This window comes from Aethalodelphis obliquidens, unplaced genomic scaffold (genome assembly GCF_003676395.1).
Source record: "Aethalodelphis obliquidens isolate GAN/ISIS:26980383/991018 unplaced genomic scaffold, ASM367639v1 scaffold58, whole genome shotgun sequence".
NCBI lineage: Eukaryota > Metazoa > Chordata > Mammalia > Artiodactyla > Delphinidae > Aethalodelphis > Aethalodelphis obliquidens.
Genome location: NW_020838002.1, coordinates 4803911 through 4875999, shown reverse-complemented (window position 1 = coordinate 4875999; position 72089 = coordinate 4803911). Strand labels below are relative to the sequence as shown.

General features: G+C 40.7%; 1 pseudogene; it reads right to left on the bottom strand.

The window, feature by feature from the left end:
- Nucleotides 1-24137: 24137 nt before the first annotated feature.
- Nucleotides 24138-51422, bottom strand: LOC113609674 (phosphatidylcholine transfer protein-like; annotated as a pseudogene).
- Between the last annotated feature and the right edge of the window lie 20667 nt (nt 51423-72089).

Here is a 72089-nt window from a genome sequence, read left to right as displayed (position 1 = left end):
CCCCTCTGGGATGGATATGACTAAGCTTACACTCTAGAATGGAGATACAGGGCTTCCCTGGTGGCGCAGTGGTTGAGAGTCTGCCTGTTGATGCAGGGGACACGGGTTCGTGCCCCGGTCCGGGAGGATCCCACATGCCATGGAGCGGCTGGGTCCGTGAGCCATGGCTGCTGAGCCTGCGCGTCCAGAGCCTGTGCTCTGCAACGGGAGAGGCCACAACAGAGAGAGGCCCACGTACCGCAGGAAAAAAACAATAGAATGGAGATACAGATATCAAAGATATTAATGAAGAGAAGACAGGAAAAAGTAATAGGTCTGGGTAATCCACACATTAAGTTATCTTCTGATAAGAACTGTTTTTAAGAATACGGGACAACATGGAAAAACACTGACTGTAGTCTATAATCACAGTCATGTAAAAGTGGACAATATATGAGCAAAGACTAACAAGGATCATAAAGAACCAAAGCAGAATGTGAATATTTTCTTTAATTTTTTCTAATGTTGCTATGGTATTGTTTAACTTACGTCTTTTTTTAATGAAGAGGAAAAGGAAAGTGTGTAACAAATAATGCACTGACACAAAACAGCCTTGCTCCTTTTAGGTTTGCTATATTAATAACTAGATATAACATTAATCTTCAATCTGACTTTCCTTTTCTTTTTCCCTTTCTCCCTTGCCAGGAATGACTCTGTTCTCAATCACTCTGCAAAGAGTTTCCACTGCCTTCACCAGGGGGAGTGACAATCCCCATGGCTGCAGAGACATGTGAGTGATTCTCTTCCAGAAGTGGTGTCATAACGCTACTAACTTAAGGGTCCTTCTCATATCTCAGTGACAGGGTTGTGGATTTTCAAAGGCTTGACAAGGCACCCACATTTCCACTCCAGTTGACTCACAATCAGATGAGATAAGATGGTCTTTCTGACAGAGGTAACAGGCCTGGACATCCTGACCTCTACGCCAGGTGAATCTGCATCTCAGTAGATCCATCATCTGCCCCGGAGTCTGTTGGCAGTTTTCCTAAGTCAGTGTTAGAACATGGAGGTAAAGGTTGAGAATTGTGACTTTGATTGGTTGAGTTCTGTTGGCAATGTTGGCAGTCGGACCTATTTTTCAAAGGCCTGTCTCCCCCTTCCTCTTGGTTCTCACCCTGAAGATCCAGGGCATGGTTCTGAATCGAATCCAGAATGGACACATTGTATGTTTATGTATAGCTGTTATAACAAGCTATACTGACAAAATGCCTGGGGTCATATCTTGGTGCTATCATTTGTTATCTTGGACTAATGACTTAACATCTCTGAGCATCTTTTCCCTTCTTTGTAACATGAAGGAAGTACTGGTGCCTACTTCACATGGATGTTGTGAGAATGAAATGAAATGATGCTTGTAACGTGTTCCCATAGTGCCCAGAACATGGTGAGAACTCAAAAATGTTAGTAGTGATGTTTGTTATTTTGATCATCAATTTTATTATATTTCCCCTCCATTCTTCACTTTAATCATCACAAAGTGAGCTAGAAGCATTTTGATATGACAACAAGAGCAGGGAACCTGGAATCGGATCCCTTCTGTTCTAGTAGCTGAATGACTTTAAGAAGTACTTAGCACATCTGAATCTACTGCCCCATCTGTAAAACATGGATAGTAATGCTCACCTCATTGGGTCCCTGGGAAGATGCACTGTACCAAGATGCAGAGAAATGCTTGATATATACCAAGTGCTCAGTAAATAATGGTTAAATCAGGACATAGGTTTGGGCCACCCACACAGCTTGTCTCTTTTTAGCTCAGATTTGCAGCTAAAGGAGAAATCACCCCACTGTCCACTATGCTGCTTCCAGCAAAGAGCAGCAGGACAGGGAGCCAAAGCAGGAGCCAGCTTTTGGCAGGTGCGGAACAAGAACTGTGATCACAAGGCCACCATGTAGAACTTCCCAAAGAATGTGCAAATTATGCTATTCAAGCTGGAGTATCACCCAAGTATATTTTAGAACTGCAGTGGCCACATCCCAGCTTGATTGGGGCAGTGAAGTTGTCCAGACAAGGATTTTTATTATTTTATTTAAAAGTGTGAATCATCAGACAAGCAACATTCTCCATCCAGGTGCTGTATTCAGATTGCACTTAACATCTACTTCCTTGACACCTAAGCAAGGCAAAAGCATTTAGGAAAAATTGTTCTGGGCCTGGGGAGATATCAGGAGTTAACATCTCAGTGTTTTAATCAAGGAGACCCTGGGATTATCACTTAAACACTCTAGGACTCAGTTTCCTCATGCATAAAATAGGAAGATAATAGGAAATACTACATAGGTTGTTGTTATCATGACCAAATGAGATGTGTGAAAAGTGCTTGAGGACAGCATGGCACATGTAATGAAATGTGTTTTGCTATAATGAAAAAGATTATTGTACTAAGGCCTTTGGGGCTTTCAAAAGGCATCACATTCTTACCTCTACTTTAATAATTTTATATTCGTTTTGGAGAAAAGACTTTGTACATAACAAATGAAATGAAGATACAGAGCCTTTTAAAATACATGACAACTGAGCAAGTTTCCTATAGTCTGCATGGCTGGGAATAATTCTCTGCAGAAGAAAATAATTAGAACCAACCTTTGCAGGAAATTTAAAAACTGTAGTAAAGCATAGGAGGGAAAGAAAGGTGAATAACTTGGTAAAAATGTCCAGGCTGCCCTGATGAATTCTGGCCAATTTTTTGCAACTACACACACACACACACACACACACACACACACACACACACACATCCAAGATTTTCAGTGTTTGCTTAAACCACCTGGTTTCCTCTGCTTCATGAATCAGAACTTGTTTTCATTCTCCTGACCTCTTGGCCACCAGTTCTCCTGGCATATCTATCATTTCGTCCTAGTTGCCCCATGAGATCAACACATAGTTCCGTCTTTAAGTTTTTGATCCCAGTTTCCCTCCAGAGTATAGTTTTCCTTTAGTTGGCTCTGGGGGAAGCATCCCAGAAGTTTGATCCAGGCCAGTAGAACACTTTTTCAACATCACATCCACAGGGAGCCCCTACAAGTCTCATGAGCAAGATGGGGGTAAGCTGTCCTAGGCCCTCTCATGTTTTAAGGACAATGAATAAGTCTAATTCACTCCTGTGATCAAGACAGTAGCGGTAATAAAAGCTCATTAAAGGGGACTCCAATAAAGATGGCAGAAAAGGAGGATGTGAAGCTCACCTCCTTCCACAAATATGTCACAAATATATCTACATGTAGAACAATTCTCACAGAATACTTACTGAACGTTGGCAGAATATCTCAGACACCCAAATTTGCAGGTAAGATCTCCACATAACTGGGTAGGACAAAAGAAAAAAGGCAGGGGGAATTGGGATGGAACCTGTGACTCTGGGAGGGAGCTGTGAAAGAGGAAATACTCCTGCACCTTGGGAAGCCCCCTCACCAGCTGGGAGATCAGCCAAGATGGAAAGAGAGCTTCAGAGGCTTGGAGAAGAGTGCAGCAGATGTTTTGTGGCAGGCAGAACAGAGAGGGGCCTGCACAGACTGTCCGTGCCACAGCCCAGCACTCCTCAGCCTGAGATGAATGTCTGCTGGTGCACATGGAGGCTGAGTGCTGAAACTCAGGCTCTGGAGGACAGATCTGGAGAGAGGACTGGGGTTGGCCGTGAGGAGAGAGCTTGAAGGGGCTGGAGCATGGTGCGACTGCAGCTGGGTTGTGGGTAGGGGTGGGGGATGGGAAGCAGAAGTAGCCTGGGCCTGCCAGAGAAGTAAAGTGCCATCATTACAGAGGGTGTGAACAGAGGGGCGGGGCCTGCCATAGCAGCCTCTTTCTCAGTGTGCTCTCAGCTGGCCCAGCATGACATCACAATATCTGGGAGTGCACAAGAACCAGCACGCTGCTCACATGCTGAGGTGGGGCTGAAAATAGAGCTGATCCCCAGGGACCATGCCACTTCGGAAACAGGAATGAAATCTGAGCCCTTTCCCCATGGCTGTGCAATCTGCTGCTGACTTTGTAAACTCAGTGCCTGTGGGACATCAGAGTGGACTGCAAGTGCTCCCATGGCTGGGATGGGTCCAGCCTTAGCAGCCGTGGGCTGTGTGGGCATGCACATATGGAGGATGGGACAGAGTCTGGGCTCTTTCCATAGTTCCCACAGCAGGTGAAGGTCCATGACTATTGTGGTCCTGGTACCTGACTTCAGTGGATCTGCGCTGGCTGATCTGTGCTGGTGGCTTTGTGAGCACAGCACCTGAGGGACACCAGAGCTGTTTGCCTGCATTCCCACAGTTAAGGCAGGGCCGACTGTGAAGCCAACAATAGTGTACTTTGTGAGCCCCCACAATGAGCGACAGGTCACACCACAGAGCTCACTCTCCTGTAGACAACTCTGGCAGAGGAATATTCAGTGGCTCCTCTCCCAGTGGGAGTGCTCCAATACAACCTAACTCACAACGCAGCTCAGAAACAGATCTGGGGGCTTCTACTCCAACAGCTGAGGAGCAGATCCTGCCCCAGACAGGGCTGTGGCAACCACAGAGCAAAGAGGAGACCCGGCTCAATATCCAGTGCAGTCTTTGGTCACCACAGCACCAGTCACATACCCATCAAAGGAATAATGACCAGAATAATGAGGAAAGATGTGGCAGGCATCCATACTGAAATCAGTCCTCGCACCAAAAATATTATACTCACACAGGCTAGACAGGGATGTCCCCACATAAAAATAGCCCTCCAAGTCCACAGTAGACAACTGTTTCTCCTAAACACATAAAGTAAGAGAAATATAAGTAAAATGAAGAAGCAGAGTAACCACTCCCAATTAAAAGATCAATAGAATTCCCCTGAAAGAACAAACAATGAAACAGACCTCTTCAGTCTAATAGACACTGAGTTCATAAAGGAAATAATGTAAATACTGAAGGAATTAAGAAAGGCTATTGATAGAAATGCAAATTACTATAAAAAGTAACTAGAAACTATAAAGTGGAGCCAATTAAAATTAGAAAACTCACTTGCCAGTATGAAAACTGAGCTGAAGCCAATAACTAGCAAATTGAATAATGCAGAAGAATGAATAAGGGATCTAGAAGTTAGAATAATGGACATCACCCGATCAGAACAGCAGACAGAAGACCAAATGGAAAGAAAATGAAAACAATGTAAGAAGCCTATGGGATAATATTAAGTGTGCCAATCTATACAGAATAGAGATCCCAGAAGGAGAAGAAAGAGAAAAGGGGATAGAAAGTGTAATTGAAAAAATTATGGTTGAAAATTTACCAAACCTAAAAAAGGAAATAGACATCCAGGTATAGGATTCTCAGAGAGTCCCAAACAAGAACCCAACCAGACCTACACCAAGACATATTATAATTAAAAGTCAAAAGTTAAGATAAAGAGAGGATTCTAAAGGCAGCAAGAGAAAAAAAAAGGGGGTTAATTACAAGGGAACGCCCATAAGGTTCTCAGCTAATTTCTCTACAGAAACGTTGCAGGCCAGAAGGGAGTGGCAAGATATATTCAAATGCTTGAAAGGGAAAAACCTGCAAGCTAGGATACTTTACCTAGCAAGATTATCATTTAGATTAAAAAGAGAGATAAAGAATTTTTCAGACAAGCAAAAATTAAAAGAATACAGCAATACTAAATCTATCCTAAAAGAAAATTAAAGGGTCTTCTCTAAGTAGAAAAGAAATAAGAATCTATAGGAAAGAGAAAATCAAAATTGGAAATTAAATCATTTAGATATGCCAGTACACAGATTTTTTAAAAATAAAAAAAATTCCATGAAAGCAGTGATAACCACATGAATAGCAAAGTGATAAACATGAAGATGTAAAAGAGGACATCAAAATCATAAAGTATGGGGGAGGAGAGTAAGAAAATGTAGATTTTTTTTTTCTTTTTTTTTTTTTTTAGAATGTGTTTGAACCTATATGACCACCAGTCAAAAACAAGTAGATGTAGTAAGGGGTTAATATACTGGAAAAAGTGTGACTACAAATCAAAAACATACAATAGATTCACAAAAAACAAAAAAAAGAGAACACAGCATAATACAAAAGAAAACCACAAAAGGAAAAAGAAAAAGAAAGTAACAAAGAAGAAATACAAAATCAATTGGAAAGCAAGCTTTAAAATGGCAATAAATACGTATCTGTCAATAATTACTTTAAACGTCAGTGGATTAAATGCTCCAATGAAAAGACATAGAGTGACAGATTGGATAATAAACCAAGAGCCTACAATATTCCTTCTACAAGAGACTCACGTTAGGGTGAAGGACATCCATAGATTGAAAGGGAATGGAAAAAGATATTTCATGCAAATGCAAATGACAAGAAAGTGAGGGTAGCAATACTCATATCAAACAAAATAAACTTTAAAACAAAGTCCATAAAGAAAGATAAAGAAGAGCACTATATAATGAGAAAAGGATCAATACAAGAAGAGGATATTACACTTGTTAACATATATGCACCCAATATAGGAGCACCCAAATACATAAAACAAATACTAAGAGACATAAAGGGAGACATTGGTGGGAATACAATAATAGTAAGAGACTTTAACACCACACTGACATCAACAGGCAGGTCTTCCAGAAAGAAAATCAATAAGGCAAAAGAGATCCTAAATGAAGCAATAGAACAGTTAGGTTTAGTTGATATTTTCAGGATAGTATATCCAAAAAATACAAAAAAACAAGAAAAAACAGAATACACATTCTTTTGAAGTACACATGGAACATTCTCTAAGATTGACCACATACTAGGATATAAAACAAGCCTCAACAAATTTAAGAATATAAAAATTATTTTAAGCATCTTTTCTGACCACAAGGACATGAAACTAGAAATCAACAACTGAAAGAGAAATGAGAAAAAAATGATTACATGGAGACTAAACAACATCCTGCTAAAATACCAATGGGTCAGTGATGAAATCAGAGAGGAAATTAAGAAAATACTTTGAAACAAATGATAATGAAAACATACAAAATCTATGGGATGCAAAAAAGCAGTTCTTAGAGGGAAGTTCATGGAGACACAGGCCTTCCTCAAAAGTCAAGAAAAATCTCAAATAAAGAACCTAACCTAACACCTAAAAGAATTAGAAAAAAAATGACAAACAAAACCTAAAGTCAGCAGAAGGAAAGAAATAATAAGGATTAGAGAGGAAATTAATAAAATAGAGATTTTAAAACAATAGAAAAATTAATAAAACCAAGAGATTGTTCTTTGAAGGGGTAAAAAAATTGACAAAGATCTGACCAGGCTCACCAGGAAGAAGAGAGAGAGGACCCAAATAAACAAAATAAGAAACAAGAGAAGAGAAATAATAACCAATACTGCAGAAAGATAAAAACCATAAAACAATACTATGAACAATTATATGTCAACAAATTGGACAACCTAGAAGAAATGGACAAGTTTCTAGAAGCATACACCCCACCAAAACTGAATCAAGCATAAAGAGATAATTTGAATAGACAGATCACTAGAAGTGAAATAGGATCTGTAATAAAAAATAATAATAATAATCCCTACAAATGAAAGTCCAGGACTAGATGGCTTCACTTGGGAATTCTACCAAACATACAAAGACGAACTTATACCAATTCTTCTCAAACTCTTTCAAAAGATTGAAGATGAGGGAACACTCCCAAAGACATTCTATGAAGCCACTATCACCCTGATACAAAAAACAGACAAAGACACTATCATAAAAGAAAATGACAGGCCAATATCTTTGATGAATATAGATGCAGAAATTCTCAACAAAATATTAGGAAACTGAATCAAACAATACATTAAAAAGTTCATACACCACGACCAAGCTGGATTGGATCAAGTGTCGCAAGAATGGTCCAACATATCCAAGTCAATCAATGTGATACACCACATCAACAAAAGAAAAAACAAAACTGACATGATCATGTCTAAGTTGTAGTTCTCCACCTCGTAAGGTTGTTGGAAGGATTAAATACTGTAGTATATGTCAAGAAACTATCACAAAACCTAGAACCCAGGAAGCATTATCAGGATCATCATTATAAATCCATTACTCTCACCAACAATGTATGTATCATTATCACTAATATCTACTTTATTTACTATTAGCATTTTAAGAGTTTGCAACAAGATAATGCATATGAGAATGATTCTTGCCAAAAAAATAGTTATAAATAGCTTAAAAGTGTTGACATTTATTTTACTCTGAGTTGAAAAATATATTTTTAAATGGAATAAATTGAATTTAAGGTAATTGTGCATTTCACAAATTTCTTGAAAATCATCTCTTCCAGGGTCTTAACTCCTGAGAATGCTGAAAGATGATTTCAAGTGAAAAAACAAAGACATTTCACCAATCTCTCCAGGCCATAATATTTGTCTTTATAAAGTTCAGCTGTATACTTATTGCTCAGTTAATCACTGGCTTCATGCAGAAGCTTAGTTCAATCTCCTACAGTGCATTTTATCAACATGGATGGGGTAGCAGGAGGAGATTTACTATCTTATACAAGACAGGGTTTTCTTAAACTTACAAATAGGGATAAAAGTCATAAGTATCCAAGGATTTTCTTTGTGTCCAGAGGAGATGGGAAGGAAAAGAAGAGAGTCCATCTTCAACCAAAATTGTAGATACAGTTCTGATACTTATGTCAGTCCTTCCAGGCTCCAAGTGAGAAAAGAATAGAAAGACTAGGACACCCCAGATTGCTGATGACTAGTTTCTTCCAGTAGAAATCTCTGAGTTGTATTAGTTCTATGAACATGTGAAAGCTCAGCCCTTCATGAACACAGCTACTGTAAACCTAGTGGTTTCCAAGTAACAGTCATGGTGTTGATGATACTGATGATTAAAAAAATCACCATAACCCATCAGCATGATTTTATTGCCCTAAAGCTTTGACTATTGTTCACAGCTCATTGTTGTAGACTCCATTATGGCCTAACTCCAACATCAAAGGGAATTTCTGGAAAAGAATGAAAGACTACCATCATCAAAATCACTCTCCCCCTCATGGCTGTTCTTCACATGTTCTGATATATCTTGTTTTCCTATACATGTATATAAATTTAATTTTAAACACAGGGAAAACTGTACCAAATGCCTCCTGAGTCATTAACAGAGTAACATTCATCCCTGACCTGTGTGGAACGTAAGAATATACGTTCTGCAAATGTCACTACTTCTGGGACTCAACTTGGGAATCCCTGTCTCTTCCACAAACCTATTTTTTTATGATGAAGATGAAAATATTTTCATGTTCCTTAAAATATACAAAATGGAAGGGACTATTCATATTATTTATATAAATATATATATTTATATTATTTATATTATTTCTACAAACAAAAACGTTGTAGCGGAATATTAACACTGCCATCCAAAACTTAGAGTATTGGGACTTCCCTGGAGGGCCAGTGGTTAAGACTTCGCCTTCGAATGCAGGCAATGCGGGTTCAATCCCTGGTCAGGGTACTAAGATCCTGCATACCTCATGGTCAAAAAACCAAAACATAAAACAGTAGCAATATTGTAACAAATTCAGTAAAGACTTTTAAAACGGTCCACATCAAAAAAAAATCTTTAAAAAAAAGGTGTGAAAGAAGCTGCTCTAGAGAATTTGCCCACCCATCAAAAAACAAACAAAAAAATAAACCTCAGAGTATCTTCACAGGTTCCTGTCCATCCTCAGGCTTAGGTAGGAGCCTTGCTTTCTTATTCCCCACTGCCCTCAGTAGGTGTACAGTGATCCTCCTGAGACATGAGAGAATTTTCAAGTACTAAAGGGAGTTATCTCCATAGGGTTGGGTGTTGCTTCCTACCTTATTGCAGAACAGAATAATAGATCGGGGTCCACTGTGAGCACAGGTAGAATGATGTTTCCAATTACACAATGACTGAATAAAATAGTGGCTGAATTCCAGTAATGGAGTCAGGTTCCCCAGTGGGTTGTGTCTCCAATAGGCAATCTACCTTGGCAAACAATCATGTGACTGAGAGGATGGAGTTCTTTTCCTGATCCTGTGTAGTCCCTGGGCATCAGACAGTATTCCTCAGGTAGTGGTATAGTGGTATCTATAAAATAGCTTCCCTCAAAAAAGTCCTGATTTGTAACACTTGCCAATTTCTGTGGTGTGAATAATCCTACCACAGGTGATTTTAACCTACTAATGTGATGTTACTGAACTTAGAGTTGGGAAGAGATGCACACAAAAGGCTCTTGGGAGCCAGAATGAACCAGTAGCTCCAGCATAATCCTGTGATAATATCTTTCTCCTGGTGTGCTACGTCTGCACTCGCCTTAGGGGGTCCCCTCTCAGGTATGGCATCCAGGTATCCAGATGTTTGAGTTCCAGTCCCTTATTTCTCCTTTCTCACTTGGCTTTCTGAATGCAAAATCTCTCTTTGTGCTTCTATTTTCTAATAATAGGACTCAGTGGTCCATTTTAAAGAAGTTAGTGGCACTTTGAAAAAGAATCCAAGCACTTGGTTTCTTATTTATCCTTCTAGAATGAAAAGGAGAACCCCTTGCCTAGAAACACTGTAGCCTGCTTGCCTTTATTTAGAGGAGAATAAAAATGTTTTCATTCTTCCAGATGTATTACTCTCCAATAAGACCAAAGAGATTTCTGTAAAATCACCGAGAGAGAACGAAACAACAAATGCACCTGGACTTATGCTGTCTCAAAAAAAAAATCAAACACAGTCAAATCTGGTACCAAAAGAACACAAATTTCCTGATTGTAGAGCGCAGACCTATATTATTCTTGAACATGTCTGCTTGTTTTTTTTTTTTTTTTTTTTTTTTTTTTGTGGTATGCGGGCCTCTCACTGTTGTGGCCTCTCCCGTTGCGGAGCACAGGCTCCGGACGCGCAGGCTCAGTGGCCATGGCTCACGGGCCCAGCCGCTCCGCGGCATGTGGGATCCTCCCAGACCGGGGCACGAACCTGCGTCCCCTGCATCGGCAGGCGGACTCTCAACCACTGCGCCACCAGGGAGGCCCTGTCTGCTTGTTTTACACGTCCTGAAAGAGGTATATTAAAGTTTCCCACTATGATGCTAGGTTTCCTTCTATTTCTGTCAATTTTTTCGTTATAAATTTTGAAGTGATATTACTGGGTGCATGAAAATTTATGATTGTGCTATCTTTCTGGTGAATTGACCCCTTTATCGCTACGAAATGTTTTTTAAAAATCAAAATTAGCGATTTTGCCTTAAGGTCTATTTTGTATGATATTCCTTGCCATCTCTCTTTATCTAGGTTTTTACTTTCAACCTTTCTATATTTAAACTGTGTTTCTTGTAAGCAGCATATTGTTAGTTTTTATTTTTCTACTCTGAAAATCTTTATGTATTAGTTTGAATATTTAATCCATGTATATTTCAAGTGATTATACACATATCTGTGATTAATTATCTATGTATTTTTTCATTTCACTCATTATTATTCCAATTCTACCATCTATTATCTTATCGATTATACGTTCTTTAAGAAATTCTTTAATGTGTTTCCTTTATAATAAAACATGAATACCTGATTTATTAGTCTAATATAAATATAACATTTTATCACTTTAATACAATGCAAAAAAATTAAAACAGTTTACCTCCTGCTCTCTTTTGTGCTAGTTTTATAATTTATTTTAATTATACATATATTTTAAATCCCACGTGGCATTGTTATTATTGTTTTATCCAGTCAACATTCACTGAGATTTAAACACAAATTTAATCTTTCTGTTGCTGTTCATTCTTTTCTGCATTTTTCTTTGTTAATCTGCAATCATTTTACCTCTATGCAAATTTATCCTTTTAATATTCTATCTACTATGAGTTTGATGAACTCCCTAGGATTGTGCTTTTGAAAATGCTTTTAATATAACAAATTTATGAAGAATATTTTTCAGTGTACAAAGTGCTAGATTGGCAGGTTTTTACTTTTATTCTTATAATATTTTGAAAATGACTATCAGTTATCTCTGGCTTCCATAATTTCAGTTAAGTATTTCTTTTTTCCCTTTGACAGCTTTTAATACTTTATTTTATTTCATCAGTTAATACTGTGATGAATTAAAATGTGGTTTTATTTGTATTATTTTCCTGTATGTAACACTTTTCGAATCTATAGCTTGATGTCCTTCAGCAATTTTAAAAGATTTTCCACCACTATCTCTTTAACTATTGCCTCTGCCTTACCATCTCTTTCCATCCTTATTGTATCACACTTACATGTATTTTAGATGTTTTCTTCTTGTTCCATATCTTTCTTAGACTATTCAATATTTCCCATTCTTCTGTTATCTCAGTGATTCTGTATATTTTCACATTCTTTAATTCTCCTCTTACTTGTGTGTAATCTGCTGTTATGTTCCTATATTGAGTCCTTAATCTCAGTTTTATTTTTTAATTTCCATGATTTTATTTGATTTTTAAAAATATATTCTAGTTCTCAGCTAAAATTTTTCATCTCATCTAATATTTTGAACATACAAACCCCCATTAAAAAAAAAGTCTAAGTCTTATAAATAGAAGATCTGAATATCATACAGACCTTCTACTCTTATCTGATTTTATTCTTCTTTTTCAGTCATTAGGTCTTATATCCTTGCATAGCTGGTAAATTATTTTGAAAGGTATTTTGTCAGAAAAAGATGTAGTGATAATATGAGTTTCTGGATGATATGCTTTTACTCCAGAGAGGATAAAATTTTGCTTCTATCTATAGTAGAGGTAGGTCACAATACAATTCTGAACTGATCTATTTTAAAGCTGGAATTTGTGAAGGATGATCTAGTTCCAGATTTATTTTACTGTTTGTAGATAACTCTTCAAGTGTCCTAAAAGAGTCAGGAGTAGCGTGAGCCAAATGAGGCAAGTAAAGCCCAGGATTTAATAAGTGGATGCCTCCTAAAATTTTGCACAATACACACCAAATTTGCTTCATCCTAGTCCTGGCTTTGGTACGAACTGAAAATCTGTGGTATTTACCAAGCATTTTTTCCTTGACATGTTCTAAATTCCAAATTTATCTTCTCAGATGCCTTAAGACTTCCTAAGCTCTGCTTAGCTTCTCAAATTCTTTGCCTTGACTTATAAATAAGCAAAAACCTCAAGAGGAAATATAAAGTTTTTTTATTTTTATTTTTTTTCCTGTTGCTGTGCCATGGGCATGCGGAATCTTAGTTCCCCAATCAGGGATGGAACCCATGCCCCCTGCAGTGGAAGCCGGGAGTCTTAACTACTGGAACACCAGGGAATATGCAAACCTTTAATATCAGGTTCATCTACCTATACTTCTCCCTGGATTTTTCCCCTCTAAGTCACCACTTTCTCTGTAGTTCTCCCATGCTTTCAAGCAGATTTTTAAAAATTTAATCTACCTTTTCCAGTTATTCCCTGAAGAATGGCTGGTGGAAACAAGCTAGTCTATCATGGCCAGAAATGGAAATCCTTTCTGTTTTTCTATATGTGTGTGATAATGACAGGTTGAGAGACAATTTCACATTTTTCTCAAATTGTAAATATTCTTGTGGATGTTTTAAATCATCCACATGGATCTTCATTTTCTTCTGACCATTATTTAAATGTTGGTGTTCCTCAGTTTTTCTCCTTGAGTGGTACTATACATACAAGGCATTAAATGCTGCCCATATTCTGATGAATCTTAAGTTTATAAACCCATCCCAGAACATTCATCAGGGCTTCAACCCCAGACTTCAAATACTTCATGGAATACCTCTCTCTGGATATCTTCTGTGCTCCTAGAACTCAATATGGCCAATAATGAAATTATCATCTTCCTTTCTACCTCCTTATTCTCTCAACATATCTTTCTTCTTCTATTTCCTGTCTTAATGATGGTTGCTTCCCCAGGATCTTATCTTAAACTACAAAATTTATAAAGTCATTCTCTACTCTTTTATATTAAACCTCACATGTTTCATCAATATGTAGGAGTATATATGATATATGATATAATAGCATATTTAACAATAGCAATATGTAGGAGTATATATGATATATGATATAATAGCATATTTAACATATTTGGTATATATAGTATAAAATATTTAAATATGATCCCCTCACCTACCACGTGCACACTGAGATTGCCCTAAATTAGGATTTTGATTTCCACCTAGATTTTCCCAACATCCTGCTAATTCAGGGATGGCAAAAGCTTAAGTTGTGCCTGCTGCCGCTCTCTCTTATTTCTCTTCTTACCCTAATGACAAGCATCACTTCCTTATTATTGGATACGTTCCTGCTGAGTCCAGGTACAGTTCTGAAGTCCTTCTCAAAGCAGCATTCCATACAGACACTAGTAGACTTGATAAGAGAGTGGAGTCTCATTTGTCATCATCTTTCTATCTTTCTCATACATACAGATGGTATGTAGCTAGTATAGCTAGTGCCACCAGAGATACATCACTAAGGGAGAACTGATCATGCCACTTCCATGTTTAAAAAATCAATGAGGGTCTCCTCTTGCTTATAAAAGAAGGTAACATCTCACTGTTTGTGTGTATAAAGCCATTTACAATCCAATTCTAATGGAAAAGTTCAGACTTACTTGTTACTGACACAAGTATTCTACACTTTCATGGAAACACATCCCATTTCTGTAATCTGAAGGTCATTTATGTTTCTTTTTTTTTTAACATCTTTATTGGAGTATAAATGCTTTACAATGGTGTGTTAGTTTCTGCTTTATAACAAAGTGAATCAGTTATACATATACATATGTTCCCATATCTCTTCCCTCTTACATCTCCCTCCTTCCCACCCTCCCTATCACCCTTCTAGGTGGTCACAAAGCACTGAGCTGATCTCCCTGTGCTATGTGGCTGCTTCATACTAGCTATCTATTTTACATTTGGTAGTGTACATATGTACATGCCACTCTCTCACTTTGTCCCAGCTTACCCTTCTCCCTCCCTGTATCCTCAGGTCCATTCTCTAGTAAGTCTGCGTCTTTATTGCCATCTTGCCCCTAGGTTCTTCATGACCATTTTTTTGTTTGTTTGTTTTAGATTCGATATATATGTGTTAGCATATGGTATTTGTTTTTCTCTTTCTGACTTACTTCAGTCTGTATGACAGACTCTAGGTCCATCCACCTCACTACAAATAACTCAATTTCACTTCTTTTTATGGTTGAGTAATATTCCATTGTATATTCCATTGTAATATATGTGCCACATCTTCTTTATCCAGTCATCTGTCAATGGACATTTAGGTTGCTTCCATGTCCTGGCTATTGTAAATAGAACTGCAATGAACATTTTGGTACATGACTCTTTTTGAATTATGGTTTTCTCAGGGTATATGCCCAGTAGTGAGATTGCTGGGTCTTATGGTAGTTCTATTTGTTGTTTTTTAAGGAACCTCCATACAGTTCTCCATAGTGGCTGTATCAATTCACATTCCCACCAACAGTGCAAGAGCGTTCCCTTTTCTCCACACCCTCTCCAGCATTTATTGTTGGTAGATTTTTTGATGATGGCCATTCTGACTGGTGAGAGATGATATCTCATTGTAGTTTTGATTTGCATTTCTCTAATGATTAATGATGTTGAGCATTCTTGCATGTGTTTGTTGGCAATCTGTATATCTTCTTTGGAGAAATGTCTAGGTCTCCTGCCCATTTTTGGATTGGGTTGTTTGTATTTTTGATATTGAGCTACATGAGCTGCTTGTAAATTTTGGAGATTAAACCTTTGTCAGTTGCTTCATTTGTAAATATTTTCTCCCATTCTGAGGGTTGTCTTTTGGTCTTGTTTATGGTTTCCTTTGTTGTGCAAAAGCTTTTGAGTTTCATTAGGTCCCATTTTTTGTTTGTTTGTTTTGTTTTATTTCCATTTCTCTAGGAGGTGGGTCAAAAAGGAATAATTTATGTTTCTTTTGTTCATGCCATAATCTTTTCCTAAAATTATCTTCCCTATTCATTACAAGCCTGTTTAACTCCTATAGTCTTATTCTTTCCTAAATTTCTCTGAGCAGAATTAGTTGATCATTTCTTGGATCTCCAGAACACTTTTAAAATCTTTAATAGTGAACATAGCACTTTTCATTATTATGTTTTTTAATTAGTTATACATATGTCTGGGAGAGCATTCCCTTTAACAACTGTGTCCTCACTCAACACAAAATGCCTAGCAGGCGCTCAATCAATATATGTTAAAGTAGTAAATTCAATGGGCAACCCTCTTTTTTCTTTAGGAACAGTGTCAACAGTGTTTGCTTATTTCTCTTTACTCATTTATTCAACAAATACATTTTTGAATATCTACTATGTGTTATTCATTGAGCCACATACATAACAGAAGTCTGCCTTTTCAAGCAAAGCATCACACTGCACCTAAAGCAACAGGAACCAATTGAGAAACTACTAAGTAGTTTTTACACTAACATTTCAATCTGTTGTGCTCCCTTCCATGGATGAAGGAACTGAAATGAAGTATTTGGCTTTCAGAGAGTTATGGCACAATTCTTGACTCAGTTTGATAAATATTGATCTTGTATAAATTACTCAGGAGAGGCGGTCAATGGTTCCCTGAACAACACACACACACGGCCCCCACTCCCTTCTATGCAAAGACATAAATCATTAATGAATAGAGCCCCACATGCTCTATGAATAAGTCCCTTGGATTCAAAGATGACTGATACTCAAGCATTTTCTCATTTGAGTGCAGACCTAAATTTAAGTAAGCAGTCAGAGTACATGAAATTACAATGCCCATTTGTTCACTGTAACGTAGAAGATGCATAATATGTTTTCAAGGGTAAACATGCACACTTCCAAGTAAACACCATTAAGCGCAACTGCACATTTGTGCCTTTAATAAAATTGAAAACAAAGGGGATAGCTCTTTAGAAACATCTCATGTCATGATCATTCAGTTTTAAGTTTCAGTTGCTGGTGGAAAGTGGAGGGTTAGTGTATGTGTGTGTGTGGAATTGTGTAGAATTCCTTTTCTTTGACTACGGTTGAATCAAGGCTTTGGTTTCATCTGCAAAGTGTGAATAGCACAAGGAGTGGTCTGTGTGGGGTAAGGAGTCATTAAGATTGAAAACCAAAGGGCAGAAAACATTGGTTTTTCACAGTTTTTAGTGGTAAGATTACTAATAAAAGTGTTTACCCTCCAGGGACTTCACTGAAGGGACAGGAGGGAGGATAAAGAGAGGGACTGAGAAATACCTTGTAGTCACTTGGCAGGACCTGGAATTTGTCATTCGAACTCACACAAGAGGTCAAAATGGTAAAAAAACTTCTTGGAAAAAATAAAGGAATGTGACATTTTCTTTTGGTACCTTGATTCATGTGACTTTTCCCACCTTGAATGCTTTTTGCCTGGCTAATGGCACTATGGGCCCTCCCACTCCCAGTGGAAACTGGGGGACAGTGAGCCTCAGGAGTAGCTCGCACACCTCCTCTAAGGAAGCAGAAAGTTGAATTGGAATCTCAATTGCAAAGGTGAGCACCAAATGAGGAAATACCAAACATCCAAGAAAAGTCTATAGCATAAAAAAGAGACAATAAATTCAATAAACAGACCTTATACCCAAAGAAATAGAGTTAATATTAGTACAATAATTAGAACTAGGTTTGTGGAACAGAATAGATATGTTCTTTATTATTTCTGAAAGTAAAGGAAAGGTCAATAGATGAAAGTAATAGGAAGTTAGATTTCGGTACAGTGTGAAGTAAGAAATTTTCAAATAATTATGATCATCCATCATGGGACTTCAAGCGAGCACATACAAGCTCTAGCCTTGACAAAATGTTTGTATTTTAATTAAATACTCAGTTAAAGGCATTATTAAAACAGAGCAATTTAACAACGATAACAAGGAAAAAAAAATTAGCCAAGAGACTAAAATTAGCCCAGACACCAGGGAACAGGAAGAAATAGCCCATGGTCACTGGATCTGATATATAGTAGCCCTAAAATAAGTATTTGTCAAATAGACCTAAGCACCATCAGGGCGAATATATATTCATCTTATTTACCAGCAAAATGACAGACATCATTTCCATTCAATTTTCATTCTAGTAGGGAAGCTAGCTAATAAATAAATACGTAATATATATGTAAGTAGTGATAATTTCCGTAAGGAATAATGCAGATGGGGGTAAGGGGATAGAGAATAATGTGTGATCACTTTTGTTGATTTGCTTAGTTTTGGAGGTGAAAGGGGAGACATTTGAGCAGAGACCTGAGTAAAGTGAGGTAGAGGATTAGTCACCTAACACTGTACCAAATTACGCCAGAACTTATTGGCTAAAAATAATATTTCTTATCTCAGGATTTCAGTGTGTCTGGGGCCTGGGTGTGGTTGAGCTGGTTCCAGTGTTATTTTTTTAAATTAATTATTAAAAGAAAATTTTTGGCAGCGCCACACAGCATGTGGCATCTTAGTTCCCTAATCAAGGATCGAACCCATGCCCCCTGCAGTGGAAGTGCAGATTCCTAACCATTGGACAGCCAGGGAAGTCCCAGATGTGATTTTAGACATGTTCCTATATTGCTGGGAACTTAGAGTTTTCTGAGCTGTGACAGATTCAGGATGCCACTAGCCATTCTCAAGGTAGTTTCTGCTGGCAGGTGGAAGCTGCAACCTTATGACTTCAAGGTCTCCCCTTGTAACTATTAAATTTTAGACAATATAATTGCTTTAGATCAGCAGAAAAAGAGAGATATATGTGTAGTGGCCAATAGCTCCTGTTACGTGTAATACCACATCAGAAGTTTGGACCTACTTAGATAAAATTAGACAACTGGATACCTGGCTAAAAGTCTCCTTGAAGTGATAGATCCAGACTGGGTTTCAGGCTTATTCTCTTGAATTCATATGGTAATGAGATCTATTTTGTCCATTAATGTTCAAGTTGTCACTCCTCCTACTTCTTATTGGGCCTGTTGCACCAAAATGGCAGATCAAGGGATTGAGATCCTGATCATACAAGATCCCAGGACCTGGAAGTCAAGAATATTTTCAATTTGGTGTCCATTCTCCAAACTGAGGCAGGATTATGCCCCGTTTCAGCAGGAAGTAGCCACAGCAGTGGGCCTGTTGTTCCCTGAAAGATTTGAGGAAGGTTGAAACAGGAGTGGGGCTTGAATCCAAGTCCCACTAAAACTGAGCTCGTCTGCCAAGTTTATGATCAAGCTCTACCCAAACGATTATTCCTTTTCTTGACCAGCACCCACTCTCCTCAAGATTGAGGAGTGTCAAAGAAAAGTCTGGTTCCTTTTGCTCCAGGGGGTCTTCAAGGGCCTCCTTCAGTTCCTTTTTCTGACACCAGAACTGTTAAAAGATAAACTGAGACATATTAAAAATCAATTTGAATCATGCAGCATACAACCTATCAGATAGAAAGGAGCTTCAGGGAGCTGTACCAAATGAGAGAGCTTTATAGGCAGAAGGGAGCTTTATAGGCAGAAGGAAGCTATATTTTTAAAAAGTAGGTTGGTTATTACAAAGTTACTTTCCTTTAGAAGAGGGCAGGGGTCTATCAGGAAGATTAACTAGTGCTGATCAGACAATTCCTGATTGACTGGTTTGAGATTCCATTTCTGGGAGAGCTGAAACTGTATGTAAGTCTGTCTTGCTTTGGATGTGGGGCTTAGCATAAGTGACTCCATCTGGGGACTGTGGTCTTATTTTTAAGGGCAGTTAGCCACAGACTCTTAAAATATTATATATTTTCCGTATATAAGGTGGTAATCTAATTCTTCCATTATAAACTGGGCACATATTCCATGTCCTCTGTAGTCTGCTAATTCCCTAAGGGAAAAATTTGTTCACGTTTATGAACTCCACTGCCTAGCATTGAGCCTGGCACATCATGTAGAGAACTTGCAAAGTCACTCACATAACATGCTGCCTAGTTGTTGTTCCATTATTATATCTTATGAAATGGAGCATATATCATATGTATCCAAGCAGACATACACAAAAATACATATAAATAGATTAGCAATATAAATAATTTTATGAAGTCCTCTTATTTTGTTGGTTCTAAACTCTGAGAACCTCAGAAAACAATGTGCTTCTGTGTTCTCAAGAAAAAAAAAATATATATATATTCTTCCTTGTAGTTGGGGAGGAGTGTAGAAACATAAACTTTGGGGAGGCAGACCTGCTTACATTTTGTATGCCCTTCCTTTCTCTCTGCCACTTCTGGCTCCTGCAGTGGCTCTGCTCTGACAGGGTGCATGATGCAGTCACACTGAAGGGCATGTTGACAATAGTGTGGGCCAGGAGCATCAGAAGTTGTGTCCATGGGTGTTCCCTGCTCCCCTTTATCTCTGGTCAAACTTCAGAGGCTGATGCTCCACTTTGGAAACTAGGTTTGGGTGTGGGATACTCAGAGCGCTGCCTCAGAGTGAGGAGGATTCAAAGTGACAAGGCTTAGAGCACCTTGGAGAGCACCCCCATGCTATGTTGGAGGGATGTTAGAGATGGTGAAGAACCATGGGGGAAATGAGCTGCTGTTAGGAATGAATATGTCTTACCAGGTCACCATTCAGCCTAAAATCCTTCAAAGCTTACTGGTTTTCTGGGTTTGAAGTTCTCAGGGTCTCCCATGGCCTCACTGCCTCCTTCTTCAGCCACATGTAAGAGGCCTTCTTCCACTTTCATTGCTCAGACCTACTGGCCTCTGGTAGTTCCTCCAACATGACTGGCTTTTCTGCTTGAGGGACTTTATAGAAATGGTTCCTTCCATGTGGAATAGTTTTCTTCTCCAACCTTCATCCAGTCAACTCCAACATGCACTCCCCTGACCCCTCAAATTTGGTTAGTGCCCCCAGGTTTAGATTCTAGCCCCCTCTACTTGCCCTTTCTCACAACTCATCACCTTTCAACAGCTTGTCCATTGTGTCTTCTTCACTGGATAAGCTCCATGAGAGCGAACACCAAGTCTATCTCACTCATCCCAGGAACTGCCATGCCTGTCCCCTTGCCAGATGGACACCAGACCATTAAGAAATATCTGTGAAGTGAACACACATCTTAAAACTTTTAAAGATAATTCTCTGTGCTGACTGGGTGGTGCTACCAGGAACATGAGAACCAAATGGGCTCTGCCTGCTTTCTTTCTCTTTCAAACCCAGCTGGGAAGCAGGAGGATTGAAGGGCAGGCAGTAGAGGTGGGGATTCTGGGTAAGGAATCTCAGCCAGGGAGCCAGGCCAGGAGCCTCACTGTGAAATAGGGACATTTTCAAGGACGTGAACCTCTGCTGGAATTCCTCAGTTCCAAGGTTGTCATTAACTTTGAACTGTTATGCAGCGTGAATAATTTGCCTGTGGAAAAAGTTAGCACTAACAGTAATGCTACCTTCATCATGAAAATCTTGAAATCCTGACTAATCACAGTGGAACTCAGTCAGACTGCCATTTCCATAACATGGAAGTATAACCCATAGCCACACCAGCAAAGCCACCCCTTAACAAACAAAGGACCTGGTGCTCTCATGGAAAGACCAATGGGAACCTGAGGAATCCTGAACCCCTAAAATGACTTGGGGAAATAATTTGGATTGAATTAAGTTATTAAACACTAAAGTAATATTTAATGTAATGAATTCAAACCTCTATATTTGGATGGGTTGAGCCTTCTGGGTGTGTGTCATTTGGTCAATCTTCTCCAAATCATTAAAGGCACTCATTTGAGTGCCTAAGATACATTCCCTTAGGGGGCAGTAATAAAAGTGAAAGAAGGGTTTCTATCCACAAAGATCTTATTGTCTATTCAGAGAGACAGACATAGGGAAATAAGTGAAACAAAGTGCTAGAATAATGATAATATATTTATACCTTTCAAATTCCAATGATACTTTCAGCCCCTGTGGAGAAGCAGACCTTGAAGAATTCAGCACAACCTCCAAAGTAACAGTTCTATGTTTTTTGGACCTCTGGCATTTACTATTGACTCATGGGTTCTCAGTTTCCCAGGTAATCTCATATATCAATGCTGTATAGGATTATTTTCTCCAAATTAGCAAGCGTGAATGTGAAAGGGTCTTAACTCTACTAATTATAGCAAGCTACATGACTTTGTAAACTGCCTTAGCTAAAAACTCAGAATTCTTATTATTCTCAGTGTTCTTAGCAGATTATCAAACAGTGTTTAAAGGTATGGTTTGCATGACATTATTTTATGTTGGTTCTTTGCTCAAAGACTGTAATTCTAGTGCTTGTGTTTCAATGACTCTATACATAAAATGTCAACATGACCTTTATTACATGAGACATTTAGATTTAGTTTACCTAAAATTCCAGCTATATTACTGATAGTGATATTTTAATGATAAATTTATGAAGTGTTCACTTTTTTGCATAATTCTATACATGTGATCACAATGACTGGGGCAGGGATTGCCACATGGTTTTGAGGGAACCATGGGATAGTTTGGGATCAACTGGAAAGAAATGCTGTCTTTTTTTGACTTGGCATGAACCTGGGAAGATGCAGGCCTACTTTCTTCTCTTAGCTGCCATCCTGCAATCAAACACAGCCTAATACCAAAGATAACTTGAAGAAGAACAGAGGTGATTCCTAATGTCAATTTAAGCACCTGTACCATTCTCTACCTGAGACTACTCTACACCTGGCCTTGCATGTAAGTGAGCCTGAGATTCCTTTTTATGTTCACGTGCATGAGTAACACCTTGAGATTCCACTGTCTAGGGCTGCATCCCATCTCTGCTCTCACCAAACTTGGCCACCTCAGGTGCTGGTGGGAGCAAAGCAGCCACAGGAGAGCACAGGCATCAACATGTCAGCTGAGGTGACTACTGGTGAACAATTTTCCTCCTTGAATCATTTTTTAGAGTAAGAATAGCCAGGAATGATTAGCAATAATTTGAACATGGAGAACCTAGAACAAGCCCATGATGACTGCCAGACCCCATGTAGACAAAGATTCTAACAGGAGAGAACTAAACAAGTAAAAAAAAAAAAAAACATGCATACCTGTTACTGAAGTAAAACTCAGTTGTTATCTTTTGAATAAAAAGTAATATTTTATTTGCTTCTGGTAACTGCCAGAGCTATCTTGATGCCTCAGTGTCCAGTAAAATGCTGAGCTAGTGGGGTACGGACAGCCTTCTCCAGGGGCATATGGGAAAAAGAAAAACCCAGACATGGATAATGAGAAAAAAATGTTATCACACTGTGTGCTTGGTCAGGCCTGCAATGTTTTTCAAAATAGTTTCATATCAAAACAACTCATGATCCTCCACAAATAGGAATGGGGAGAGACAGTGGATTATCACCTCAAATCATGCAAATCAAGTCAGCAAAGCATAAGGCAAATGGACATGAGTCTTCCAAGTCTGGGTGCACTGAGAGTCAGCTCTGAAGGCAAAGCAACTTCAGCAGGGAATCACTCTCCTGGGTTACAAGAACTCACATGCGGGAAGGAGCCAGCTTGCTGGGATCAGTCAGTCTTAGGTGGTGTTGCCAGTCCTCCACACATGACCCCCCAAGAATGGCACAATGAAATGACTTTTTTCCCTACTGAGGACTCCCTTTTTTAAAAATAAACAAGCAGGGATTCCCTGGTGGCGTAGCGGTTGAGAGTCCGCCTGCCAATGCAGGGGACACGGGTTCGAGCCCTGGTCTGGGACGATCCCACATGCCGCGGAGCAACTAAGCCCGTGCGCCACAGCTACTGAGCCTGCGCGTCTGGAGCCTGTGCTCCGCAACGGGAGAGGTCGTGACAGCGAGAGGCCCGCGCACCGCGATGAAGAGTGGCCCCCCGCTTGCCGCAACTAGAGAAAGCCCTCGCACAGAAACGAAGAACCAACACAGCCAAAAATAAATAAATTAATTAATTTAAAAAAATATTAAAAATAAACAAGCAAAGTTTCCCTAATTTGAGCCACATTCAACATTGGAAGAAGGCAGTGGGTCCTGGGGTGGGGAGAGTGGGAAAGGAAGGCAGGAGTCAGGCAAACATGCTTGGGGATAAGGTGATGGAGAGTGTGAGGCAGGCCTCTGAGGACTGAAAAGGGAAAGGCAGGCTGAGCATCGGTAGTTGTGGCACTTCCGGAGACATCATTCCATGGACACAGAGCTCCCAATTTTCTCTCTTAGGATCTCCTGGGATAGTTATCACAGGTATTCGCCATGTTTTTCAAGTAGGTAGGAACTCCTTTCTGCAAAGGAAAGAAGACTGGCACTTCTATGTCCTCACAGTGATTACTCCTGATTCTTTGGGATGTGGCAAATGTAAAGGAAGATGGCTTTGGGAATAATACATATGACAATAGGGCCCCTGACAAGATTTCAACAGAATGTTGCTATAGATAGTGACAAAAGGTAAGATGCAGGGCACAGGTAAGGCTGGATGGTAGGGACCACTGTTATAAGACCTTGTTGTATATTTTGGCTTTTGCTAGTAAAAATCTAAGATATTTTTAAGACACCATTTTTGGAAAAGAAAAAATTAAAAACAGGAAATGAGATTGGCTTGGGCTGTGGGATTCTTCCAAAGAAATGAGAGAAAGGACTTGCTTTACAGATTTAGAAAATGGTAAGGACTGGGGGCAAGGGGCAGGATATGTCATCCTCTAATCAGTATTGAACATTGCCCAAGACTTTCCCCAAACATAGTCTATTTACTCCTTCTCTACAGGGTGAGAATATCCATCTCCATTTTTAAAAGGGAAAAAATTGATGGCTTCCCTAGATTACCCAGTTAGAAGCAGGGCCAGGATTCAATATATGATGTTTGACTCAAAGCCTATGTGCTTTTCCACTCTCCCAGGAAATTGGTGAGCCTTCTTTGTAAGTAGGACCTTACAAAGCAGATGGAATGGTCGCCATGATTCCAGGTCATTGGCAGTCCCTAGTGATCTGAGTACCACTGCTCTGGAGGTTCCAGAGAGTGATCCTGGTAGAGTCTTGGGGCAAAGCAAGGAGGGGCTGGCATTCCTCCTAAAGATTATTTGTCTTTTGTCCCAGCCTCTGTGCAGGGTATTGGCAATCCCAGTCCTAACCATAGTCACTCAACAGAGTAGCTTCATAAAATTGCATCATGAAGCCTAAGACAGTGCATCTCTTCAGGCTGACAGCCCCGCAGATTAAGTCAACATTGGTCAAACACACTTCCCCTCCTGCCTCCTGGGATCTCACCTTGGCAGCCCACTTAAAGAGCCAGTTCGGAACTGGGCAATCCAGGTTATCAAGGTAATACATGAAAACTAGAGAAGGAAAAGAAGGACAATTCAGAAGGAAGAAAAATATTAGAAAGATACAGTACAAACACTGCAAACCTTCCATCTTTATATCCAGGCCCAGAAAGTAAGGAGGGAGGTAACACGGAATTCAAGTGAACTCGCCCCTCTGCCTTGCCTTATGGGAGACTTACATATAAACATTTTGGAAAACAGCCAAAGAACATTCTACTGCTATTTATTAAATGCCTGACAAGTACTAGACACTTGGATATATCTCTCATTTAATTATTTCTCCCATTAATCATCTCAATCCTAAGGAGTTGATGAAATTGAACCCCAGTTTATAAATGATAAAATGGAGACTCAGAAGAGTGGGGTGACATGCCCAAGGTGGCAGATCTAACACACATCACCACTAAGTTCAGATTTTGCTGCAGCCTTAAGGCCACACTGATTCCAGTCCAGCAGGTGGCCGCATGGACCCCTCCCAGCCTCTCTCCAGAGGCTGGAACTCAAGGCAGGCAGGTTCTGAGTCCCTGGGTTTTTGCTGAGCAGGAGCTGCCTTCTCAGAGATGGTCCCACTAGCCCTCCTGCCCCGCCTTGGCCAGCATGTGCATGGACAGGACCAGCCTGAACTGAGTTTCTAAACCTTCTAGTTCACTTGGATGTTCTGATTTCATCTGAACAATGCAAGAGTCAGTAAAGAATGAATTGATCAGATTTAAACATCCACCTTGCATTGTAGCCAAGCTTCTGGGGTGAATTGAGTCTCCCTTGCTTTTTTGCACCCGTGCCCAGTCCCTGACCTCACGGAATAAAGCATCCTGCATTTTATGTGCCTTGCAGTCAGCCTGGCCTTCACATGGGTGGTCCTGGCTGGTACGCCAACACGTGCCCCCTTTTTACCTTTGCTCCCCCTCTTGCCATTGCTCTGGATCGCCAGCCTCTGTTTGAACTGCCTCACCTGGATCACGCACAACTTCTCTGAAAACTGCGGCATGGAGGTGCTCTGGGCCAGGATCACATGGATCTTCTACCCTTAAAGTCCAGCTCCTGCCACTGATGCACATAAACGTACCACACCGCCAGTTAAGGCATGACATTGAGGCCAGCATCTCAGATGGGCAGAAGGAAAGTCCACAAGCCAGAAGCAAAGGGAAATGATTCTGTTCCTCCACTTGGCATTTGCTCCCTTGCACTGTTACTTCACTTCCTGTCCTGTCTCCCTACTTGCTCTGCAAAACTGTGGCTCCTCCCACCTGGTGTTCTCATTTGAGAGCATGTGTTACCCACCTGTGAATGGTTCCTTGCTGCTTTTAGTTATGTGGGGAACCCACTTCTCCTTTCTCCAAGATGGCAATGAGATTTCAGAGGACTGGTAACTTATCAGCTGTGTGATCCTGGGTAAGTTACTCAACTCTTCTGAGACTCAGTCCTTACCCAGGGAAGGGGGCGTCACACTGCCCCAATGGGGCCATTTCTCTCTGTCCTCCCCCTAAGCCCCAGTCACTGACCTCTATGCACAGAGGCTGGTCAGGTAAGGTTACTTACACCTGGAGATCACAGGAAGACACATGAATACCTGAATATTTAGTAGGCAGAGATACTCACTTGTTCTGGGTCACCAAGAATAACAAAGCCATTTCATCTCAATAAATACTCACAGAATGACCACTATGTCTATGGTACTATTATAGGGAAGATAATTCGATCCTGAGAAACAACAGGAGTCTCCACTTACTGAGCCCTTACCATGTACATACGTCATGTGCTTAACATGCAGCATCAGTATTGATCCTGAGAAAGTCCCTGTGAATCCTCCATTAAGTATCTCCATCTTACAGATGACAAAATTGAGGCTCTGAGAAGTAAAGAAACTTGCCGAAGATCCCATAACCCAGCTGAAGTGACGTAATCTGAATTTGAACTCAGATCAGGCTCCAAAACCTGGTGAGACTTTCACGGCTGTACAGGGCTCAACTCTTTAATGTGTTCATTAAACTTTTCAATGGCAGAATTTTAGATTCCACAATAGAAGGAATTAAAGCCTAAAATAATCCAAAAACTCACTCTAAGTTTAACACAGTTACACTTACTACAATAGCCACAGCCACAACCCCAGGCCAGCTCGGAGCCTCTACAGCACCCACGGTGGGCTGTCCCTCCCCCAGGAACTGCAGATAGTCTATTGTGCATATATGTGACATATGCGTATATACAAAGACTAAGAAACTCATTATGGGATTGTGTGGCATTGGAAAGCCAATGAAATAGACTTCAAGCAGACCCACGTGTCCACTGAGAACACCCCCCAGGAGTGTCCCTGTGAGGTCAGAGAGTGGTGTTGCCCTGGTCCAGATCACCTACTCTGGTCACAGCTGGACCTGGGCCCAGGCCTCCCTCTGCCGCCCACTAGTGGTGAGAACCTGATGAGAGCCTGAACAGGGCTCTGAACTTCCCTTTGCCTCAGTTTCCTTCCCTGACTGATGGGGATGATGGCTCCTACCCTGCACAGCTGTTGGAAGGAGGAGAGAACCACATAAAATCTACCACAATCTTGAATTACCTACCACCTGTATCTAGCAGTCTGTGGGAACTTGGCCAAAAATAATCCCTTATGGAGTCTGTAATCTAGCTGAGCCAGGGTAGACACATACACACAAAACACACAGAAATAATACCCACAAACCACCCCATGCCCCTTCTCTATCTAAAGAACAATTATTTAGGAACATACAGGCTTACAGAATACTAGAGCTAGAAAAGATTCCGGTGATCATCCAGTTCAGTGGTTTCCAAGCTTTTCTTTTTTAATTCCACAGACCCTTTGTTAAAAGGATCCTTTATGGAAATTCAGTGTGTAGAACATTCAGACGCTAAGATTGAAGAGAACAGTGGGTGGAAATCTCACCTGTCCCCGCCTATATTCTACCCCATCTGCCCACCCAGCAAATGTCCATCAAACATCCCCAGACTGGCCCTAAGGGGGCCTCATAGAGCCTTGGAGTGTCAGCTAAGACTCCTCATATCCATTCAACTGCTTCATATCGTAATCAAGGAAACTGAGGGGAAGAAACATACACACAGTGTCCAGATCCAATATTTGAGGAGGAGGGAAGGTGGAGGGAGCTGGAAATGTGGAGCCTGAGTCCCAGCCCCCAGTCTGCTGCTAACCACCTGAGTGTGAGCCTCTGTCACATTGCATCTCTGGGTTCCTACTTCCTCCACTATAGATTGAGAGAGTGTATTGAATACTCTTTATGAAAAGTTGCTTTCAGGTCCCCAATTCTGTGTCCCAACAATTTCAATCCCTAGAAAACTTCTCAGGAAGGTATTATCTGCCTTCCCATGACCACAATTACAGATGCTGCACGTGGAAATCACACTCTGAGGTCTCTGAAAGCCACACAGGAAGCAACAGCTGTTAGCAGATGCCTCTGCAAGAGTCAAAGACGATATTGTCCACACCTGCTGGACACACCACCATTGGGTGACGGTCACAGGGCACAGAAACACTTTGAAAGCTGAGTAATGGTGCCTCTCTGGAAAGGATACATCTCTGTTGAACTTGGGAGAAGGGCTCTCCACTTCCCAGTAGACCACTGCCTCTCTGCTGCATTCTCTTTCATAAAGTTCTAAGGAGAACAAAAGAAGTTACTGCATCTGGAAACCTATGTGGCTTCAATTAACAAGAAGCTTTGATATGATGATCTCATAGAGAATGATAAACCACTGACTTATAAGGCACAGAATTCTAGAAAAAGACAGATTCATTACCACTGAAAACTTGTTGCCCAGGGACAGTGTCTAGCAGATATAAAAACACAGTAAAAATAAAAGAACCCAACAAAAGTTGTTCATCATATAGCACAAACAACACTCTCAAGTAAACTGCAGTGAAATAAAATTAGGCATTAAAAAATAAATTTTCAGGTTTAAAAATCAGAGAAACCACCAGATGTCACTAGAGTACCAATAGTTTTACTGTTGTGTCCTTATGCCCCTCTTTAGACTTCTCTATATATTACTATTGTTGTGTCCTTATGCCCCTCTTTAGACTTCTCTATATATTACAGGTGTCCTGAGACTGAGCCACCCAGCCTAGTGTGTTCAGTTGGGAAAAAAATATTCCAGAGAAGGCAGTGTCCTTCCTAAACAGCTAGAAAGTGGCTTAACCGTGCTAACCCTAAGTTTCTTGCCTTTCTCCCATGTTACATTATATCACAGCTATAGGGACCAAATCTCCTTAATATCCACCATCCTATTGAATGCAAATAACATTAGCTCTCAAAGGGTGATAGCAAAGAAATTCTAAGAAGTGTGCAGCCTCTGCCCCCCAAGCTGTGTGGGAAGCTTATAACTAACCATTTAGGGAAGGAGCCAAGCTAAGGCTGCTGAAGTAAACAAGAGAGTCCCTTAAGGAGATGCTGACTGTGGAAATGTGTTAATTAATTTAGCTTTTGAAAAAAAAGTCTATTAGAAGCAGACCACGAGGTAAAGAGCTTGCCAGACCATTGGTACAAGAGGCTGAAGATGCCCTTGAAAGGAAGGGAAGGAGTGGACATCTGTTGCTTTCTCCTGCTCAGCTTTGACTCTCCCCTTCTTGGACCAGCATCTCATTCTTCTCCAAGGCATCACCCTTCACCTACTTCTCCACTATGTGGTTTATGCAGGACTGACTCAGCATTAATTTCAGGGCTGGGAAATTGAGCCAGACATGGCCACAGTGATTAGTTTAGGGAAGGCACTTGTAGACACTCTTGGCTTGCCACTCTAGCAAGTTTAGCCCAAAAAGTGGATTAGTAAAGGCTCTCAGGTAGCTTGCAGAAGATCTAGGAGGACCAGAGTTAGGTTAGAACCTCAGGATGGCTCCAGAGAAGCCCAACTACTGCTGTCTCTGGACTGTACTCCATAGTGTGGACTGCTGATGCCAAGTACCACACATCAGAGGCTCTTCCAATGTCTGTAGCACACGACTGAACCTGGCTGCTAGGGAGTGGACAGAGAATGTCTGGCTTCTCCCTTGAAGAGGTGGCATCACAATTCCCTCTAGATAGGAAGGGTATTTGAAAACACTAAGTGACCCAAAACCATGATAAACATCCCCAGGAAGTAAATATATGATCCATGTTGAGGCTACGAAAGCCAACCTTGGGACTCTGGCTGCATCAGTAGGAAAGTTCCTATTCCTCTGGGGTTATGTACATGGTTAGAATGTAAGCCTGCATGGCATCTCTGCCATGACACAAGAATCTGCCTGAGAATGAGGTCAACACAGAAGAAAACAGAGTCAAGCTGGAAATGAAGTGTTGGATGCAGCTGTCCTGGAAGCCAGACACCCATGGATTTTCAGTGTCATGAACCAAAAACACTTTCCTTTTCTTACACTGGCATTTGTTAGTGCTTGGTTCCTTGCAACCAAGAGTCCCGACCACAGCAAGGGTCTGTCAGAGTTTCTGTGTCCCTGGGCTAGCTGCTGTGTATCTACCCCGCTGTGACTGGGATGGCAAAGGCCACTCCCCACTCTAAGTGGCAGGAAGAGCCCCTATCTAATGCCTCTCGTAACGCTCCATCACTTCTAGGGAAAATCTAAGAAGTGTAGCGAGGTGGCCAGCCTAGGCCCTTGGGGCTCTGGACCCTCCTCCCACTCTAGTTCCAGATTCTGCTACCCCAGCAACTCAACAGCACCAAACTGATCACAGTTTTTTTGTTTCTTTTGTTTTTTTTTTTTTTTTTGCGGTATGCGGGCCTCTCACTGTTGTGGCCTCTCCCATTGCGGAGCACAGGCTCCGGATGCACAGGCTCAGTGGCCACAGCTTACAGGCCTAGCCACTCCGCGGCATGTGGGATCATCCCAGACCGGGGCACGAACCCGTGTCCCCTGCATCGGCAGGCGGACTCTCAACCACTGCGCCACCAGGGAAGCCCCTGATCACAGTTTTTTAACATTCCATGTTGTTTCATGCCTTCCACACTTTAGTCATATTGTTCCCTGGGTCTGGAATGTCCTTATACCACTCACCCCCTCACCCTCTCACCTCCCCACATGTGTCAAGTCTGTAAAATTCTGATTCAACTTCTAAAACAAAGTTTGGACACCACCTCCTCCAAGAAGACCTCCATGGCCACCCAGGTGCATGAGATGACAATGAACTTACAGTAAGAGCTAAGTAGCCCTCAGAGCAAACTGGCGAGTAAATCTAAGAATATGCAAGGAGCAAGTCACATTTCAGCCCAGAACTCCAGATATTTAAGCCAAAATTTAAAATGAAATGTAACACTGTAGAAATTAAGCCTATTGCTTTCTATTGGCTAGAGTAAATACCAATAGATTCTACACTATAACTGATTTTAAAAATTGTAGGTGTCACTCACCTTTAACAAATTCGTCCCACTCTTTTCTATAGTTGAAGTCCATAGAGACATCTGCAAGTAGATCCGGTGGGAAATCATCCAGAACACCAAAGGCCTTATAATGTCTAGTTGGCTGTAAAAACAGAGCAGGCAGAAACAATCCATTGATTCCCAAGCTGAGATTACACAGCATATGAAGAAACAGCTGTTCACGCAGCACCACTATTGAGCGCCTCCTCTGTGGTTTTGGTGACACAATGGTGAAAAAACAGATGAGACTACTGCTCTCATGGGTCTTATATTTGGCCTTAGGCTTTGGTGGTGGTGACAGCACTAAATACTATCCAGGTAATTCAAGTAGGATAAAAGAGGGTTATGTGATAAATGGTGCCTGGGTTTGGAGGGCAGGGGTTCAATACTGTCAGGTGGTCGGGAATGGCCTCTATGAGGGATAATATGTATCAGAACAGTTTGGTCTAAATATTAGAAGGATCCAGCCATGGGAAGATGAGGAAAGCCCATTCCTTGTTGGGAGGGGGTCCTAAAGTAGATGGATGGCTTTACTCACAGAAAAGAAAGTCAGGGAGTCCAGAGAACTGTGTTGGGGGAGAGTGGTAGGGGCTGAGGTCAGAGAGGTAGTAGAGGCCATGCCCAAAGGGCTTTGTAAGCCAGGATAAAGATGTAAAAAATTTATTCTAACTGCTATGGAAAACCAATGAATGACTTTAAACAGGAGAATGACTTTTTAAAAGGTGATTCTTGCTGCTTTATAGAAAATAGATCATAAGGGAGCAAGGAGATGGCTTAGAAGACCAGAGCAATTGTGCAGATAAGATATGATGGTGATTGGACAGGGAGGTAACAACAGTGATGGGGAGAAGTCGGTGAGTTAGGGACACATTTTAGAAGTAATGTCAAAAGGAATGCTGACAGACTGGCGTGGGGAGACAGAAAGCAAAGAATTGAAGATAACTCTTGGAACCTTTCTTGAACAACCAGGTAGATGGGAGATCCATTTTTGGGATGTGTGGTAAGCAAGAGTTCTACCTTGGGCAAGTTGAGTCTCAGGTGCTTATTAAACATCCATGTGGGGGTGTCATCTAGGCAGCTAGCATTCAGGGTTCAGACTACTGTTTTAGATACACATGGGGCATAATGAAACCCAACACATCGTTTTACCAATTCCAAGACAGAAGTTTTCACCAGCTGCTTCTTTTTTCTGTAAACAACTTGTATACAAAAGAATGAAAGGAGGAAGAAACACCAGGTTCAAATCATACTAGTCTCTTTTACTCAGAAAAATATACTTTCTAGATTCCTAAGTACAAGAGATTTTCCCTGTTTTCATGTTAAGCCTTATTCTGTGAGGGTTCTGGGCTTGAGGTGGTGACACTACACACTTTACTCTCCATACAATGGCAGCTAACAATTCCTGACCCTCACCTTGCTTAAAGGCTCTACTGTTAAGACTGAAGCAATGGCTCTTAGATTAATTTCAGTGCAAAAGCAAACAAAACCAACAAAAGTGAAGCTTTTAGGTGTGCTCATACTGCCATGTGCTAACAGAATCTTATTGGCTACATATGGGGCATCTTTCTAGAGATCCAGAGGCTTCAAGGGTCTCCTGACTCAGGTGGCATAACCCAGGGATAAGCATATCCCAGTTTAGGAATCTCAGATGTATATGAAAGTACCTGGCAGGAAATGGAAGGTAAAATTGAAACTGAATTCATAAAGATGTTTCAGCTCTAAAAGTACGTGGCTTTATACCAAGGGTTTCCAACCAGCAAATGACGAGCTGGTAGGTGTGACCCCCTTACGTGCTGTGCCATGGATGCCCCATAAGAAGGGCAGGACTCCAGAGAAACAACTCCCTCCATTCCTGTCTCCTCCCCTCAAGCTCACAGACGGGGAGAGAGTGAGGGATTGTACACACCACACATCTACACCCACACACATTTTAATGCCTTAGGAGAGAGACAATTAGCTTCTGTTCAGGAATAGTGGGTCCCCATTTTCTACACATACTGAGAAAAAGGGATAATTATGTATAAAGATAATGATCTCCCTAACTTCAAGTGAGTTACTTTTGGTTATCTGGATGAATTAAGACAGTTTTCTGGACCTGGTTCCCATCCCTCTGAATATAGTTTCAGCCCTTAGTGACCTCAGTCCTGTAATATTGCAGAAAAGAAAAACAGTACTCTTTCTCTTCAATTATAGTGTTTATCTGCATTTACATCACTAACTACAAGACAGACTTGATGAATCACATCTCTCTAATCCTGTAAATGCACCTCGAGTGGGCACTGAATTTTCTTTGCTTCTCATAGAGGAGGTCATTTCCATTTCTCAGGGACCAGGAAGCCTCCCCAGTCTATGATTGTGGAAGCTGTCCAACTCCCACACTCTGTGGCAAGTAACAGGCTCAGATGGTATGAAAAGTAAGCATTTTTCACTGAGGAGACTCACTCCAAATGGCAGGTGTCAAAGATGCAGGTGCCACTGGGCTGTGTGTACCAAGACTGTATGAAGAAAGACAGCTGACTAAATCTGATTTAATATTTGAGGTCTCTCCAAAATCAGATGGCAGGTTTAATCCTGAAGGACTACAGAGAGCTAGGTAAGATAACACGGATAGCTAACGCTTATTGAGTGCTTACTAAATACCAGGCCCTGGGCAGAGTGCTTTACAGGGGTCATCCCACTTCATCTACCCAATGGTAATATGAGATAGGGACCATTGGTAAACTCACTTTGAGGAATGAAGGATTTGGACATTCTGGATCTTTAGACATAACACCATACCAATACCTGGGTGAGCCGGGGACTGAACTGGGCCACATGGAGGATGGCTCTTACCTGGTCTTTCACCCTGCCTTTAATATCAAAACCACCACCTAAGGGCAGGAGGAGAGCTCTAGCAGGCTCTCCAGTGGGAGACACAAGCTCACCACTCCCTGACACTATTTTGGGAGGCTATGTTACCCTTCATGGAAACTATGCAAATGAACATATTTTTGTAAGAAAGGGAGAATCCATGTGAATACCACTGTTTGAATTTTAGCCTGGGACTTTTAATTTTTTTTCTTTTCTTTTTTTTTTTAAAAATATCTTTATTGGAGTATAATTGCTTTACAATGGTGTGTTAGTTTCTGCTTTATAACAAAGTGAATCAGTTATACATATACATATATCCCCATATCTCTTCCCTCTTGCGTCTCCCTCCCTCCCAACCTCCCTATCCCACCCCTCTAAGTGGTCACAAAGCACCAAGCTCATCTCCCTTTGCTATGCAGCTGCTTCCCACTAGCTATCTATTTTACATTTGGTAGTGTATATATCTCCATGCCACTGTTTCACTTTGTGCCAGCTTACCTTCCCCCTCCCCGTGTCCTCAAGTCCATTCTCTAGTAGGTCTGCATCTTGTCTTGCCCCTAGGTTCTTCATGACCATTTTTTGCTTTTAGTTTTTTAGAGTCCATATATATGTGTTAGCATATGGTATTTGTTTTTCTCTTTCTGACTTACTTCACTATGTATGACAGACTCTAGGTCCATCCACCTCACTACAAATAACTCAATTTCCCTTCTTTTTATGGCTGAGTAATATTCCATTGTATATATGTGCCACATCTTCTTTATCCATTCATCCAATGATGGACACTTAGGTTGTTTCCATCTCCAGGCTATTGGAAATAGACCTGCAATGAATATTTTGGTACATGACTCTTTTTGAATTATGGTTTTCTCAGGGTATATGCCCAGTAGTGGGATTGCTGGGTCTTATGGTAGTTCTATTTTTAGTTTTTATGGAACCTCCATACTGTTCTCCATAGTGGCTGTATCAATTTACATTCCCACCAACAGTGCAAGAGGGTTCCCTTTTCTCCACACCCTCTCCAGCATTTATTGTTTCTAGATTTTTTGATGATGGCCATTCTGACTGGTGTGAGATGATATCTCATTGTAGTTTTGAATTGCCTTTCTCTAATGATTAATGATGTTGAGCATTCTTTCATATATTTGTTGGCAATCTGTATATCTTCTTTGGAGAAATGTCTTTTTAGGTCTACCCAGTTTTGAATTGGGTTGTTTGTTTTTTTGATATTGAGTCGCATGAGCTGCTTGTAAATTTTGGAGATTAATCCTTTGTCAGTTGCTTCATTTGCAAATATTTTCTCCCATTCTGAGGGTTGTCTTTTGGTCTTGTTTATGGTTTCCTTTGCTGTGCAACAGCTTTTAAATTTCATTAGGTCCCATTTGTTTATTTCTGTTTTTATTTCCATTCTCTGGGAGGTGGGTCAAAAAGGATCTTGCTGTGATTTATGTCATAGAGTGTTCTGCCTATGTTTTCCTCTAAGAGTTTGATAGTTTCTGGCCTTATATTTATGTCTGTAATCCATTTTGAGTTTATTTTTGTGTATGGTGTTAGAGAGTGTTCTAATTTCATTCTTTTACATGTAGCTGTCCAGTTTTCCCAGCACCACTTATTGAAGAGTCTGTCTTTTCTCCATTGTATATTCCTGCCTCCTTTATCAAAGATAAGCTGAACATATGTGCATGGGTTCATCTCTGGGCTTTCTGTCCTGTTCCATTGATCTATATTTCTGTTTCTGTGGCAGTACCACAGTATCTTGATTACTGTAACTTTGTAGTATAGTCTGAAGTCAGGGAGCCTGATTCCTCCAGCTCCATTTTTCTTTCTCAAGATGGCTTTGGCATTTGGGGTCCTTTGTGTTTCCATACAAATTATGAAATTTTTTGTTCTAGTTCTGTGAAAAATGTCAGTGGTAGTTTGGTAGGGAATGCATTGAATCTGTAGATTGCTTTGGGTAGTATAGTCATTTTCACACTGTTGATTCTTAAAATCCAAGGACATGGTATATCTCTCCATCTATTTGTATCATCTTTAATTTCTTTCATGAGTGTCTTATAGTTTTATGCATACAGGTCTTTTGTCCCCTTAGGTAGGTTTATTCTTAGATATTTTATTCTTTTTGTTGCAATGGTAAATGGGAGTGTTTTCTTAATTTCACTTTCAGATTTTTCATCATTAGTGTATAGGAATGCTAGAGATTTCTGTGCATTAACTTTGTATCCTACTACTTTACCAAATTCATTGATTAGCTCTAGTAGTTTTCTGGTAGCATATTTAGGATTCTCTCTGTATATTATCATGTCATCTGCAAACAGTGACAGCTTTACTCCTTCTTTTCCGATTTGTTTCCGATTTGTTTTCTTCTGTGATTGCTGTTGCTAAAACTTCCAAAACTATGTTAAATAATAGTGGTGGGAATGGGCAACCATGTTTTGCTCCTGATCTTAGGGGGAATGGTTTTAGTTTTTCACCATTGAGGACGATGTTGGCTGTGGGCTTGTCATATAAGGCCTTTATACTGTTTCAGAAAGTTCCCTCTTTGCCTACTTTGTGGAGGGTTTTTACCATAAATTGGTGTTGAATTTTGTCGAAAGCTGTTTCTGCATCTATCGAGATTATCATATGTTTTTTTCTCCTTCAATTTGTTAATATGGTGTATCACATTGATTGATTTGCATATATGGAAGAATCCTTGCATTCTTGGAATAAAGCCCACTTACTTGATCATGGTGTATGATCCTTTTAATGTGTTGTTGGATTCTGTTTGCTAGTATTTTGCTGAGGATTTTTGCATCTATGTTCCGCAGTGATATTGGCCGGTAGTTTTCTTTCTTTGTGACATCTTTGTCTGGTTTTGGTATCAGGGTGACGGCGGCCTCTTCAAATGAGTTTTGGAGTGTTCCTCCCTTGGCTATATTTTGGAAGAGTTTGAAAAGGATAGGTGTTAGCGCTTCTCTAAATGTTTGATAGAATTCGCCTGTGAAGCCATCTGGTCCTGGGCTTTTGTTTGTTGGAAGATTTTTCATCACAGTTTCAATTTCAGTGCTTGAGATTTGTCTTTTCATATTTTCTATTTCTTCCTGGTTCAGTCTCGGAAGGTTGTGCTTTTCTAAGAATTTGTCCATTTCTTCCCAGCTGTCCATTTTTTTGGCATATAGTTGCTTGTAGTAATCTCTCATGATCCTTTGTATTTCTGCAGTTTCAATTGTTACTTCCCCTTTTTTATTTCTCATTCTATTGATTTGAGTCTTCTCCCTTTTTTTCTTGATGAGTCTGGCTAATGGTTTATCAATTTTATTTATCTTCTCAAAGAACCAGCTTTTAGTTTTATTGATCTTTGCTTTTGTTTTCTTTGTTTTTTTTCATGTATTTCTCATCTGATCTTTATGATTTCTTTGCTTCTGCTAACTTCGGGGTTTTTTGTTCTTCTTTCTCTAATTGCTTTAGATGTAAGGTTAGGTTGTTTATTTGAGGTGTTTCTTGTTTCTTAAGGTAGGACTGTATTGCTATAAACTTCCCTCTTAGAACTGCTTTTGCTGCATCCCATAGGTTTTGGGTCATCGTGTTTCCATTGTCATTTGTTTCTAGGTATTTTTTGATTTCCTCTTTGATTTCTGCAGTGATCTCTTGGTTATTAAGTAGTGTATTGTTTAGCCTCCATGTGTTTGAATATTTTACATATTTCTTCCTGTAATTGATATCTAGTCTCATGGTGTTGTGGTCAGAAAAGGTACTTGATACGATTTCAATTTTATTAAATTTACCAAGGCTTGATTTGTGACCCGGGATATGATCTATCATGGAGAATGTTCCATGATCACTTGAGAAGAATTTATATTCTTTTGTTTTTGGATGGAATGTCCTATAAAGATCAATTAAGCCCATCTTGTTTAATGTATCATTTAAAGCTTGTGTTTCCTTATTTATTTTCATTTTGGATGATCTGTACATTGGCGAAAGCGGGGTGTCAAAGTCCCCTACTATGATTGTGTTACTGTCGATTTCCCCTTTTATGGCTGTTAGTATTTGCCTCATGTACTGAGGCGACCCTATGTTGGGTGCATAAATATTTACAATTGTTATATCTTCTTCTTGGATTGATCCCTTCATCATTATGTAGTATCCTTCTTTGTCTCTTGTAATAGTCTCTGTATAAAAGTCTATTTTCTCTGATATGAGAATTGCTACTCCAGCTTTCTTTTGATTTCCACTTGCATGGAATATCTTTTTCCATCCCCTCACTTTCAGTCTGTATGTGTGTCTAGGTCTGAAGTGGGTCTCTTGTAGACAGCATATACACAGGTCTTGTTTTTGTATCCATTCAGCCAGTCTGTGTCTTTTGCTGGGAGCATTTAATCCATTTACATTTAAGGTAATTATCGATATGTATGTTCCTATTCCCATTTTCTTAATTGCTTGGGGTTTGTTATTGTAGGTCTTTTCCTTCTCTTGTGTTTCTTGCCTAGAGAAGTTCCTTTAGCATTTGTTGTAAAGCTGGTTTGGTGGTTCTGAATTCTCTTAGCTTTTGCTTGTCTGTAAAGGTTTTAATTTCTCTGTCAAATCTGAATGAAATCCTTGCTGGATAGAGTAATCTTGGTTGTAGGTTTTTCTCCTTCATCACTTTATGTATTTCCTGCCACTCCCTTCTGGGTTGCACAGTTTCTGCTTTAAGATCAGCTGTTAACCTTATGGGGATTCTCTTGTGAGTTATTTGTATTTTTTCCCTTGCTGCTTTTAATATTTTTTCTATGTATTTAATTTTTGATAGTTTGATTAATATGTGTCTTGGCGTGTTTCTCCTTAGATTCATCCTGTATGGGCCTCTCTGTGCTTCCTGGACTTGATTAACTATTTCCTTTCCCATCTTAGGGAAGTTTTCAATTATAATCTCTTCAAATATGTTCTCAGTCACTTTCTTTTTCTCTTCTTCTTCTGGGACCCCTATAATTCGAATGCTGGTGCATTTAATATTGTCCCAAAAGTCTCTGATACTGTCCTCAATTCTTTGCATTCGTTTTTCTGTATTCTGCTCTGCAGTAGTTATTTCCACTATTTTATCTTGCAGGTCACTTATCCATTTTTCTCCCTCAGTTATTCTGCTATTGATCCCTTCTAGAGAAATTTTAATATCATTTATTGTGTTGTTCATCATTGTTTGTTTGCTCTTTAGTTCTTCCAGGTCCCTGTTAAACATTTCTTGTATTTTCTCCATTCTATTTCCAAGATTTTGGATCATCTTTAGTATCATTTTTCTGAATTCTTTTTCACATAGACCACCTATTTTCCCTTCATTTGTCAGGTCTGGTTGGTTTTTGCCTTGTTCTTTCATCTGTTGTGTGTTTCTCTGTCTTCTCATTTTGCTTGACTTACTGTGTTTGGGGTCTCCTTTTCAGAAGCTGTGTGTTCATAGTGCCCGTTGTTTTTCGTGTCTGTCCCCAGTGGCTAAGGTTAGTTCAGTGGGTTGTGTAGGTTTCCTGGTTGAGGGGACTAGTGCCTGTGCTCTGGTGGATGAGCCTGGATCTTGTCTTTCTGGTGGGCTGGTTCACGTCTGGTGGTGTGTTTTGAGGTGTCTGTGGCCTTATTATGATTTTAGGCACCCTCTCTGGTAACAGATGGGGTTGTGTTCTTGTCTTGCTAGTTGTTTGGTATAGGGTGTCCAGCACTGTAGCTTGCTGGTCACTGAGTGGAGCTGGGTCTTGGTGTTGAGATGGAGATCTCTGGGAGATTTTCGCCATTTGATATCATATGGAGCTGAGCTAGTGTTCTGAACTTGGCTCTCCACCTCAGAGGCACAGCCCTGATGCCTGGCTGGAGCCCCAAGAGCCTGTCATCTACACAGCTCAGAATAAAAGGGAGAAAAGAAAGAAAGAAAGAAGATGATAAAATAAAGTTATTAAAATAAAAAAAATTATTAATTTTTTTTAAGTAATTAAAAAAAATAAAGAAGAGAGCAGCCAAACCAAAAAACAAATCCACCAATGATAACAAGTGCTAAAAACTATACAAAAAGAGAAAAAAACAAAAACGGACAGACAGAACCCTAGGACAAATGGTAAAAGCAAAGCTCTACAGACAACATCACACACAGAAGAATACACATACACACTCACAAAAAGAGAAAAAGGGGAAAAAAAAATATATATGTATCATTGTTCCCAATGTTCACCTCATCAGTTTGGGATGATTTGTTGTCTATTCAGGTATTCCACAGATGCAGGGTACATCAGGTTGAATGTGGAGATTTAATTCGCTGCTCTTGAGGCTCATGGGAGAAATTTCCCTTTCTCTTCTGTGTTTGCACAGCTCCTGGGGTTCAGCTTTGGATTTGGATTTGCCTCTGTGTATAGGTTGCCTGAGGGTGTCTATTCTTCCCTCAGACAGGATGGGGTTATAGAAGCAGCTGATTCGGGGGCTCTGGCTCACTCAGGCCAGGGGGAGGGAGGGGTACAGGGTGTGGAGCAAGCCTGTGGTGACAGAGGCCAGCATGACGTTGCACCAGCCTGAGGTGCGCCGTGTGTTCTCCCGAGGAAGTTGTCCCTGGATCATGGGACCCAGGCAGTGGCGGGCTGCACAGGCTCATGGGAGGGGAGGTGTGGATAGTGACCTATGCTTGCACACAAGCTTCTTGGTGGCTGCAGCAGCAGCCTTTGCGTCTCATGCCAATATCAGGGGTCCACACTGATAGCCGCGGCTCGTGCCCATCTCTGGAGCTCATTTAAGCAGTGCTCTTAATCCCTTCTCCTTGTGCATCAGGAAACAAAGAGGCAAGAAAAAGTCTCTTGCCTCTTCGGCAGCTCCAGACTTTTTCCTGGACTCCCTCCCTGCTAGTTGTGGCACACTAGCTCCTTCAGGCTGTGTTCACGCAGACAAGCCCAGTCCTAGCCCTGGGATCTCCGAAGCCGGATCCTCAGCCCCCAGCCCCCGCCAGCCCCAGGTGGGTGAGCAGACAAGCCTCGTGGGCTGATGAGTGCTGGCCGGCACTGATCCTCTGTGTGGGAATCTCTTCGCTTTGCCCTCCGCACCCCTGTTGCTGAAGTCTCCTCCATTGCTCCGAAGTTTCCCCCCTCTGCCCCCCCGCAGTCTCTGCCCATGAAGGACCTTCCTACTGTGTGGAAAGCTTTCCTCCTTCACAGCTCCCTCCCACTGGTGCACGTCCCATCCCTATTCTTTTGTCTCTGTTTTTTCTTTTTTCTTTTGCCCTACCCATGTACGTGGGGATTTTCTTGCCTTTTGGGGGGTCTCCGGTTTTCTGCCAGCATTCAGTAGGTGTTCTGTAGGAGTTATTCCACATGTAGATGTATTTCTGATGTATTGTGGGGAGAAAGGTGATCTCCATGTCTTACTCTTCTGCCATCTTGAAACTCCGTCCCTTTTAATGTGTTTTTAAGACACAAAAAATTTTACAGATATACATAGCTACCTTATCTTTCCTTTTAGTTTAGGAAACACACCATTCCATAGCTACCTTTGGATTTTCTGAATATACTCTAGTAAGAATAAAACTCCAGAATATTCGTTCATGTACCCATTCAAGCAGACTTTCAGGACCTATTGTGTGCATGTGTTTTGGTAAGCCCTGGTGGTGCCTGAAGAATAAGACAAAGTTCATGCCTTCCATAAGCTTTAAGACAATAAAATAGGCAATTTTTATGCTATGAAGATCTGAGTTCCTGACCTATACCATTTTTTTCCTCCCTGAAAAGCTTCTTTTAACATTTCTTCCAGAACAGGTCTGCTGCTGATGAATTCCCTCAGTTTTTATTTGTTTGAAAAAGTTTTTATTTCTTCTTCACTTTTGAAGAAGACATCTTTGGATATAGAATTCTAGGTCAGTGGTTTATCCTTTCAAAACATTTTGTATTTCACTCCACCCTATTTTTGCAGGGTGGTTTCTGATGCGATGTCTGCTGTAATTCTCATCTGTATTCCTCTGTGGTTAAAGCACTCCCCCATCCTTCCTGCTGCAGCTTCTTTCAAGATTTTCTTTTTCTCTTTGGTTTTCTGAGTTTGATTTATTTAAGATTTTTTTGGTATTTATCTTCTATACACGCTCAAGATTGGCAGATTTACTTTGAAGGGTGGTCTGGGCTAAAATGGTAAACCACATATGATTCAAACTAAAATATAGAGCCTCATCCGCCAGAGGGCAGAGAGCAGAAGCAAGGAGAACTACAATCCTGCAGCCTGTGGAACAAAAACCACATTCACAGAAAGTTAGACAAGACGAAAAGGCAGAGGGCTATGTACCAGATGAAGGAACAAGATAAAACCCCAGAAAAACAACTAAATGAAGTGGAGATAGGCAACTTTCCAGAAAAACAATTCAGAATAATGATAGTGAAGATGATCCAGGACCTCAGAAAAAGAATGGAGGCAAAGATCGAGAAGATGCAAGAAATGTTTAACAAAGACCTAGAAGAATTAAAGAACAAACAAACAAAGATGAACAATACAATAACTGAAATGAAAACTACACTAGAAGGAATCAATAGCAGAATAACTGAGGCAGAAAAATGGATAAGTGACCTGGAAGACAGAATGGTGGAATTCACTGCTGCAGAATAGAATAAAGAAAAAAGAATGAAGAGAAATGAAGACAGCCTAGGAGAACTCTGGGACAACATTACACAACAACATTCACATTATATGGGTCCCAGAAGGAGAAGAGAGAGAGAAAGGACCTGAGAAAATATTTGAAGAGATTATAGTCGAAAACTTCCCTAACATGTGAAAGGAAATAGCCACCCAAGTCCAGGAAGTGCAGCGAGTCCCATACAGGATAAACCCAAGGAGAAACACACTGAGACACATAGTAATCAAATTGGCAATTAAAGACAAAGAAAAATTATTGAAAGCAGCAAGGGAAAAATGACAAATAGCATACAAGGGAACTCCCATAAGGTTAACAGCTGATTTCTCAGCAGAAACTCTACAAGCCAGAAGGGAGTGGCATAATATACTTAAAGTGATGAAAGGGAAGAGCCTACAACCAAGACTACTCTACCTGGCAAGGATCTCATGCAGATTCGATGGAGAAATCAAAAGCTTTACAGACAAGCAAAAACTAAGAGAACAAAGGTCTACAACAAAGGCTAAAGGAACTTCTCTAAGTGGGAAACACAAGAGAAGAAAAGGACCTACAAAAACAAACCCAGGGGCTTCCCTGGTGGCACAGTGGTTGAAAATCTGCCTGCTAATGCTGGGGACATGGGTATGAGCCCTGGTCTGGGAGGATCCCACATGCTGCGGAGCAACTAGGCCCATGAGCCACAATTACTGAGCCTGCACGTCTGGAGCCTGTGCTCCACAACAAGAGAGGCCACAATAGTGAGAGGCCCATGCACAGCGATGAAGAGTGGCCCCTCCTTGTCACAACGAGAGAAAGCCCTTGCACAGAAACAAAGACCCAACATAGCAAAAATTAATTAATTAATTAATAAAACTCCTAACCCCAACATCTTCTTTAAAACAAACAAACAAACAAAAAACCCAAAACAATTAAGAAAATGGTCATAGGAACATACATATTGATACTTACCTTAAACGTGAATGGATAAAATGCTCCAACCAAAAGACACAGGCTTGCTGAATGGATACAAAAACAAGACCCATCTATATGCTGTCTACAAGAGACCCACTTTAGACCTAGGGACACATAGTGAGGGGATAGAAAAAGATATTCCATGCAAATGGAAATCGAAAGAAAGCTGGAGTAGCAATTCTCATATCAGATAAAATAGGCTTTAAATAAAGAATGTTACAAGAGACAAGGAAGGAGAGTACATAATGATCAAGGCCTCAATCCAAGAAGAAGATATAACAATTATAAATATATATGCACCCAACATAGGAGCACCTCAATGCATAAGGCAACTGCTAACAGCTATAAAGGAGGAAATTGACAGTAACACAGTAATAGTGGGGGACTTTAACAGCTCACTTACACCAATGGACAGATCATCCAAAATGAAAATAAATAAGGAAACAGAAGCTTTAAATGACACAATAGACCAGATAGATTTAATTGATATTTATAGGACAATCCATCAAAAATCAGCAGATTACACTTTCTTCTCAAGTGTGCACAGAACATTCTCTAGGATAGATAACATCTTGGGTCAAAAGTAAAGCCTCAGTAAATTTAAGAATGTTGAAATCATATCAAGCATCTTTTCTGACAGCAACACTATGAGATGAGAAATCAATTACAGGGGAAAAAAACATAAAAAACACAAACATATGGAGGCTAAACAATATGTTACTAAATAACCAATAGATCATTGGAGAAATCAAAGAGGAAATCAAAAGATACCTAGAGACAAATAACAATGATAACACAACAATCCAAAAACTATGGGACGCAGCAAAAGCAGTTCTAAGAGGGAAGTTTATAGCTATACAAACCTACCTCTAGAAACAACAAAAATCTAATAAACAATCTAACCTTACACCTAAAGGATCTTGAGAAAGAACAAACAAAGCCCAAAGTTAGCAGAAGGAAAGAAATCATGAAGATCAGAGCAGAAATAAATGAAAAAGAAACAAAGAAAACAATAGTAAAGATCAATAAAACTAAAAGCTGGTTCTTTGAGAAGATAAACAAAATTGATAAACCATTAGCCAGACTCATCAAGAAAAAGAGGGAGAAGACCCAAATCAATAAAATTAGAAATGAAAAAGGAGAAGTTACAACTGACACCACAGAAATACAAAGCATCCTAAGAGACTACTACAAGCAACTCTATGCCAATAAAATGGACAACCTGGAAGAAATGGACAATTCTTAGAAAGTTATAACCTTCCAAGACTGAACCAGGAAGAAATAGAAAATATGAACAGACCAATCACAAGTAATGAAATTGAAACTCTGACTAAAAATCTTCCAACAAACAAAATTCCAGGACCAGATGGATTCACAGGTGAATTCTATCAAACATTTAGAGAAGGGCTAACATCCATCCTTCTCAAACTCTTCCAAAAAATTGCAGAGGAAGAAACACTCCCAAACTCATTCTATGAGGCCACCATCACTCTGATACCAAAGCCAGAAAACGATATTACAAAAAAATAAAATTACAGACCAATATCACTGATGAATATACATGCAAAAATCCTTAACAAAATACTAGCCAACAGAATCCAACAACATATTAAAAGGGTCATACAACATGACGAAGTGGTATTTATCCCAGGGATGTAAGTATTCTTCAATATATGCAAATCAATCAATGTGATACACCATATTAAAAAATTGAATAAAAACCATATGATCATCTCAATAGATGCAGAAAAAGCTTTTGACAAAATGCAGCACCCATTTATGATAAAAACTCTCCAGAAAGTGGGCATAGAGCAATCCTACCTCAACATAATAAAGGCCATATATGACAAACCCACAGCAAACATCATTCTCAATGGTGAAAAACTGAAAGCATTTCCTCTAAGATCAGGAACAAGACAAGGATGTCCACTCTCACTACTATTATTCAACATAGTTTTGGAAGTCCTAGCCACGGCAATCAGAGAAGAAAAAGAAATAAAAGGAATACAAATCGGAAAAGAAGAAGTAAAACTGTCACTGTTTGCAGATGACATGATACTATACATAGAGAATCCTAAAGATGCCACCAGAAAACTACTAGAGCTAATCAATGAATTTGGTAAAGTTTCAGGATAGAAATTTAATGCACAGAAATCTCTTGCATTACTATACACTAATGATGAAAAATCTGAAAGAGAAATTAAGGAAACACTCCAATTTACCATTGCAACAAAAAGAATAAAATACCTAGGAATAAACCTACCTAGGAAGAAAAAAGACCTGTATGCAGAAAACTATAAGACACTGATGAAAGAAATTAAAGATGATACCAACAGATGGAGAGATATACCATGTTCTTGGATTGGAAGAATCAATATTGTGAAAATGACTATACTACCCCAAGCAATCTACAAATTCAATGCAACCCCTATCAAATTACCAATGGCAATTTTCAAAGAACTAGACAAAAAATTTTTACAATTTGTATGGAAACACAAAAGACCCTGAATAGCCAAAGCAATCTTGAGAAAGAAAAATGGAGCTGGGGGAATCAGGCTCCTTGACTTCAGACTATATTACAAAGCTACAGTAATCAAGAGAGTATGGTACTGGCACAAAAACAGAAATATAAATCAATGGAACAGGATAGAAAGCCTAGAGATAAACCCATGCACCTATGGACACCTAGTCTATGACAAAGGGGGCAAGAATATACAATGGAGAAAAGACAGCCTCTTCAATAAGTGGTGCTGGGAAAACTGGACAACTACATATAAAAGAATGAAATTAGAACATTCTTTAACACCATACACAAAAATAAACTCAAAATGGATTAAATACCTAAATGTAAGGCCAGGCACTATAAAACTCTTAGAGGAAAACATAGGCAGAACACTCTATGTTTTTTGTTTTTTGTTTTTTTTTCTCAGTACGTGGGCCTCTCACTGCTGTTGTGGCCTCTCCCATTGTGGAGCACAGGCTCCGGATGCGCAAGCTCAGCAGCCATGGCGCATGGGCCCAGCTGCTCCGCGGCATGTGGGATCTTCCCAGACCGGGGCATGTGGGATCTTCCCAGACCCTTGTCCCCTGCATTGGCAGGCAGATTCTCAACCACTGTGCCACCAGAGAAGCCCAGGCAGAACACTCTTTGACATAAATCACAGCAAGATCCTTTTTGACCCACCTCCTAGAGTAATGAAAATAAAAACAAAATTAAACAAATGGGACCTAATTAAACTTATAAGCTTTTGCAGAGCAAAGGAAACCATAAACAAGACAAAAAGACAACCTTCAGAATTGGAGACTATATTTGCAAATGAAGCAACTGACAAAGGATTAATCTCCAAAATATACAAACAGCTCATGCAGCTCATAACAACAAAAACAAAACAACCCAGTTAAAAAATGGGCAGAAGACCTAAATAGACATTTCTCCAAAGAAGACATACAGATGGCCAACAAACACATGAAAAGATGCTCAACATCACTAATTATTAGAGAAATGTAAATCAAAACTACAGTGAGGTATCACCTCACACGGGTCAGAATGGCCATCATCAAAAAAATCTACAAACAATAAATGCTAGAGGGGGTGTGGATAAAAGGGAACCCTCATGCACTGTTGCTGGGAATGTAAATTGATATAGCTACTATGGAGAACAGTATGGAGGTTCCTTAGAAAACTAAAAATAGAACTACCATATGACCCAGCAATCCCATTACTGGGCATATACCCAGAGAACACTACAGTTCAGAAAGACACATGCACCCCAATGTTCATTGCAACACTACTTACAATCTAGGGCATGGAAGCATCCTAACAGTCCATCAGCCGAGGAATGGATAAAGAAGATGTGGTCATATATAGAATGAAATATTACTCAGCCATAAAAAGGAAAGAAATTGGTCATTTGTAGAGACGTGGATGGACCTAGAGAGTGTCACACAGAGTGAAGTAAGTCAGAAAGAGAAAAACAAATATCATATATTAACACATATATGTGAAATCTAGAAAAACTGTATAGATGATCTTATCTGCAAAGCAGAAGTAGAGACACAGATGTAGAGAACAAATGTATGGATACCAATGGGGAAGGGGGTGGGTGGAAGGAATTGGGAGATTGGGATTGACATATATATACTCTTGATACTATGTATAAAAGAGACAACTAACAAGAACCTACTGTATAACAGGGAGCTCTACTCGATGTTCTGTGGTGACCTAAATGGGAAGGAAATCCAAGAATAGGGGACATATGTATACGTATAGCTGATTCACTTTGCTGTACAGTAGAAACTAACACAACATTGTAAAGCAACTATACTCCAATAAAAGTTAATTAAAAATAATAAAATTCTGTGATTTAATAGAAAAAAAGAAAGGGAAAAAGTATCAAAATGTGTATATCAAAAGTAGCCATTTTTCCAAGAACAAGATTCAGAAATATTTGGTTCTACTAAAATGAAGCCACAATCTTTTATATTGTAAAATAGAATTTATTTGTTACATTGCAAACTCTTTCAAGTGCCTCTACACTTATTTCAGTCTTTTCAAAACATGTGATAGTAAGGAAAAGATTGCAATGAAAAACCTGACCTGGAGATTGCCAGAGGGGCCAGGCTTTTCTGGTCTGACCTCCAGTCAGGGACCTGGAGACCCAAGGCCACATGCACATGCGTAGGTAAAATGAGCAGGGAAGTGGGTGGAAGAGAAAGAAGAGGTGCATAATGGCAACAACATACATGGTGGATGAAATCATACTGGCCCATAAGATAGAAAAGGGCAGAGGGCTTTAAGGGAGATAAGTGCAGGTCTAGGCAGTGTGGGACAAGCTGAATTCACTTTTGATGCAGAGTGGTATTCAGATGACAAGATTTATTAACTAGAGATGAGAGGAAATTTTCTTCAAGGAGAAAAAGGATGGGAGTCAACCTGGAAAGAAGATGAGGCTCTAGCAAAATGAGTCTGGCAGCAAATAATGCTCAATATGCTAGAATCCAGTAAAGGTTCCAGGAAAGGGCTTGTACCCTGACCCAGCAGGGCCTCTTGACATTTAATACAGATGGAGATCAAAGTGGGCAGTCCTAGCTCGTCCTAGCTACTGAGGCTCAAGGTCAACACCTATGGTAATCGTCTGGCCTCCAACTTACGGACGTTCTCTCTGAAGACTTGTAGCTTATATCAAAGTACCATGACTGCCCTCATGCCCAGAACAGGTGGAAATAAGACATATCTTATAATAAGGTTGGTAGCAATATGAACTATTCTGAATACCACTCACATCCTCCCCAAAGGAGGAAGGTGGGCCCTGCTACATAACAATACACAATGGAAACAATATACAAAACAAAGCCAGTCACTTGGTCTCAGCTCAGACAGTGGACGTTGTGGATAAAAGGCACAAAAGCAAAAGAGCAAAAAGCCTGTGGGGGGGAAGTGGGGGGGAGCGATTGGTGTGACTGGAGGACGGGAGGGGTATGGATGAGTCATGGGAGGTAAAGCTGGACCAGCCTAGCTCTGCATGCATAGCCCACAGGCCAGCACTTGCTCTCTTTCAAAGAGTCAATGCAGGAACGTATTTGTGGCACAGGTCTGGACCTAGACAGCTGAGTTCCAATCCCAGTTTGAGTCTTCAGCAATCAACTTAACCTTTCTACATACCCATTTCCAAAATGGTAAAAAGGTGATAATCATAGTACCTTACATATGCACACACAGGACCTTACAACATGATACATAGTACCTTACAATATAGGGCTGATGTGAGGATTGAGTAACTCAGTGTGCGCAAAGCACTTAGACCGTGCCCGGAGCCTAAGAAAGCATGCAATGCATGTTAGCTATTACAGTAGCTATTATTATTATTAATTCTGCAATCAACAGTGCCACTGGAAGGGGTGTGATAAGATCACAACCTTTCTTTCAGGTTCTTGACTGGGCTGTAAACATATAGGATGGAAGGGATCAGAGAGGTGGAAGGCCAAGAAGCTAGTTAAGAAGTCACAGTAATTCTAGGTGAGAGGTGCCACCCAACGTGGCAAAGGGAAAGGGAAAAAAAAGGAAGGTAAACAGGCCAGACATCAGATACATCTGAGCATAAAATGACACTTGGCAAATGCCTGGGCATGGCTGATGCGGAAAACGAATGGTCAGAAGATAATGGTCAGAAAATATGTCTCTTTCTGCACCAGGGTAGCTGCTGGTGGACAGTTGGAAATTAATTCTGCCTGTTCTTTACTGAGTTTCGTGTTCATCCTGCTGTACCCAATGACCCTGGTACTCACAGACATTCAGAGCTTCTCCCTTCTCTAACACTCTGATCCTCTGCCAGGAAACCTCAACTTCACTTACCTTGTCTAAAGGTGACTTTTAAGCTACTTGCCATGCAGCTACCCGCACACAGAGCAACTGATGACTGCCCATCATTCCACCTGGCTCCAAAAGCCTCCAGGCAGGCCCCCAACTCCATTCCTCCTACCCTTTTAATCTTTCTCTCGGGAGGCTTCAGACAAGTTAATAAGTCCAATTTACAAGGAAGCGGGGAGCATCCAAACGGAGCAAGTCAGTAAAATGACTAGAGATGACAGTAGGTCCCTTCTCAGCAACACTCCTGTCCCCACACGTATCACTCTGCACATCCACTCTCTGAAAAGTCCAGTCTTTTTTCTACCTGTATTCAATCCTAAAATACTTCCCACCACACAGACACCACTGGCATCCACCCGGGAGCGGGGCTCCACGTCCCTTTCAGGCAAGTGCATGGAGCTAAGAATCAGCAGACCCACCTTTTAACTCTATCAGTAAGTTGTAACAAACGACTTGCCCTGTCGGGCCTCAGACCTGAGCCTAAATTCTGATGACCTCTCCACTCCCTGAGACCCGAAAAGGGTAAAGCCAGCTGGAGGCACCTCCAGCTCTCACTCCTCCGAGCTCCAGAAGACCCGCGGGATCCGGACCGGGCTGCAGCCCTACACTCCCCGTGGGCAGGGCCCCTTCCCCTCCCGCACGCTGCTGCCTCACGCGGTTTTAGCCCACCAACCATTACTTGGTTCAGCTGCCAATAGATGCTGACGCCCCTGCTCCTCATCAGCAGCTCCCAGCGGGCCCCGCCTACCCCGGGCGACTGGAGCTCCGCGCAGAGATTCCTGAACTGCTCCTCGGAGAAGCAGCAGGCAGCAGAGGCCATCCTTCATTTGCCACAGCAACTGTGCCTGCAGGGGAGGCCGGGGACAGGCTTGGTGTGTGTTAGAGATGTGGGCGAGAGGGTGATACGGCGTGATTGGCAGAAACACAAAGAGAGACAGGGTAGAAGGCGGGACTTAGCGGGGAGAAGGAGCTAGTGTGAGGAGGCAGCGAGGGGTGGGTCTAGAGAAGTGGACTGGGCTGAGCAAGAGATGAGCGAGGACAGAAAAGAAGTAAAACCAGAGGAACACGGGGCTTGATCTGGGGAAAGATGGAGGTGCTAGAAATGGGGAGGCTTCTACAAAGAAGGGAAAAGGAAGACACCAATGTCATCTCAAAAGCATCTTTTCCCCAACACCATTCTCTCCAAACCTGCTTGCATGTCTCTCCTCTACCTTCTCTGAAGAAGGTTAGGGAAGGTCTCTGAGTGGTTTGGAAGAAGTGGGAGGTGAGATGCTTGAAAATCTCAAGGGTCAGATGCTAAAACAATATTCCATTCTTTCTATTATGCACTTTAAAACGCTATTCTGAGAAGAGGTCCGTGGGATTCCCCAGAAGGCCAAAGGGGTCCGTGGCACAAAAAGGATTAAGAAATCTAATCTATAATTGTAATTTGCCACCTGGAGGGTGAAAGATGATCTAAGAAGGTATCATGGTATCCATCCAGGATTTCTGCAGCTTGCATAATTTAGATCTTTTGCACCTCAAACATTTTTCTTTCCTTCAAGTCCCTTGGCTGTTACTATATTTCTTACCAACAGATTGTACTTAGGTTTGAGTAAAATAGACAGTTTAAACATCAATCAGTGTAACATCACATGGTGCCAGTAAACTCTGGCAACCCATGTTTTCAAACACGTAAAATGGTATAAGGATTGTGCAGAACTTTAAAACTGAGGAGGTGACTACAGAAAATAAACATAGAAAGTGTTTGCACAGTGCCTATCAAAGTAAATGCTCATTAAAATGTCCACGTGTTTTACATTTCTATACTGAAATGTTTCTCCTTCTGTACTTGAAAGAAAGCCTTGAAGTTGATGGCAAACTCTGCATTTACGCCAGTTTCCAAGAAGAGAAAATGATCAGACTTGGCAGCATAGATAAGTTACTGCTGTATTCAATTCAAGGCTGGTTCTGTTCTGTTTTATGACGATGGGAGGACGGATGGGGTAGTTCACTACACTAAATGCACCAGGGATTAGAGACTACAGTTTTATAATGCCTTTTAGCTTCTCTCTTATTTATAAAAATGTATTTAAAATTCAATTACTTAAAAAAACAATTTCATCAAAAACCATCGGCTATGAAGTATTTTCAAATATTGTAAAGGAATCCCATTTTAAAGGTGAGCTTTGATAAAGCTGCACCTTTATCACTTATAGCAGTTGATTAATGAAGACAAGCATGAGAGTATAAATGGCATTATGAAAGATATGATATAAGGCAGGAAGTTTATATTGTATTTATTACACGTGTTTAAAAGTATGCTAAACTCAGAAGGTAAATGTGTATATATTTAGGTATGTTGAGATTCACAACCATGATTATTTTATTACAGCTAATGAAGGAAAGAATCATATTAGGAAATAATTTTTATTTTGTGGCAGAAGTCTGGAAAAGGGCTTGAAAGGGGTCTAGAAAGACCTGTTCTTCAGGACTTGTCTATTATAATAGGCCAGCCTATTTCCTTTGTGAAAAACTCTCTAGAAGAACTTGCAGAATATGGCAAGTGGTGAATAGAGGAATAATATATTTGGAGCTTCCTAAAATTCCAATAGACAAAAGTTCTATGGGTTTGGGTTGGAGTTTTAACACTCAAACATGGACTAAAGATTTGGTGCTGGGCCATAGCTGGTGGGAAGCTGGACCAGGGACTTCTTCAAGGAGCCTGGATCCCCTAAGAGCTGCCCCTTCCATTCCAATGAAACCAGAAAATCCCCAGCCTGTAGACCATGGAGCCCTCAAGGAAACTCATGCTTTTCCCGAAGCCTTAGGTAGAAAGAAACAAAAAGGCAACTGGAAGAAACCACACCCCAAGCCTATGCCAGAGATGGAATTTAAATTTACATTACGTGCAACTGAATGGGAGACATAAGGAGATAAATTAACACAAAGGACCATTGAAATGCCTGGGACCCTGCGAGAATCAAAACCAGTGACACTTTCACAACTAGGACACGTGCAATTATCCAAAAGAAATCAACACCCACAAGTAGGTGCATGTACAAAAAAGTGAGTTACAGAGACCTGAGGGAACAACTCTCCATGTCAGAGAGTTAGCAGATGTGCAAACAGGACCATCAGAACCAAAGAATCACAGATAACAGACCAATATGAGAGTAATTATTCAACATGTATTTGTGATAATATAAGAGGTAAAAGAAGGTCTAGAAAAGAGAAAACCAAGAAAAAGATAAATGAATTTGAAAAAGAACCAAAAGAACAAAACCACCTTGTACAAGTGAAAACTGTAAGTCACTAAAATTAGAAAGTTGAAAGAGGAGGTAAAAGAGTTGTCCTGCCACAGTTCAAGAAGGAAATAAGAAGGTGGCTATGAGGAAATTCTTCAGAGGTATAAAGAAATGGAAAATGTGAAGGACTAATTAAGAGACATGAAGGATACACTGAAAAGGTAAAACATTTCTGACTGGAGTTCCAAAGAAGAGAACAGAGAGGTTAGGAGGCAAGGTGGATGGGTAGGAGGGAATAGACAAATGCACATATGGAAACAAAGTGGAACTAAAATTCTAAACAGCAAAAAACAAAAACAGCGGAGGGCAAAGTTACAGTTTTGTGTAGAAGGTAGTTAAGATATATTGATTAATTTAGTCTCTTGTGCATGTTAAAATTTAATGGAATGAATTCTCAAAATGCAGTAATAAAACAAACAAACCAATTAAAATGCGCAAAAGATTTAAACAGAAATTTCACCAAAGAATATATACTGGTGGTAAATAAAAACATGAAAGATACTCAGTATCCTTACCCATTAAGGTAACATAAATTAAAATCACAGTGGGATATGATATGCTCTGAAATTAGTAAAAATTAAATTGATTGACCAAAGTAAGTCTTGGCAAGGATGTGGAGGAAATAGAGCTCTCATGCACTGCTGGTCGGAATGCAAGTGGTAGAAATACTTTGGGAAACTTTGACGAGTTCTTAAAAAGTTAAACATACACCTACAATACAATCTAGCCATTCCATTCCTAGGTATTTACCCAAGAGACAAAAAAATAGCACTGTTGGGCTTCCCTGGTGGCACAGTGGTTGAGGGTCCGCCTGCCGATGCAGGGGACACGGGTTCGTGCTCCGGTCCGGGAGGAACCCACATGCTGCAGAGCGGCTGGGCCTGTGAGCCATGGCCGCTGAGCCTGCGTGTCCGGAGCCTGTGCTGCGCAACGGGAGAGGCCACAACAGTGAGAGGCCCGCGTACTGTAAAAAAAAAAAAAAAGCACTGTCCATGTATGCACAAATGTTTATAGCATCTTACTTTGTAATAGCCAAAAACTGGAAACAACTTAATATCCTTCAATGAATGAACTGATAAAGCAAATTGTGATATATCCATCCATGAAGTACTGCTCAGCAATAAAGTTTTAAATGTTTAAAATGTGTGTATATAAGTGTGTGTGCATATGCATGAGTCATATATATATGTACATATATGTGTAATGCATGCAATATAGCATAAATCATTCAATTTAGAGGTGAAGTAGCATGATACCTGCAATTTACACTCAAATCGTTCAGTTAAAAATTGTGTAAATTTTAGAGAAGCAAAAGTGACAAAATGTAAACAACTGATAAATCTAAGTAAGGGTAGCAATATTTTCTGTTCTATTCCTTCAACTTTCAGAACCACGGCAGAGAACTGGCTTGCTAAGGGAACCCAGCTACAATCAGGAAGTTGCCACCGTGACCAGATACCATGCCTGTTAAATGGATGTCTCCCTGGCCACTTACCTCAGGTCCTGATGCACAAATGCATCTTATTGGCAGCCCAAATCCTGTCTGGACTCTAGTGCAAAGCCATTTGGGAAATACAAGTATTTAGGTAGTAAACTAGACAACTGTTGGGGAAGACATTGAATAAGACAATCCATTACAGGCACCACAGGCAGGCTTGGTACACAGCATTTTCTGAGTTATTTAAGGCCACAACACCATTTTTCGTAAGAAGTATCTTGAAAGAAAATGTTCCAGGGAACATGCTTTTGGAAATTCTGACCCAGTTCAACTTTCTCATTGATGAGGAAGGAAACTGATGCCCAGAGAGATGGCTGCTTGGCTGATACCACCTAGTGAATTAGCAGTGGTCCTTCCCAGTATTGTTTCGCTGTGCTTACCAAGCCACAAAAAGCTCCCCAGAATATGAGACCAGACATGCTGGGTTCAGACACCACCTCTGCCCCTGCAGTTAACTGTGTGACTTCTGGCCAGTTGCCTAAACTTTTTGAACCTCAATTTCCTTATCTTTCACAATGAGATGACCTCACCTTATGAGGTTAAAGTGAAAGTCACCATGACAGTTAAGCACCTCGTACAAGGTAGGCAAACAATCATAGTATTTCCCTTCTTCCCTCTTTGCCCCCAACCCAGGTACCATGTGAGTACAACAGAGAGAGGAGGAATGTGCCTGGAATTAGAGATTTAATGATGCTTCTGGGAAGAGCCAAGGCTGTGGAAAGACAAAGGGAGGGGTGCTATAGAACTTGATCTCTGGCGACACGAGAAATGTGTTAGGGAAGGTGGAGTCGTATTTAAAGAAGCCGGGTTTTTTCCAATGATGGTTTAAAAACAAAAGCAGAAATATAATAGACAGAGGTTTAAGATTTAATATAAGGCCATGCAGTGCTCTCAGAGTTGTAAAGAGTAGACTTTTTCACCAACTACCTTCCTCTGGTTTTAGTAGCTTGTCCAGATGTCACTTCCATTCCAGAGCCTGTGAAGCTTTGACAGACTGTAAGGCGATGCCACTGTCTTTGTAGCCAAAAGATGACTCTTCACCTTCCCCTGGAAACCAGGTGTTAAATCATCACTAGATGACAGTAACATCCAACAATTAATTTTCTAGGAACTCATCAAACCATTTCACCTTTGTTTTTTTCCTTTTGCTTCTCTATGTCACACAAGCATTTATTCAACATAAAATAGAAGCAGCCTTGAGCTTGTCTCATCCTTATTTTGCACTTGACTTGGAGAATCACAGAATTTTTAAAAGAAGGGAATATCCATTCCTCAAGCTATAAGGAATGGGCTCTCAGAGTTTGTATTAGCAGACTTAAACCCTGTTTGGACTTGGATGAAAAGATAAGCATCTAGTAGCGTCTGTACTTGACAACAAGTCATATACTTGTCCAAATTGTTATTTTTCTTAAGCAAGAAAAAAGGATACTTTAAAAAATATCTTGGGAATATTTGGGAATGTAGTTGGAAGGTAGTTGGAATAGTTGTGAATGTAGCCAACTTTCCCAAGGTAAGAGCCATCTGGTTATCTAAACAAGCTTCTTCTTAACTGCACTTTCTCTTCCAAATTCCTCCATCCCACTCCCAAATTCATTTGTACAACCAAAGTCAGGATTTTTCAAGGACTCACTGGGGTAGGGATGAAAGAAAAATGTAGAAACATTAAAAGGGGTTGGTGATGACTGAAATCCATGCCATGCTCTGGAAACACCAAGGAATCTGGAACTGTGGATCCCAGGATGTTCCAAGAGGGAGTTTAATGGGGCCTTGGATTAGTCCCAGAGAACTTCCAGGATACTCCTGCTTCCTACAGTATTGTTAGGTGAGCTGGGGGATGGAGAGGGAGTTAGCTTGAAACATGCACACTAAGTTGGGAGACAAGGGACAGCTCCAGAGAACTAGAACTCAGGTCATGCCCAGTGCTGCTCGGGCTGTACCTGTCTCCATCATCATTTTGGAAATGTCGGTACCAACAACTTGCATCCAGTCAGTGGAGCTAGAATTAGACTGGTGGACACTGACCAGTCTAACAGACCAGGTGGACACACTCTCCAAAGTCTTGTGCAAAACGAAAATATCCAAGTTAGTAACTGGGTCACTACAATAGAATCTGGACTAGAGAACTAGAAGTATAAACTAATTGGACAAAGGAGAGGGCATCAAGATTGCAGCCCTAGTCTGTGGACTGGGTGAATGTAGGGGAAGAAGGTAGAAGTGAGCTGCAAACCAAGTCTTACCCATCCCTCCTGGTAACCAGTCCTGCTAGAAGATCTCAGATCTAAGTAGTGGCAAGCAGTGTGGGAGCCCCTCAGTCATCCGGGGTCATGAATCTTGGGTCTGGGATAATATAATACCAACCTGGAATGGGAGTCCTGTTGCATTATTCATCTCCATCTGGAGTAGGTGAAGGGATTGAGACTCTAGCTGGGGAGCATCAGCAGAAGAAGTTGTGAGCAGCTGGGGACTCAGAAGCAGTGAAAGCAAAGCTGGTGCTAATCTAGCATTGAAAAAGTTGGACACTTTAACGTGTCCACAGCGGTAACCATACAGGAGCTCTCTTAATAACTGCCTGGACCAAAATCCACTAAAAATGAGTTTCCCTACCAAAAAGAACTCATATATGACATTGATATGCAGAAATGAAAGGAAGGGGAGACTGGGAACCATCCTTTCATGTTGAAGCAAAAATACAAGGCTCCTGGGTACTTCTTTCATAAGATTCTCTTTTATATATTTACTTTCAAATTTTGCTTTCTCAGTGAATAAAGAATATCTGATGATGAGAAGACAAGGACAAGGAAAGACATATCACGGAGGAAGCTTTAGCTCCAAATTGTTGTAACCACTTCCCTATCTCTATTTTTTAGTCATTTGGGAAAAAATTTAAGAGATGCATCTAGCTGCTTCTCTTTCTCAAAAGTTTAAATTTGGGCATAAGATGTTATGTTAATGGTAAAGACAACATGTTCCATCTGAGGTAATACTGGGGGTCAAAGTTAAAATTTATCACTGAAGTAGAATAAATATTTGTAGTACTAGGGTAAAAAGTCTAACAGGGTATTAGAGCTGCTTATAGGAAAAATAAAATAAGTTCTAACTCTCTTTGACCAACTCAGCAGCTGACTTTTAAAAACTTTAGTAATTTAATATTATATGTCCCAAATGACATTTTTTTTTTTTTTGTGGTACACGGGCCTCTCACTGTTGTGGCCTCTCCCGTTGTGGAGCACAGCCTCCGGATGCGCAGGTTCAGCGGCCATGGCTCACACGCCCAGCCGCTCCGCAGCATGTGGGATCCTCCCGGACTGGGGCACGAACCCGTGTCCCCTGCATCGGCAGGTGGACTCTCAACCACTGTGCCACCAGGGAAGCCCATGACATGTTTTTTTATCCATTGGAATGTGAAGTCCAGGAGGACAGGGGATTTTGTCTATTTTATTTACTGCTGTCTTTCTAATGCATAGAATGTAGTGAACACTCAGTAAATACTGTGAATAAATGAGAGAAACCAACTTGAAAGCATATCTGCAAATGGACAGCCTCACACCCATTTCAGTGTTTCAACAAGGGCTCAGCTGTTCCCATGACATCATCCTTGCCTTCCCCTTCCTTCCATTCAACCTATCATGGAGAGTTTGGGTTTACTGACAACTAGAGGATGGCTCTCTGATCTTGAGCATCCCATTTTGTTCTGCTCTGATTCTAAAGAATCCAGTGGGAAAATCAAAGGATGAGATGAAGCCATAAAAATTCCTGAGAATACTCCAGAATCCACAGAGTAAGAGATTGGGGACAGTCATGGAAAGACAATTCCCCTTCCAGCCTCTGCTCTTGATCACAAAGAGTGGAATGGAAGGATACATTGCTTCCCTTTAGGACTTAAATTCTGTTACTTCAGTTGATTTTCACTCTCTTTCTCAAAAACCCTGTTATCATAACTGTGTTCATGGTTAATACCCCCATTGCAATTTCCATTGACAGGAGGTGCCATTGTGCCACTTCCCACAAAAGGGTTATCATGCCTGTGGCTTTGCTTGGACTTGGATCATTGTAAGTTGTTCGGTCACCTTTATCTAAGAAGGAAGAGGCAAGGTCAAGGTACTGATTTTGCCAAGCTCAGTCAAACATCCTGAAATGTTTTCCAACATTGGGAATTTGACAAGATCCCAAGCACATTTGGCTCAGGTCCCCCTTTTCCCCTTAATTGCTGAGCGCAAACACAAAATGTAATCCATCTGCTTCAGAGTCATTTTCCCAAAACTCATCCAAATTTTCCTTGGTCAGAACTATTTGAAGCCTTTGTCTTCATGAGCCTAACACCTTCCTTCTCATGTTTTATATCTTGGAACGTGGAAGCAGACAGATCCAATAGGAACAGGACTCAGTTTCAAACACCAGACATAATCTGTAAAATCAGATGCTGGGGGTGGGGGGTCGAGAGTCTCACTTCCAGAAATACAGCTGTGACACATCTGAGGGGGAGTTAAGAGAGCCTTACAACAAATGTGTCCTAAGAAAGCCAGAGAACACAGCTAACTGAGCACAGAGTCCTCTCCACCCCGTATCCAGCAGCAACTGGGACCCAACACCTCACCACTGTTCCCTGGTGGGAAAGTTGGGAAGCAGAGGTTTCACTAACTCCTGCTCTTTGGTGGTTGGTCATATTGTAAACACTGGACTTGGAGCACAGAAAGGCTCACAAGATCCACCTAAGACCTTTTAATAAGCTCCTGACACTCAAAGTGAGACAAAATGGGTCAGAGTCCTAAATCCTAACTATTATGGTACTTACTGGTTTTATGACCTTGGGCAAGTTCCTTAACATTTTGGAACGTATGTGTTTTCATTGTAAATAAATATAATAAAAACCTTCCTGGCATATGGCATTTGGAAAGTACTCAGTTAGTGACAGCTGTGAGTATTGTTGTTATTTTTTTATGACAGCTTTATTGAGCTATAATTTACATACCATACAACCTATACATTTAAAATGTACACTTCAGTGGGTTTTGGTATATTCAAGGAGTTGTGCAATCATTACAACAATCAATTTAAGGGCATTTTATCACCCCCAAAAGAAACTGAATACCCACTACAGTCACTCCGCATTACCTCCCAGTCCTAGGCAACCACTAGTTTACTCTTTGTCTCTATGGACATTTGGAAAATCAACTGATTTTAACTGAAAAGGTTTATTTCTGACACTCAATTCTGATCCGTTGATCTATGATTATCCTCATGCCAATAGCTCACTGTCCTGATCAATGTTGATTTGTAGTAAGTTTTGATATCAGAAGCTGTGAGTCTTCTAAAATTTTTCTTCTTTTCAAGATTGTTTTTCTATATAGAAGGTCATGTCATCTGCAAAAAGAGATAGTTTTACTTCTTCTTTTCCATCTGGATGGTTTTTCTTTCTTTTTCTTGCCTAACTGGTCAGAAACTCCAGTGCAATTTTTTTTTTTTTTTTTTTTTTTTTTTTGCCGTACGCGGGCCTCTCACTGTTGTGGCCTCTCCCGTTGCGGAGCACAGGCTCCGGACGCGCGGGCTCAGCGGCCATGGCTCACGGGCCCAGCCGCTCCGCGGCATGTGGGATCTTCCCAGAACGGGGCACGAACCCGTGTCCCCTGCATTGGCAGGCGGACTCTCAACCACTGCGCCACCAGGGAAGCCCCCAGTGCAATTTTTGAACAGAAATGACAATAGCAGACAATCTTGTCTGGTTCTTGATCTTAGGGGGAAAGGATCTACCATTATTAAGAATGAGGTTAGCTGTTTTCTGTTCATGGATGGTCTTTATAGGGTTGAGGAAGTTCCATTCCTAGTTCGTTGAGTGTATTTATCATGAAAGAATTTTATTGTTATTATATAATACAAAAATGCAGGTGTTCTATTTTGCCCCTGTTTTCTTTTTCCCTTTTTTCCCCTTTTTTTGGTTTCTTTCCAGAACCTGGTAGGACATCAGGATGACATCAGGAAAGAGGAAGCCACGGGCTGCTGTGCATCCATTCCCTGAAGTGCCCTATGAGCAAGTACCTGCCACCCCCTCCCTCCTGTCTGCACTCCTGACCTAATGATGCCCTGTTGTTCTGGCAAGCTGCATCCCTCCCACTTTGATCTGTTTTTCTGTCCTACTGTCTCCTGTTTCTGGATCCCTGGCTTCCTGTCACTCTTCTTCAGTGTTCAGATCCTCTTTCTATCTCTTTCCAGGTGTCCTAGGCTGCTTTGGCAGCTACTGGTGTTTGGAAAGCTAAAGGCTGTTTTCCAGGCAGTAGAGTTTCCTTTTAACTCATATGCCCATTTTGATTCCACAAATAATTTATGTGAACTTTTTAATGCCAGAATTTGTACTTTTTGAGTCTGATAATACAATAGTCCCATGATATTGTTCCTAGTCTGGTCCCATTTTTCAGAAGAGGAAAACAGAGGCTCTGTGTGGCTAATTTGTCTAAGATTACATACATAGTAGTTGGCACAGCCACACATTGATTACAGATCTGTCTGTTTAGGGAAAAAGAGAGAGACATGCGTAGAGTCAAAATTTCTAATATAGAACTCAGGACAACAGTTGCCATGTTGGAGGAGCCAGGAAGCTAGGAAAAGTACTATGTATCATTTCAAATACAAGGCTTCTATTTTCTGATCTTTGCCAACTTGTCCAACCCATCTTCCAAAAAACACACCCCCATCCACCCAAGACACAATGAATCATGTCAGGCTATCTCTATTGCTGTGCTTTTTCATAGGCTTGTATCTCTGCCTGTCTCTTCTACTCAACTGAGAACTTCTAGATGCCTGTCCAACTCCTACTCCTACTTCAAGACCCAATAGAGGAATCACTTCCCCTGGGAAGTTTTTGACTCACCCCAGGCTGTGCTCCATCATATCCCATACCACCTATGTTATAATGTTCTCCACATTCATGTTCTCCTCCTTCTCCCCCACAATCAATCACCAATAAATCATAAGCACCTTGAAGGCAGTAGCCATGGTTAGTTCTCTCCTATCTCCCAGGACTCAGGATAGTTCCAGGCCCAATGTTTCTTGAATTACTAATTTAATCTTAAATGAGCTCCTATTGACAGATGCCCTTTCTGGTAGGTGATTTCAACCACCTCTCTATTCAGGTAGATGAGGGGCTGGGGACCATTTCATGTTTCCTTCCACTGTGCAGAATCTGAATCCTAAACCATGGGGCTCAAGTCTGTGAAATCTGAACTTAAAACAGTAAAATCACCTATCCACTCTGAAAAACACAAGTCAATGTCATCAGGTCACCATGAGGCAGATCTCAGGAAAGATGATGATCCAAAGGAAGAAAGCATGGGTCTAACATTAAACTCAGGGTAAGAACACCCTAATGTTCTTAGAGACTTCTCAACATCCAGGGATCTAGAGTCAGTGCCAGAGACCGTCTTTAGGTTAAAAAGCACAAGATGTTCATGTCTTCAGCTATTAAGAAAAATGATCATTTTATTTCCGATTCAATGCCAACTCAGTGAAAAGAAGCCAGCTGCAAGTGAAGAGATTTCTGGACTCTTTATCACAACTCTGAGAGCAAAGCCTTAATGCAGTCACCTTTTGCTTTCTCTTCAAAGAGAAGGCTGTGAGGTCAGACCCAGGAAGACAATGCCTAACAGCCCCAAAAGGCTCTTGGTATTAGTCCTCGCCAATTTCCCTCCAAGCCAGGGCACATCTTGGGCTGAATGCACACATGCTATCATCATTTAAGCATGAATGCTGAACCATTGGGTATTTTTTTCTTTTCTGGGCTTTCTGATAACTCCGTCTATAAGATGTGGTTTTAAGAAAGATTACTCCTGGTCATTTATCTAACAGACCATACTGTGGTCTGTAAGCTCCATCTCTCTTAAAGCTTTCACATTCTGTAAACTGAGGAATTTACTCAGACGGGGGACTTCACCTGAGGTGGAAACTGTAAAGTGGCCAATTATTTCTCAGTCATTGGTTGCATATGATCTTTACCCCAAGCTTTGGAAACACAGACAACATTTAGCAAACATTCTGCTCCAAAGCTAATGTTTTGGAAAGAATAACAACGTGTTGGCAATAAATTACATGGTCTTTAGTGCATTTTCGTGTTATTGCCTGTTAACAGGCAAAGCGGTGTGCCAGCTCATGAGAGAACGTCAGTCTTCTAAGGAATCGATTTCTGAATTGCTGAGCTTATGGCGTCTCTGTTGTAAAGCTGAACAGGCTGGGAGCACAGAAGGCCATGTCTGTGGGAGCTGACCTAGGGGAAGCTATGAATCTTAGGCTGTCCTTACATTGTAATGATATACAGACCATTAGCCCACTCTGAGTACAGCATTTGAGGCTTTTTAACTAAGACTATCTAGGTTCCCATACCATGGGTTATAGTAATCCTAAAACCAGGTAATCTAATATACCTAATACAAGTAACTAATTTAACCTTAATCAAACATCTACTGGGTTCAAAGCCTTTTGCCAGGTTCTCTGGAAGAAAAGTGGGAGTTTTAAATGAGCATTGATTCCATTTCTATGAAATGTTCAGAACAGGCAAATCCATAGAGGCAAAAATTAGATTAGTGGTTTCCTAGAGCTGGGAGGATGGGGGAACTGGGGAGTGCTGGTTTAAAGGATGTGGGGTTTCTCTGGGGGGTAATAAAATGTTTTAAACCTGATTGTGGTGAGGGTCACACAACCCTGTGGATACACTAGAAGCCCTTGAACTGTACACTTCAAATGGACAAATTGCATGGTATGTGAATTACACCTCAATAAAGCTGTTAAAGAAAACATAAAACCTGGCCCTCACAAAGAGAGAAAACATGTTAACAATTGGAAGCAGGAAGAACTAAAGTCAGGTACCACAGGGGCTGAGGGAGAGCCACACAGCACAGAGTCCTTCCGGCTTGGGCTTTCCTTTCATCTGGAGCTGTCACTCTCTCTCAGCACATGTTTAGGTCTGGGAGGGTGGGAGAGAGGGACTTATAGGAGCAGGAAGACAGCTTCTAATAACTGACTAGAGATGAAACCCATGAGGATATGGTGAAGGATGTCATGGGTACAGAAATACCAGACCTGAGACTCTCGGCGGGGTCGGTGGGCTCCTAATGCAGGTCCTACCCCCTGGACAGCTGGTCGCAAGTACAGTGTCTTCTTTAAAGGAGGGAGGGTAATTCCTTCAGCTGAGAGGTGTCTCCTGTTACCTTAGCCTATCCATCCTAAAGACAAGTTCTCCAGAAAAGCACCATTCCCACCCCCACTCAGGTTCCCATGCTCCTGGGGCAAAGGGCTCTGAAATCAGGTCTGCCCAAAAAATAAATCAATAAGAACTAGCGCTGAAGCAACTTATATGTCTAAATATTGCCCCCCACACAAACAACCAAAACCTATATTTCGGGCCATGTAGGCTGTCATAGAAATTCTTTAGGAAGAAGAAGAAATTGTATTACATGCTTAAGGGATTTATTTTTTATTGGGGTGGGCTTATTTTATTTAAAAAGATCCATCACCATCTTCACCTTCTACATATACCCTCTCGCCACCAGTTTTGTTTGTTCTCCAATTTCCAATATTTAGTCAAAAGCAAAATTAACAGCTGTATTTAATATAAACAATTCCAAGTAATTTCAAATGTGATAATACTTTTTAAACTTTTACACTAACTATAAATATTATAAGTGATAAATTGCTTGTGTGGGTAATATTAAACTGTCAAGCAGTGCTGTGTATAAGCATTTGAAAGAAAAAGTTCATCAAGAGATTATACTTCACGAATGTGACCGTGAGTTCCAGGTTTGGTGTACTCTGTACCTGTGGACCTCTGCTTCTTCACTCTTGCAATGAGGACCCTCTACCGTTTTGTGCTATTCTTGTCCTTACATTCTTGTGGTGGGAAGAAAGGCTGAGCTGAGTGCTGAGTTAAGGAGATGGTGGGGCAGGGAACCCAATCATTCCTCTCCTCTTGGAAGTGCCTGCAACTGGGTTATAGTTGTGCAGGTTTCATACTGGAGTTCTTTGGAGTTCGTGAGTCAAACTAAACTGAGTGACGTGGTGTCACTCCTGCTCCACTGATCCCTGTTTCCCTGGAAGAACCAAGGAGAAAAAGCTTCCTTTTCCAGTGCGTGCCTCCATCCACCTTCCATGACAAGGCAAGTATTGCCTCCGGGAAACTGCCAAGATTCTGGGATGGGACCTGAACTCTTGGACTCCCAGACAAAGGTAATGATGTTACTAGCTGAGTGACACAGACCTACTTCCCGAGTCAGTGACTAAACACAGACAAAGGAATATGAGGCATTTCTTTCCCTCCCCCTTGGCCAGCCTTGGCAAGGCTGCTGGTACAGGCAGAGGTGCCCTCCCCTGGGAGTAGCTGCTGGGCCACTCCAAGGCTGCAGAGTGCAGAGCTGCTCCTCAGCTTGTTGGTGAGTTTCTTCATCTTTGGTTTCCATAACTTGAATGAAAGTTCATCTTAAAAAGCTCTTTTTACCTTATTGTTTTACTTCTCCCTTCTCCTTTCTAACAGCTGTCTTATTTTTAATGGAAGTCATGACTATATGACAGAGTAGAAGAAAACAAAATCCAAAGTTAGGAGAAGGAAAGAAATCATAAAGATCAGAACAGAAATAAATGAAATAGAAACAAAGAACACAATAGCAAAGATCAATAAAACTAAAATCTGGTTCTTTGAGAAGATACAAAAAATTGATAAACCATTAGCCAGACTCATCAAGAAAAAGAGGGAGAAGACTCAAATCAATAAAATTAGAAATGAAAAAGGAGCAGTTACAACAGACACCACAGAAATACAAAGCATCCTGAGAGACTACTACAGGCAACTCTACGCCAATAAAATGCACAACCTGGAAGAAATGGAAAAATTTTTAGAAAGGTATAACCTTCCAAGACTGAACCAGGAATATAGAAAATATGAACAGACCAATCACAAGTAATGAAATTGAAACTGTGATTAAAAATTTTCCGACAAACAAAAGTCCAGGACCAGATGGCTTCACAGGTGAATTCTATCAAACAATTAAGGAAGAGCTAACAACCATCCTTCTCAAACTCTTCCAAAAAATTGTGGAGGAAGGAACACTCCCAAATTCATTCTATGAGGCCACCATCACCCTGATACCAAAACCAGACAAAGATACTACAAAAAAGGAAAATTACAGACCAACATCACTGATGAATACAGATGCAAAAATCCTCAACAAAATACTAGCAAACAGAATCCAACAACACATTAAAAGGATCATACACCATGATCAAGTGGGATTTATCCCAGGGATGCAAGGATTCTTCAATATACACAAATCAAATAATGTGAAACACCATATTAACAAATTGAATAAGAAAAATCATATGATCATCTCAATATACGCAGAAAAAGCTTTTGACAAAATGCAACACCCATTTACGATAAAAACTCTCCAGAAAGTGGGCATAGAGGGAACCTACCTCAACCTAATAAAGGCCATATATGACAAACCCACAGTAAACATCATTCTCAATGGTGAAAAACTGAAAGCATTTCCTCTAAGATCAGGAACAAGACAAGAATGTCCACTCTCACCATTATTATTCAACACAGTTTTGGAAGTCCTAGCCACAGCAATCAGAGAAGAAAAGGAAATAAAAGGAATACAAATCGGAAAAGAAGAAGTAAAACTGTCACTGTTTGCAGATGACATGATACTATACATAGAGAATCCTAAAGATGCCAACAGAAAACTACTAGAGCTAATCAATGAATTTGATAAAGTTGCAGGATACAAAATTAATGCCCAGAAATCTCTTGCACTCCTACACACTAATGACAAAAAAGCTGAAAGAGAAATTAAGGAAATACTCCCATTTACCACTGCTACAAAAAGAATAAAATACCTAGGAATAAACCTACCTAGGGAGACAAAAGACTTGTATGCAGAAAACTATAAGACACTGATGAAAGAAATTAAAGAGGATACCAACAGATGGAGAGATAAACCATGTTCTTGGATTGAAAGAATCAATATTGTGAAAAAGACTATACTATCCAAAGCAATCTACAGATTCAGTGCAATCCCTATCAAATTACCAATGGCATGTTTTACAGAACTAGAACAAAAAATCTTAAAATTTTTATAGAGACACAAAACAACCCCGAATAGCCAAAGCAGTCTTGAGGGAAAAAAACGGAGCTGGAGGAGTCCGACTCCCTGACTTCAGACTATACTACAAAGCTACAGTAATCAAGACAATGTGGTACTGGCACAAAAACAGAAACATAGATCAATGGAACAAGATAGAAAGCCCAGAGGTAAACCCACACACCTATGGTCAACTAATCTCTGACAAAGGAGGCAAGGATATACAATGGAGAAAAGACAGTCTCTTCAATAAGTGGTGCTGGAAAAACTGGGCAGCTACATGTAAAAGAATGAAATTGGAACACTCCCCAACACCATACACAAAAATAAACTCAAAATGGATTTGAGACCTAAATGTGAGACCAGACACTAGAAAACACTTAGAGGAAAACATAGGAAGAAAACCCTTTGACATAAATCACAGCAAGATCCTCTTTGATCCACCTCCCAGAGTAATGGAAATAAAAACAAAAATAAACAAATGAGACCTAATGAAACGTCAAAGCTTTTGCACAGCAAAGGAAACCATAAAGAAGACAAAAAGACCACCCTCAGAATGGGAGAAAATATTTGTGAACGAATCTATGGACAAAGAATTAATTTCCAAAATATATAAACAGCTCATGCAGCTCAATATTAAAAAAACAAACAACCCAATCCAAAAATGGGCAGGGCTTCCCTGGTGGCGCAGTGGTTGAGAGTCCGCCTGCCGATGCAGGGGACACGGATTTGTGCCCCGGTCCAGGAAGATCCCACATGCTGCAGAGCGGCTGGGCCCATGAGCCATGGCCACTGAGCCTGCGCGTCCGGAGCCTGTGCTCCACAACGGGAGAGGCCACAACAGTGAGAGGCTCGCGTATCGCAAAAAAAACAAAAACAAAAATGGGCAGAAGACTTAAATAGACACTTCTCCAAAGAAGACATACAGATGGCCAAGAAGCACATGAAAAGCTGCTCCACATCACTAATTATTAGAGAAATGCAAATCAAAACTACAATGAGGTATCACCTCACACCAGTTAGAATGGACATTATCAGAAAATCTACAAACAACAAATGCTCGAGAGGGTGTGGAGAAAAGGGAACCCTCTTGCACTGTTGGTGGGAATGTAAATTGATACAGCCACTATGGAGAACAGTATGGAGGTTCCTTAAAAAACTAAAAATAGAATTACCATATGATTCAGTAATCCCACTACTGGGCATATACCCAGTGGAAACCATAATTCAAAAAGACACATGCACCCCAATGTTCATTGCAGCACTGTTTACAATAGACAGGTCATGGAAGCAACCTAAATGCCCATTGACAAGACGAATGGATACACAAGATGTGGTACATATATACAATGGAATATTACTCAGCCATAAAAAGGAAAGAAATTGGGTCATTTGTTGAGACGTGGTTGTATCTAGAGACTGTCATACAGAGTGAGGTAAGTCAGAAAGAGAAAAACAAATATCGTATATTAACGCATATATGTGGAACCTAGAAAAATGGCACAGATGAACCGGATTGCAGGGCAGAAATTGAGACACAGATGTAGAGAACAAACGTATGGACACCAAGGGGGTAAAGCGGCAGGGGGTGGGGGTGGGGGGGTGATGAATTGTGCGATTGGGATTGACATGTATTCTCTGATGTGTATAAAATTGATGACAAATAAGAACCTGCTGTATAAAAAAATAAATAAAATTAAAAAAAAAATTTAAAAATTTAAAAAATATATATACTCCCCCCCTAAAAAAAAGGAAAAGCTCTTTTGACCTTTTTTTTTTTTTTTTTTACTTCTCCCTTCTCCTTTCTAACAGCTGTCTTATTTTTAATGGGAGTCATGACTATATGACAGAGTACAAAAATTCATTTTTCCCCTGACTTTAAGGCTTTTTGCAGCCTCTGGAGTGGATATGAATAAGCTCTCATTCTAGAATGGAGACACAGACATCAAAGATGTCAATGAAGGGCTTCCCTGGTGGCGCAGTGGTTGAAAATCTGCCTGCCGATGCAGGGGACACGGGTTCGTGCCCCGGTCCGGGAAGATCCCACATGCTGCGGAGCGGCTGGGCCCGTGAGCCATGGACGCTGAGCCTGCGCGTCCAGAGCCTGTGCTCTGCAACGGGAGAGGCCACAACAGTGAGAGGCCCGCGTACCGCCAAAAAAAAAAAAAGAAAAAAAAGATATCAATGAAGAGAAGACAGAAGTAATAGGTCTGGGTAATCCACACATTGAGTTATTTTCTAATAAATATCTTTAAGAATATGGGACAGCATGGAAAAACACCCATTCTAGTCTATGACTACAGACACATAAAAATGGACAATATATGAGCAAATTCTAGCAAAGAACATAAAGAACGAAAGTAGAATGTGAGTAGTTTCTTTGTTAAACCTCTAATCATGTTATAATATTGTATAAATGATGCCTTTTTTTTATTGAGGAGGGAAAGGAAAATGTGTAACAAATAATATACTCACACAAAACTAATATAAAACGAATCCTCAATCTGCCATTCCTCTTTCTTCCCTTTTTCTCTTGTCAGGCATGACTCTATTGTCAATCATTATGCAAGGAGAATTCACTGCTCTCTTGGGGAAGAATGACAATCCCCATGGCTGCAGAGGGCACACCACTGGTTCATTTCCAGAAGGGGTGTCAAAACGCTACTAACCTAAGGGTCCTTCTCATATCTCAATAACAGGGATGTGAATTTTCAAAGGCTGAGGCATGTACCCACATTTCCTCCCCAGTTGCCTCCCAATCAAATGGGATAAGAAGGACTTCCTGACACAGGTAACTGGCCTGGGCATCCTGACCTCCAGGCCAGGTGACGCTGCATCTCAATATCTCCACCATCTGCTCCAGAGTCTGTCTGCAATTTTCCTAACTCAGCCTTAGAACATGGAGGTAAGGGTTGAGAATTGTGACTTTGGTTGAATGGGTTCTGTTGGCAATGTTGGCAGTCTGACCTATTTTCTGAAATTACTTGTCTCACCCCTTTCTTGATGCTCACCCTCAAGATCCAGGGCAGGGGAAGAATCCAATTCAGAATCCACATATTGTATGTTTATGTATAGCTGTTACAACAAGCTATAGTGACAAAATGCCTGGACTCAAATCTTGGCTCTATCGTTTGTTATCTTGGTCTAATGACAACATCCCTGAGCATTGTTTTCCTTCTTTGTAACATGAGGGAAGTACTGGAGCCTACTTCACATGGTTGTTGTGAGGATGAAATGAAATGATGCTTGTAAAGTGTTCCCATGGTGCCCAGAACATGGTGAGAACTCAATAAATGTTAGCAGTGATGTTTGTTATTATGATCATCATGTTGGTTATATTTCCCCTCCACTCTTCACTTTATTCACTGAAAAGTCACTTCATTCACTGAAAAGTGAGCTAGAAGCACCCTGATGTAGCAGCAAGAGCAGGGAACTTGGAATTGGATCCCTTCCATTCTAGTAGCTGAATGACTTTGACAAGTACTTAGCACATCTGAATCTACTGACCCATCTGTAAAGCATGGATCACGACACTCACCCTACAGGGCCCCTGGGATGATCCACTGTTATAAGATACAGGGAAGTGTCAGATATATATTAAGTGCTCAGTAAATAATGGTTGCATCAAGACTTCAGTTTGGGCCACCCACCCAGTTTGTCTCTTTTTAGCTTAGATTTGTAACTAAAGGAGAAGGCATCCCACCCTCCCCTATGCTGCTTCCAGCAAAGAGCAGCAGGACAGGGAGCAAAAGCAGGGGCCAGCTTTTGGCAGGTGTGGAACAAGGACTGTGATCACAAGGCCACCATGCAGAACTTCCCAAAGAATGTGAAAATTATGCTATTCAACTTGGAGTTTCACCCAAGTGTAGTTTAGAACTGCAGTGGCCACATCCCAGATTGACTGGGGCAGTGAAGTTGTCCAGGCAAGGGCTTTATTTATTTATTTATTTTATTTTGCGGTACACGGGCCTCTCACTGCTGTGGCCTCTCCTGTTGCGGAGCACAGGCTCCGGACGCGCAGGCTCAGCGGCCATGGCTCACGGGCCCAGCCGCTCCGCGGCATGTGGGATCTTCCCAGACCGGGGCACAAACCCGCGACCCCTGCATCGGCAGGCGGACTCTCAACCACTGCGCCACCAGGGAAGAAGGGCTTTATTATTTTATTTAAAAGTGTGAATCATCAGACAAGCAACCCTCACCATCTAGGTGCTGTATTCAGATTGCACATTATAGCTACTTCCTTGGCACCTGAGCGAGGCAAAAACACCTGGGAGAAATTGTTCAGGACCTGGGGAGAACTCAAAAGCTAACATCTCATTGGTTTAAGCAAGGAGACCTTGGGCATATCACTTAAAACTCTCTAGGACTCAGTTTCCGCTTGCATAAAATGTTAATGATAGGAAGTACTGCATAGGTTGTTGTTATCAGGACTAAATGAGATGTGTGAAAAGCGCTCAGAGGAGGCCATGGCACATGTAAGACACAAATATGTGTTTGTTATAATGAAAATGATTATGGTACTAAGGACTTTGGGATTTTCAAAAGGCATCACATTCACACCTCTACTCTAATAAGCTTATATTCTTTTAGGAGAAAAGACTTTGTATGTAACAAAATGAAGATACAGAGCTGTTTGGAATACATGACAACTGAGCAAGATCCCTATAATCTGGGTGGCTCAGAATAATTCTTTGCAGGAGAAAATAATTAGAGCTAAGCCTTGCAGGAAATTTAGGAACTGTAGTAAAGAATAGCAGGGAAAGAAAGGTGAAAAACTTGGTAAAAACTGTCCAGCCTGCCCTGATTGAACTCTGGCA